Source organism: Pseudorca crassidens, chromosome 3, assembly GCF_039906515.1.
Source record: "Pseudorca crassidens isolate mPseCra1 chromosome 3, mPseCra1.hap1, whole genome shotgun sequence".
Taxonomy (NCBI): domain Eukaryota; kingdom Metazoa; phylum Chordata; class Mammalia; order Artiodactyla; family Delphinidae; genus Pseudorca; species Pseudorca crassidens.
In genome coordinates this window covers 137,586,576-137,637,105 of record NC_090298.1, presented here as the reverse complement: position 1 = coordinate 137,637,105, position 50,530 = coordinate 137,586,576, and the positions used below count along the sequence as shown (strand labels likewise).

General features: G+C 49.4%; 2 protein-coding genes and 1 long non-coding RNA gene across 8 annotated transcripts; 1 reads left to right on the top strand and 2 right to left on the bottom strand.

Annotated features, from left to right (window-relative positions):
- Positions 1-21,752: 21,752 nt before the first annotated feature.
- LOC137222002 (uncharacterized) lies at positions 21,753-27,943 on the bottom strand. The gene is made up of 3 exons (XR_010942244.1): positions 27,026-27,943; positions 26,153-26,432; positions 21,753-25,908 (listed from the first exon to the last, which is right to left on the bottom strand). It is a non-coding gene; the product is annotated as an uncharacterized lncRNA (long non-coding RNA).
- On the top strand, positions 26,729-36,870 carry MGAT4B (alpha-1,3-mannosyl-glycoprotein 4-beta-N-acetylglucosaminyltransferase B). 5 transcript variants are annotated; one of them, XM_067732573.1, is made up of 15 exons: positions 26,735-27,130; positions 32,274-32,459; positions 32,545-32,685; positions 32,766-32,899; positions 33,304-33,350; positions 33,673-33,786; positions 34,017-34,092; positions 34,221-34,335; positions 34,700-34,830; positions 35,006-35,113; positions 35,234-35,427; positions 35,849-35,927; positions 36,010-36,097; positions 36,177-36,289; positions 36,395-36,870. In XM_067732573.1, exons 1-15 carry the CDS (start codon positions 27,034-27,036, stop codon positions 36,416-36,418), a joined length of 1,647 nt encoding a protein of 548 aa, XP_067588674.1. In that variant the 5' UTR covers positions 26,735-27,033; the 3' UTR covers positions 36,419-36,870. The 5 variants fall into 5 exon arrangements, 4 of the variants coding, with proteins under 4 accessions (XP_067588675.1, XP_067588676.1, XP_067588677.1 ...); XM_067732574.1 differs by lacking the exon at positions 35,849-35,927 and having other exon boundaries at positions 26,729-27,130; positions 35,006-35,138; XM_067732575.1 differs by lacking the exon at positions 35,849-35,927 and having other exon boundaries at positions 26,733-27,130.
- Positions 36,871-37,834: 964 nt separating this feature from the next.
- LTC4S (leukotriene C4 synthase) lies at positions 37,835-40,678 on the bottom strand. 2 transcript variants are annotated; one of them, XM_067732580.1, is made up of 5 exons: positions 40,505-40,678; positions 38,632-38,731; positions 38,456-38,526; positions 38,285-38,366; positions 37,835-37,950 (listed from the first exon to the last, which is right to left on the bottom strand). In XM_067732580.1, the coding sequence occupies exons 1-5, from the start codon at positions 40,560-40,562 to the stop codon at positions 37,848-37,850; spliced, it is 414 nt and encodes a 137-aa protein (XP_067588681.1). In that variant the 5' UTR covers positions 40,563-40,678; the 3' UTR covers positions 37,835-37,847. The 2 variants fall into 2 exon arrangements, with proteins under 2 accessions (XP_067588681.1, XP_067588678.1); XM_067732577.1 differs by having other exon boundaries at positions 37,835-38,053; positions 40,505-40,674.
- Positions 40,679-50,530: the final 9,852 nt, after the last annotated feature.

Below are 50,530 nucleotides of genomic sequence, written 5' to 3'. Positions count from 1 at the left end.
ATTAAAGTGACCTGTGATCCTATCTGACCAAGTGTTTTAAAACTTTTTGATATTTTTGACAGACTTTCCAAATAGCAAATTCTAATTAAAGTTCTTTTGACCTCCAGCTAACTTTGGGTTGCTTCAAGGGCCCCTGGAGCATCCCAAAGATGGACTTCCTAAAAATCTGGTATGTTCTGATAAAGTGTTATCAGTCATAATTCTAGTTGTTATGACCAAGTTTCTTTGTCAATTGCATTGTGATCAGGTGTTCACCTGTGCCTTAATTTTAAGTCTTTTGCCATTCATAGACAGTTAAGCCGATGGTTTGCAAAAATGCTTCATCTTCAAGAAGATTCACAGAAAGAGCTTTTTGACAAGTTCAGGTTTCTCATAACTTTCATATCATACCACTAAATTGGGTAAATGTGATGGCCTTATAAAACTGCTAAATGGGTTTGAGTGAACTGATGAATATGGTTACAATTTTTCAGTTTTGTCTAAGATATTACTGGCTTTTATTCTGTGTTTTCCAGATATAAGGAAATGCTTCCCCTCAAGCTAATTATAATTTACAGCAGTTTGGTAATTTACACCGCAAAGTAGAATTGAAACATTTATCTTTCCCTCTACCTGATCCCTCCAGAAATGGGAAACTCAGAGGTTCCCAGCAGCTTTATCAGGTAAATAAGAAAGGCCAGCTCCTAACAGGTGCAAGAATCTCAAAGTATTTTGGGGAGACCTCAAAAAGGGAGGAATTCATCCAAATCTGTAAGGCAAAATCTGTGATAAGTGCTTGGCATTGCTTTCCTGGCACTGAGCGGCCTTTTAAAGGTTTAGTCTGAGATTCCTTGTGAAAAGTTCCAGCACAATTAATTTAAAATAACCTATATGATCAATTACACTTACATAAGTAATCAAGTTTATTGAAATCAGACTTAATTTGCAATCAAATAAATTGTAATTTGGCTGTATTTGGGAAAAACAAGGGTAATTTTAGAGAGAAAAATATTGTGTTTCAGTGGACATCAAATTCCGATTCTGTTTTGAGGTCTGTATTTACTAAGACTACTTCCCAGATAGTTCTTTGTTGTCATGCTACATAATTGTAAGGTTTAATTGAACTATTATTTTTTAAATTGGGTTATAGTTGCTTTACAATGTTGTGTTAGTTTCTGCCGTACAGCGAAGTGAATCAGCTATATGTATACATATATCCCCTCATTTTTGGATTTCCTTCCCACTTAGGTCACCACAAAGCATTGAGTAGAGTTCCCTGTGCTATACAGCAGGTTCTCGTTAGTTATCTATTTTATATATAGTAGTGTACATATGTCAATCCCAATCTCCCAATTCATCCCACCCTCCCTTTCACCCCTTGGTGTTCATACAATTGTTCTCTACATCTGTGTCTCTATTTTTGCTTTGCAAATAGGTTCATCTGTACCATTTTTCTAGATTCCACATATGTGTTAATATACGATATTTGTTTTTCTTTCTGACTTACTTCACTCTGTATGACAGTCTCTAGATCCATCCACGTCTCTACAAATGACCCAATTTCATTCCTTTTTATGGCTAATATTCCATTGTATATGTGTACCACATCTTCTTTATCCATGCATCTGTTGATGGACATTTACGTTGCTTCCATGTCCTGGCTATTGTAATTTTTTTTAATAAATTTATTTATTTTTGGCTGCATTGGGTCTTTGTTGCTGCGTGGGCTCTCTCTAGTTGCAGCGAGCAGGGGCTACTCTCGGTTGCAGTGCGTGGGCTTCTCATTGCGGTGGCTTCTTGTTGCAGAGCACAGGCTCTAGGCACGCAGGCTTCAGTAGTTGTAGCGTGCAGGCTCAGTAGTTGTGGTACACAGGCTTAGTTGCTCCACGGCATGTGGGATCTTCCCAGACCAGGGCTCAAACTGTATCCCCTGCATTGGCAGGCGGATTCTTAACCACTGTGCCACCAGGGAAGCCCTAAAGTCTTAATCTCTAGAAAAAACTAATTAAAAAAAAAGAAAGAATTCTTTAGTTTGGACTTCCAAAGTCCCTGTAGAGTGATAATGGGCCCTCTTTTATACCCAAAATCACACAGGGGCTCACAACAGCCCTAGGGATAGACTATAAACTACACACTTCTTGGGACCCCCAATCTTCAGGGAAAGTAGAGAAAATGAACCATACTTTAAAGAAACCTTAGCAAAACTCTGCCAAGAGACTCATGCACCCTGGACCAACTTGCTTCCGATTGCACTCCTCAGGGTCCATGTAGCCCCCAGGAGTAGTGTGAGTCTTAGCCCATTTGAAATGACCTATAGGAGGCCTTTTCTTACTACTGACATTCTGCTAGATAAGAAAGTGAACCAGACCCTGAGATATATATATTTTTTAATATATTTATTTATTTTATTTATTTTTGGCTGCGTTGGGTCTTCGTTGCTGCACGTGGGCTTTCTCTAGTTGTGGCGAGTGGGGGCTACTCTTCGTTGCGGTGCGTGGGCTTCTCATTGCAGTGGCTCCTCTTGTTGCAGAGCACGGGCTCTAGGTGCATGGGCTTCAGTAGTTGCAGCACGTGGGCTCAGTAGTTAAGGCTCACGGGCTCTAGAGCGCAGGCTCAGTAGTTACGGTACACAGGCTTAGCTGCTCTGCGGCATGTGGGATCTTCCCGGACCAGGGCTCGAACTCGTGTCCCCTGCACTGGCAGGTGGATTCTTAACGACTGTGCCACCAGGGAAGTCCCGAGATATATTATTAATCTAGGACAAGTTCAGAAAGCAGTCGAGGACTATGCCAACAGGCACTGCCAGCTCCCACTAAAAATACAGTGGAAGGGGCAGTTCCTTCAAAAGTAAACCCCGGGGACCAAGTTCTTCTTAAAACCTGGAAAGAAGCGTCCCCGAAGACCAACTATGGCTAAAATGGAAGGGCCTCTATAAAGTAATTTTAGCCACGCCCACTGCTGTCAGACTTCAAGGGATAGCTAGTTGGGTACATTTGTCCAGACTAAAGCTTACCTCCAGAAACCCCAAAGGTCACAACAGAAGGACACTACACCTGTGAGCAGTGGAAAATCTGAGATACCTATTCAGAAGACAGGCACCATCGACAGATAAGTAAAATGATGTGGCGGTTTGGACTCCTATGTGCCATCCTTGCTATTGTAACTCTGGCTTGCCTTCTACCACTTTGCTCAGCTACCCCCACCAGGGAAGCAGCTCCTTTGTCTGCCCTGGGTTTAAGGGAAACAGTCCACTACAGAAATGCTCCTCCTATTGACTCTGTCTACCTCACCAGTCCCTGTAACTAGGGGATAATGGCAAGAAAACTCACTTACCAACATTTCCAGAATCATATCCTAAGGAGAGCATTTCAAAGAATGCTGGATGTGCCATCAACACCCCCAGCTGGCTACTGGCCCTCCTCTTGCATTTCCCCTGAACCTGCTGGTTCCAATGGTAATTAACCATCTAAATCAGGGATAATTACCACCCCCACAACCTCTGCTGGTCACACTTGCACCTTCCAGGGGGCTATTCCAATGCTTTAACCTGACTCCTCCATACAACTGGACGTGAGGGGTGGGGCATGCTATGTTAAATTGCACAAATGGCATTTGTTTCACATGTCCCAAGAACCCCCCCAAGATATAGTTACACCAGGTATCCTGCCTCTTCTATAGAGATAAATTGTATCTACAACCTTACTCACTGGTGCCCTGTTTCAAATTATGGCCCCATACCCCTAAACAACACAGAAGGGGAATGTGAGTGGTGGAAAGGAAATGTCGTATCCACCTGGTCAATCCAATTCAACCCAGCTGTGGGATTCTTTGCTGTCGAGTGCAACCCTCTGACGGTACCAGCAGGATCACGCATGACCATCTTGTTAAAAATATCATAGAGCTTTATACGCTTAATTATCAACATAATGGTCTGCTGTCCCCTAATTATTCAAGTACTAACAACAGTTATGTACTTCAAGGACTGTCCGCTTTTAACAACTGTGAGACAGACATCCAGGTCTGCATCCCTGAAGGGTTTGTTTTCCTCTGCAGACACCCAAACCAGTATGTGTTATGGCATTATGGCCAGGCCCTGTCCTTTTTCCAACCAAGCTATGGCCTATAAATGCATTGATAATGTCCACTTCCTAGGAGAGTACACTCTAGGGACTATAGGAATATGAGGGATTTTTTAAATCTATAACAGGACCACTCCAGCTCACCACTGAACCCAGAGAGCACTAGGAATGATCTTAGCAGGGGCAGGGCTGGCCATAGGACTGGCAGCTCTATGGGGAGGCTTTACCTATCATGAAACAACACCAAGTAATCTCACCAGACAGCTTGGTTATATGATGGAACAGACAGGTCAAGCCTTAACAGGACATAAAACCTCTCTTCTTTCTTTGGCTAATGTAGTTCTTGACAGTCATCTAACTCTTGACTATCTTCTGGCAGAACAAGGTGGAGTTTGTACAATAACTAATACTTCTGCTGCACCTGGATCAATGCAACACGACAGGTAGAAGTTAATATTAAGGAAATATACACCCAAGCAGAATGGCTTCACAGTTTTGGCAGGGGCGATATTGCCTCTACTGTCTGGTCAACAGTTAAGGAAGCCCTCCCAAAGTTAATCTGGTCCCTTCCCTTCCTAGGCCCTTTAGTGGCTATTGTTGTTCTCTTTTTTGGCCCTTGTTTGTTTAATCTTGTGGTTAAGTTTGTGTCTTCTAGGCTCCAACAATTTCAAGTAAGGCTCATGATGGCTCAAGGAATTCAACCTATTCCAGCAGAGGGCAGCCTAAATCCTACAGGTCCTTGGAACAGTCAGCGAGGGACTTCTACACCTCTAGGTTAGGGTAGGGTCTGTGCCCCCTGTCCAGCAGGAAGAAATTTCAGAAGAAGAGACCTTTGGCTCCTTTAACATAGGAGGTAGATGGGCCCCAGGCTGAGCAGTTGGAGCTTGTCAGGCTGAGCAATTAGTGCTCCCCCTGATATATCAAGAAAAAGTTAACAGCAGGAGCAGAGAGGAACTAAGCTCTGCTGGAGTAGAAAAATAAGATGACCACATCTTTCATTCTTGAGGCCTAGAATGCTCCCCAACTGCACATGCGCAGAAAAGTTTCCTCAGGGGTCAAAAAGAGAGGGGGCACTAGCCCATAATATGTCTCATCAACCTCCCAGAGACCCTCCCACTGGAATCCATCTTGGCTAAAAGATGCGTGTGCACATCGGGGAGAGCCTTGAGTCAGTTCAGATATGGGCAGCAAGCAAGGTGATTGGCCAAAGGGAACAAAGAAGACTGCCCCTACATAAATGATTAAGCCACCCCTTTAAGTGCACTCCTCATTAGCAAGGACACCCACACTCTTCTCTGAGTGTGTAGCTTCACTTTGCTTCTGTCCTAAATAAACTGCTTCTTTGTGTGCTCTCCCACACATACTGTGCTTCTGATGAACTCCGTGCCTATTTTACAACCTCAGTCACTTTGTAAAATAATTTTTTCAAAGAAGACAAGAGCCAGGGCTCTGCTTCTAGCCACTAGTCCCTGGTGGTCTTGCAGTTAGGATTCCTGGTTTTCACCCAGGTGGCCCAGGTTTGAGTCTCCGGTAGGGAACTAAGATCTCACTTCAAGCCACCACACACTGCTGTCACCCCAAGATCACTTTAACCCTTATGAATAAGGGGGGTAGAATCCCTCAGGGGGGAATGAGACAGGCTGGGACCTAAAACTTGGGACCTGGGACCCTTTGCTGCAGTGTTTGCACCTGGACAAACCCCCTCAAGCAACAAAATACAAAGAAAGTATAAGGGACTATAAATAACTGCGTGTGCATGGACAGCTGGGGCAAATTATGAATAACTAATAACAAGAACCCAACTGCCACTTTTGAGGAACCAGGAGCAAAAGCAGGGTGCTGCACATGCACCCTGCACACAGCACCACCAAGCGGGTGGGCAGACCACCTAAGACACCCCGGACTTCCCTGGTGGTGCAGTGGTTGGGCATCCACCTGCCAATGCAGGGGACACGGGTTCGAGCCCTGGTCCGGGAGGATCCCACATGCCGTGGAGCAGCTAAGCCTGTGCACCACGGCTGCTAAGCCTGCACTCTGGAGCCCGTGAGCCACAGCTGCTGAGGCCCGTGCACCTAGAGCCTGTGCTGCACACGGGAGAGGCCACTGCAATGAGAAGCCCGCGTGCTGCAACCAAGAGTGGCCCCCGCTCGCCACAACTGGAGGGAGCCCGCGCGCAGCAGTGAAGACCCAACACAGCCAAAAATAAATAAATAATGTATATTTAAAAAAAAAAGAGACCCCCACCCTCACCCCATACAAGGAACCAGCTCACCCCTACCTCAAAGAGCGAGCAAGGGAACTTGTTACTTGTTTTTGTTCCCTCCTGCTGCAACACTCAGTCCCAATAAAGCCTTGCCTGAATTTCTTGCCTGGCTTCTTACCAATTTCTGTTGATTAAGGGGTCCAGGAAACCTGGTTGGTAACAAGGTCTCTAAGGAAAGACCACTGGAGGAATGAGGTGAGCCTTTAGGGCTGCGAAACTCTCACTGTGCCAGAGACACCCATCAGCATCTGGAGAAGGACTCCTGCTTAGAACCATGTTTTGAAATGCATAAATAAAGTATGTTGCATTACAAAAAGACTACTAACATTGAAACACAAATATCAAAATACAAAAACATACAAATTTGTGATATAGAAATACCTGTTACTCTTTACTCATTAAATTATAGAACAGACATTATAAGTAATGCCTCTGGATTAATAAATACCAGAAACATGAGGCAGTAGTGAGTATATAACTGCTATTTTGAAGTGTCTGCAACACCTGTACTGAGCATGAAAATACCTGTGATTTCTGTTTGACAGTCGCAAACACTGCTAATTCTGATGGACTTTGCTGCCTCCATCCATAATTGAAGGAAATTCCATAACCTCTAAATTTCAGTTAGAGGTTAGTGAAAAATGATTTTTTTTCTCAGCTCTTGGATGGCACCAATTCTGGATCCTTGGACCACAGGTTAAGAAGCTCCGTGAAGATGGATGGAAGGACTGGCCACCTCCAAGTGCTATCCCAGCAACTCTAGAGGAAGGCAAAATGAGCTGAGAGCTGGCATGTAATCCCAACACAAAAGGGCATTTTCACTCCGTGGGAAGCAAGAACAGAGGAAGGGCCCACAGCCTGAGGTCTGGCGAGAAAGCAGAACTTTTCTGTGCCCACTGGGCTCCATCCTTCCTAGCTGGGGGCCAGAGTTGCTGTCTCCAGGCACAAGCAGCTGAACCATTAGCAGGGTAAGAGGCAGAACTCACCTGCCTTGGAAGTGCCCAGAGGGAGTCTGGGTTGCAGGCAGGCCCCAAGGAATTCATAACTGCAGGGGCACAAAGAGCAGTGGAAAACTGGCCCAGAGCCAGGCAACCCCAGTTTCAAAGGGAAAAGTTGGGAGTCCAGAGGCTACAGTGAGGGGCAAGCTAAAGGCCTGCCAGTTCTGGGTCAGCAGGGCCTATAGGTGCACCCACCCCTCCCAGCAGTGGACAGAATGAATGCATCCATGCATGCATGCCAGAATTAATGAATCAAGGGACAGTAGGCCTTCCCTCACTGTGATGTCACTTCCGCAGGCCCAGGGTGACGTCACCCCCTTAGGCTTCTCTCTTTCCATGACTGCCTCACCTTTAGCCCCTTCTGGTGGGAGCATCGGCTTTCATTTGGGATGTCCCTTCCCTCCCTCAGCATACAACCCTGGCAGATCAGTCAGGTATGGTGCTGACCCATTCTCAGCCAAGTGGTGGGTGTGTGTCTCTGAGTGGATGTGTGGCACAGAGAACTCTCTCCTGGAATTCCGAAGGGGCACTGGGGAGAAGGTACAGAAAGGCAGCCTGGCAGTTGGCAGGGTGGTGGGATCTGGAAAGACTACCCTGAGTCTCCACTGCCTGCACCCCTATAGCTGCCCAACTCCAGCCATCAGTTTTGGTGCGTGGCCCCCTTGCCCCATCTCCCACTCTTCATCACTCCAGACCTCACACTTTCCAAAGTCAATCACCACCCTTCTCCCTCACCCTGGCCCTGGACAGTCCCATTTCTGACAGAGGCCCTATATTCACCAGATGTCAGGGCAGAATTCTGTCCCCTTCCCAGGCCTCCCCTTTCCTGCTCCTCCCCAAAGCCAGAGTGTGGAGGGGGAGGGGACGCAGATGAACTTCCCAAATTTACAGCACTGACAGACCACCTCCTTAACTTTTACTGTTTAATAATTTTTCTTAAATCAATTTACTTTTAAACTTAAATATGCATTTAGAAAAAAATTTAAACCCTTTGTATCATAGTCCAAATGAAAAATCATTATCCCTGCCACAAATAAAAGATGTCCGTGAAAACATAAGAACACAAAACAAGACAGTTTACTCCAGAAAGCTCAGACAGCCCAGTCTGTTAACAAAGTCCATTAGCAAGTAGAGAGCAGTACCACTGTGTCAGTGTTGGAATCTGGTCTGCAGGAAAACTGAGGCCACTCATTTAATCAGGCCCCAGAGTCAAGCCCTCTCAGCCACTGGCCCTGCCTCACATGCTCCTGGCATAAATACCTCTGCAGAGGTGAATGCCCAGAACCTACCACACTCCCAGGCTTCCATCCTGCCGGCCTGGGCTGGATGAGGAAGATAAATCCCCAGCATCTCCCGGTCTGAACCCACCCAAGAGGCCTCTCCCACTAGCCCCCCCAACCCCCAACCGAGGCCTTACAGCCAATGCTGGGAACCAGGACTCTTAGGAATAGTGCCCAAGCAGGGAAATGGCAAGGGCACTCCCCCAAGTGCTTGCCCAGAGCCTGAGTTAGACGAATCCCTTTCTTGCTTGCACCCCTCCTGGTTCCACAGAGCACTGGGAAAAGCCTGCAATTAGTACAGGTATGAAGGTGTAAGCGTCCTGTGGTCAGGGAGAGGAGGTGCTTGGCCCAGCCCCCATCACCTGGCAGCTCCTCTGCCTCCAGCCCTCCCTCTCCTGGCACCCGGGAGGCCAGCCCCACCCTAGGCTGGTGACTGAGCCAACACCCACATACACTGGCCCTTTTACTCCTGAAAACAGCCCACTTGCCCCATTTCGCAGAGCAGGAATGGCTCCTAGTCCTCAGCATGCCTTTATCCAGTAGAGTAGAGAAAGTAACCCCCAAAGGGAGGGGGAGTGAAGTGCCCATAGGCATCAGTGCAGGAAGCCACCACTCTGCCTTCTCCCAGCTGGAGGCAATGCCAGCTCCAGCCACATCTCTCTCCATCCTGAGGAAGGAGACAGATGGACCCCAGGCTGAGCAGCTGGAATCTGTCCCCTGTGGACAGATGCCGGGGAAAAAAGATAAGGAGACCACATATTTCTCATTCTTGAGGTCAAGGAGACCTCCCCGACTACACATGTGCAGAACAGTTCCTCAGGGGTCAGAGAAGGGAGGGGGCACCAGACCATAATATGCCCTGTCAACTTCTCAGAGACCCTTGCACTGGAATCCATCTTAGCTAAAAGATGTGTGCACACACAGGGGAGGACCTGAGCCAGACCAAATATGGACTCAGAGCCAGACAAAGCAAGATGATTGGCCAGAGGAAACCCAGAAGAACTGCCCCCATGTAAGTGACTTAAACTACCCCAAGAGCGTACGACTCTTTCTCTGAGCCCGCCTGTGTGTCTATCCACATGTAATTTTTGTCTTAATAAACACTTTACTTGTTTCGCTACTTTCCGTCTCTTTGCTGGATTTCTTCTCCAGAGCAGATAAAAAGCCAGGGCCCTACCCCTAGCTACTAATCGCTGGTGGTCTAGTGGCTAGGATTCAGTGCTTTCACCATCACAGCCCAGGTTCAGTCCATGGTTGGGGAACTGATATCCTACTTCAAGCCACCGCAGGCCACGGCCACCCCACAGCCACCTGACATCACTCCCACTGTTACCGATCAGGGCTTTTGGCTTTCCTTAATCAACAGAAATTGATAAGAGGCCAGAGAAGAAAGTCAGGCAAGGCTCTATTGGGGCCCCTGCTGGAGCTGGGAAGAGTGAAAACAAGTAACAGGTTTCCTTGCTCACTCCCCAAGGCAGGGCAAGCTAGTTCCTTATATGGTGTGATGGTAGGGGTGTGTCCAGGGGGTCGGGCAGAAGGGGTGGGTTAGGTGATCTGCCCACCCCCTTGGTGGTGGTGTGTGCAGGGGGCATGCACAGTACCCTGCTTTTGCTCCCCACACACTGTTTTTGCCCCAGCTCTTCAGAAGTGGCAGCTGGGTTTTTGGCCTTTTGTATCTTGTTGTCCATAATTTGCCCCAACTGCACATACAGGCAGTTATTTTTAGTCCCTTATAGTTTCGTTGTATTTTGTTGCTGGAGGAGACGTTTGTCCAGGTGCAAGCATTGTAGCACTGCAGCAAAGGGTCCCAGGTCCCAGGTCCCAGCCTGCCTCATTCACCCTTGAGAGACTCTACACCCTTATTCTTAAGGGGTAAGGGGCTAAAGGTCTCTTCTTCTGAAACTTCTTCCTGCTGGACAGGAGCCACAGATCCTACCCTACCGCAGAGGTATAGAAGTCCCTCGCTGACTGTACCAAGGATCTGTAGGGACCTGGGCCACTCTCCGCTGAAATGGTTTAAATTCCTTGAGACATGAGGCTTACATGAAGTTGTTGGAGCCTAGAAGATGCAAACTTAACCAAAAGGTTAATTAAACAAACAAGGGCTAAAAAGGAGAACAACAACAATAGCCTAGAAAGGGAAGAAACCAGGTTAACATTGGGAGGGCTTCCTTAACTGTTGACTAGACAGGGGAAGTGATATCGTCTTTGCCAAAATTATGAAGCCATTCTGCTTGGGTGTATATTTTTGTTAATCTCAGGGTTAAAGTTTGACATGTTTCTCTATTTTTAGAATGGAAGGTCTGGACCTGTTGGTCCCAGGTCTCCTTTTTGGACCAAAAAGTCTTAGTCACAGATTTACAACAGTAGGGAAGACAACAAAACACTAGATGAAATATAGCATAAATTAGTATGACTGAAAAGAGAAGGGTTATGAGAAAATGAAAACCTCCCACCAGAAAGTTTTTATACCTTGTGGGATCCAAGAGAACAAACTAGAGAACCAGTTTTCAATTTCCCTGCCCATACTGAATAGTGAGGATTGTTGGTTAATTGTACTACTTTTGGGTTTTGAGCTGCTTCTATGATATGTAAAATCTCAGCCCCATATTTTACAGGGGATTTTTTTTGCATTTGAAAGTCCTTTTTTTTTTTTCAGATAGCTGCATGGGCATGTAAAACAAGGAAGCCTGTGTATATATTTACAATTTTTCCTTCCCCTAAAGTTACGGTTCAGGTTAGGGCTATCAGTTCAGCTCTCCGGGCCAAAGTGTTGGGTAGCAAAGGTTTTGTTTCTATAACACTAGGGGTGCTCACAATAGCATACTCTGCTCTCCTGGCTCCATCTTTAATGAAACTACTGCCATCAGTAAACCATTCTTCCTCAGGGTTTTCTATGGCCTGCTCTGTTAGATCAGGCCTACAGGCATAAATCTGGTTGAGGGTTTCGAGGCAGGAATATGTTAGTTTTGGGCTTTCATCAGGCATCAGTGTAGCCGAGTTGAGGGTATGGCAAGTTTTGAGGGTTACCTCTAAGGAGTCAAGGAGTAAAGACTGGTATTTAGTAAGGCAGCCTCCAGTTAGCCAATGGTAGCCTTTAATCTCCAGAATCCCTTGTACTTGATGAGGGGTCTGGACTTCCAGGGGCTGTCCAAAGGTGAGCTTGTTAGTTTCTTCCACTAATAAAGCAGTGGTGGCTACTGCCTGGAGGCAACCAGGCCAACCTCAGGCCGTGGAATCTAGGTGTTTGGAAAAATAGCCTATAGGCTGAGGAACTTCTCCTAGCTTCTGTATAAGGACCCCCAGAGCTATCCCTTGCTTTTCAGCCACCTACAAAATGAATGGCTTTTTTAAATTGGGGAGGTGTGCTCATCCCTTCTTACAAGAACACCATAATCACAACTAACTGCTGAACAACCATTGACAAAAAAACCCGCTGGAACCTACCAAAAAGACACCCTACGTCCAAGACAAAGAAGAAGCCACAACGAGATGGTACGAGGGGCACAATCATGATAAAATCAAATCCCATACCTTCCAGGAGAGTGACCCACATCTGGAAAACAATTATACCACAGAAGTTCTCCCACTGGAGTGAAAGTTCTGAGCCCCACATCAGGCTTCCCAGCATGGAGGTCCAGCAACGGGAAGAGGAGTCCCCAGAGAATCTGGTTTTGGAGGGCAGTGGGATTTGATTGCAGGACTTCCAAAGGACTGGGAGAAACAGAAACTCCACTCTTGGAGGGCACACACAAAGTCTCAGGTGCATCAGGACCTTTTTCAGGGGAAAAAGCAGTGACTGCATAAAAGACTGGGCCAGACCTACCTGCTAGTATTGGAGAGTCTCCTGAAGAGGCAGGGGGTGACTGTGGCTCGCTGCAGGAACAAAGACACTGGCAGCAGCAGTTCTGGGAAGTACTCATTGGTGTGAGCCCTCCTGGAGGCCACCATCAGCCTGACCAAACAGCCTGTAGGCTCCAGTGCTAGGTTGTGTCAGGCCAAACAACCAACACAGCCCCACCCATCAGCAGACAAGCAGATTAAAGTTTTACTGAGTACAACCCTGCCCACCAGAGGGACAAGACCCAGCTCCACCCACCACCAGTCCCTCCCATCAGGAAGCTTGCACAAGGCTCTTAGATGGCCTCATCCATAGAGGGCAGACAGCAGAAGCAAGAAGAACTACAATCCTGCAGCCTGTGGAATGGAAACTATAATCACAGGAAGTTAGACAAAATGAAATGGCAGAGGAATATGTCCCAGATGAAGGAACAAGATAAAACCCCAGAAAAACAACTAAGTGAAGTGGAGACAGGTAACCTTCCAGAAAAATAATTCAGAATAATTATAGTGAAGATGATCCAGGATCTCGGAAAAAGAATGGAGGCAAGGATCAAGAAGATGCAAGAAATGTTTAACAAAGACCTAGAAGAACTAAAGAACAAACAGAGATGAACAATATAATAAGTGAAATGAAAAATACACTAGAAGGAATCAATAGCAGAATAACTGAGGCAGAAGAATGAATAAGTTACCTGAAAAACAGAATGGTAGAAATCACTGCCGCAGAACAGAATAAAGAAAAAAGAATGAAAAGAAATGAAGACAGTCTAAGAGACTAGAAGGAATCAATAGCAGGATAACTGAGGCAAAAAACGGATAAGTGACCTGGAAAACAGAATGGTGGAAATCACTGCCACAGAACAGAATAAGGAAAAAAGAATGAAAAGAAATGAAGACAGCCTAAGAGACCTCTGGGACAACATTAAACACACCAACATTCACATTATAGGGGTCCCAGAAGGAGAAGATAGAGAGAAAGGACCTGAGAAAATATTTGAAGAGATAACAGCTGAAAACGTCCCTAACATGGGAAAGGAAACAGTCACCCAAGTCCAGGAAGTGCAGAGAGCCCCAGGCAGGATAAACCCAAGAAGGAACATGCCAAGACACATAGTAATCAAATTGACAAAAATTAAAGACAAAGAAAAAAATATTAAAAGCAACAAGAGGGGGCTTCCCTGGTGGCGCAGTGGTTGAGAGTCTGCCTGCCGACGCAGGGGACACGGGTTCGTGCTCCGGTCCAGGAAGATCCCACGTGCCATGGAGCAGCTAGGCCTGTGAGCCATGGCCACTGAGCCTGTGCGTCCGGAGCCTGTGCTCCACAATGGGAGAGGCCACAGCAGTGAGAGGCCCGCGTACCGCAAGCAACAAGGGATAAACGACAAACAACATACAAGGGAACTTCCATAAGGTTATCAGCTGATTTTTCAGCAGAAACTCTACAGGCCAGAAGGGAGTGGCATGATATATTTAAAGTAATAAAAGGGAAGAAACTACAACTAAGAATACTCTACCCTTGGGCTTCCCTGGTGGCCCAGTGGTTGAGAGTCCGCCTGCCAATACAGCGGACAGGGGTTCGTGCCCCGGTCCGGGAAGATCCCACATGCTGCGGAGCAGCTGGGCCTGTCAGCCATGGCCGCTGAGCCTGCGTGTCCGGAGCCTGTGCTCCACAACGGAAGAGGCCACAACAGTGAGAGGCCTGCGTACCGCAAAAAAAAAAAAAAAAAAGAATACTCTACCCAGCAAGGCTCTCATTCAAATTTGATGGAGAAATCAAAAGCTTTACAGACAAGCAAGACATAAGAGAATTCAGCATCACCAGACCAGCTTTGTAACAGATGCTAAAGGAACTTCTCCAGGTGGGAAAGAGACCAGAAACTTAAAATAACCTTGTACATATATAGACTTCTATATCAAAACCTCATGGGAACAGCAAACCTAAAAACTACAATAGATACACACACACAAAAGGAAAAGCAAGGTGGTCCAGTGGTTAAGACTCTGCACTCCCAATGCAGGGGTCACAGGTTCAATCCCTGGTTGGGGAACTAAGATCCTGCACGGCATGGCCAAAAAACAAAACAGAATAAAACAAAAACAAACAAACAAACAAAACCCATAAGATACAGCAAAAGCAGTTCTAAGAGGGAAGTTTATATCCTACCTCAAGAAACAAGAAAAATATCAAATAAACAACCTAACCGTACACCTGAAGCAACTAGAGAAAGAAGAACAAACATAACCTAAAGTTAGTAGAAGGAAAGAAATCATAAAGATCAGAGAAGAAATAAATGAAATAGAGATGAAGAAAACAATAGCAAAGATCAATGAAACTAAAAGCTGGTTCTTTGAAAAGATAAACAAAACTGATAAACCTTTTAGCCAGACTCATCAAGAAAAAAAGGGAGAGGACTCAAATCAATAAAATCAGAAATGAAAAAGAAGTTAAAACTGACTCCACAGAAATACAAAGGACGGGGACTTCCCTGGTGGTCCACTGGCTAAGACTCTGTGCTCCCAGTGCAGGGGGCCTGGGTTCGATCCTTGGTCAGGGAACTAGATCCCACATGCTGCAACTAACAGTTCACATGCCAGGGCTTCCCTGGTGGTGTAGTGGTTAAGAATCCCCCTGCCAATGCAGGAGACACGGGTTTGATCCCTGGTCCGGGAAGATCTCACATGCCGCAGAGCCACTAAGCTCATGCACTACAATTACTGAGCCTGCACTCTAGAGCCCACAAGCCACAACTACTGAAGTCCACGTGCCTAGAGCCCATGCTCCACAAGAGAAGCCACCTCAATGAGAAGCCCACACACCACAAAGAACAGTAGCCCCCGCTCTCCGCAACTAGAGAAAGCCCGTGCACAGCAACAAAGACCCAATGCAGCCAAAAATTAATTAAAAAAAAAAAAGAGTTCACATGCCACAACTAAAGACCCCTCATGCCACAACTAAAGATCCAACGTGCCACAACAAAGATCCCGCATGTGGCAATGAAGATCCCGCGTGCTGCAACTAAGACCTGGTACAGCCAAATAAATAAATAATTTAAAAAATAAATGCCATTTGGCTTTCTTTAGGAAAAAAAGGAAATACAAAGGATCATAGGAGACTACTACAAGCAACTGTAGGCCAATAAAATGGACAACCTGGAAGAAATGGACAAATTCTTAGAAAGGTACAATCTCCCAAGGCTGAACCAGGAAGAAATAGAAAATATGAACAGACCAATCACAAGCTCTGAAATTGAAACTGTGATTAAAGAACTCCCAACAAACAGAAGCCCAGGACCTGATGGCTTCACAGGCGAATTCTATCAAACATTTAGGGAAGACCTAACACCTATCCTTCTGAAACAGTTCCAGAAAATTGCAGAGGAAGGAAAACTCCCAAACTCATTCTATGAGGCCACCATCACCCTGATACCAAAACCGGACAAAGATACCACAAAAATGAAAATTACAGGCCAATATCATTGATGAACACAGATGCAAAAATCCTCAACAAAGGGACTTCCCTGGTGGTCCAGTGGTTAAGAGTCTGCCTTCCAATGCAGGGACACAGGTTCAATCCCTGGTCAGGGAAATAAGATCCCACATGCCACCGGGCAACTAAGCCTGCACACCACAACTACTGAGCCTGTGCGCCACAACTAGAGAGCCCACACTGCAACTACTGGGCCCGCGTGCCACAATGAAGAGGCCATGCGGTGCAACAAAAGATCCCGCGTGCCACAACTAAGACCCAACGTGCCCCAAAATAAATAAATAGATAAATAAATAAATAAATATTTTTAAAAAATCCTCAACAAAATACTAGCAATCCGAATCCAACAACACATTAAAAGGCTCATACCCCATGATCAAGTGGGATTTATCCCAGGAATGCAAGAATTTTCTAATATCTGCAAATCAATCTGTGTGATACATGACATTAACAAATTGAAGAATAAAAAAACCATATGATCATCTCAATAGATGCAGAAAAAGCTTTTGACAAAATTCAACACCTATTTATGACAAAAGCTCTACAGAAAGTGGGCAAAGAGGGAACATACCTCAACATAATAAAGGCCATATACAACAAACCTGCAGCTAACATCATACTCAACAGTGAAAAGCTGAAATCATTTCCTCTAAGATCAGGAGCAAGACAAGGATGTCCACTTTCACCACTTTTATTCAACATAGTTTTGGAAGTCCTAGCTATGGCAATCAGAGAAGAAAAAGAAATAAAAGGAATCCAAATTGGAAACGAAGAAGTTAAACTGTCACTGTTTGCAGATGACATGACACTACACATAGAAAATCCTAAAGTCACTACCAGAAAACTACTAGAGTTCATCAATGAATTTGGTAAAGTTGCAGGTTAAAAAATTAATACACAGAAATCTGCTGCATTTCTATACACTAGCAACAAAAGATCAGAAAGAGAAATTCAAGAAACAATCCCATTTAACGTCACATCAAAAAGAATAAAATACCTAGGAATAAACCTACCTAGGGAGGCAATAGACCTGTACTCCAAAAACTGTAAGACACTGATGAAAGAAATTGAAGATGACACAAACAGATGGAAAGATATACCATGTTCTTGGATTGGAAGAATCAATATTGTCAAAATGACTATACTACCCAAAGCAATCTACGGATTCAATGCAATCCCTATCAAATTACCAATGGCATTTTTCACAGAACTAAAACAAAAATATCTTAAAATCTGTATGGAGACACAAAAGACCCCAAATAGCCAAAGCAATTCTGAGAAAGAAAAATGGAGCTGGAGGAATCAGGTTCCCTGACTTCAGACTCTACTACAAAGCTATAGTCATCAAAACAGTATGGTACTGGCACAGAAACAGAAATATAGATCAATGGAACAGGATAGAAAGCCTATAAATAAACCCACACAAGTATGGTCAATTAATCTACGACAAAGAAGGCAAGACTATACAATGGTGGAAAAATAGTCTCTTCAATAAATAGTGCTGGGAAAACTGGACAGCTACATGTAAAAAGAAAAAAAAAGAAATTAAAACTTTTTTAAAATTTATTTTATTTATTTGTGGCTGCTTTGGATCTTCATTGCTGTGCGTGGACTTTCTCTAGTTGAGGCGAGTGGGGGCTCCTCTTCATTGTGGTGGGCAGGCTTCTCATTGTGGTGGCTTCTCTTGTTGGGAGCATGGGCTCTAGGCACGGGGGCTTCAGTAGTTGTGGAAAGTGGGCTCAGTTGTTGCGGTTTGCGGGCTCCAGAGCGCAGGCTCAGTAGTTGTGGTGCACAGGCTTAGTTGCTCCGTGGCATGTGGGATCTTCCCGGACCAGGGCTCAAACCCATGTCTCCTGCCTTGGCAGGAGGATTCTTACCCACTGCACCACCAGGGAAGACCCTGGCAGGCGGATTCTTAACCACTGTGCCACCAGGGAAGTCCCAAAATTAGAACACTCTTAACACCATACAAAAAAATAAGCTCAAAATGGATTAAAGACCTAAATGTGAGACCAGACACTATAAAATTCTTAGAGGAAAACAGGCAGAACACTCTCTGACATAAATTGCAGCAGTATCTTTTTCCATCCGTCTCCCAGAGCAATTGAAATAAAACAACAGTAAACAAATGGGCCATAATTAAACTCAAAAGTTTTTGCACAGCAAAGGAAACCATAAACTAAACGAAAAGACAAACCACAGAATGGGAGAAAATATTGGCAAATGATGTGACTGACAAGGGATTAGTCTCCAAAATTTACAAACAGCTCATGCAGCTCAATAGCATCAAAACAAACAACCCAATCAAAATATGGGCAGAAGACCTAAATAGACATTTCTCCAGAGAAGACGTACAGATGGCCAAGAGGCACATGAAAAGATGTTCAACATGGCTATTTATTAGAGAAATGCAAATCAAAACTACATTGAGAGGGGCTTCTCTGGTGGCACAGTGGTTGAGAGTCCGCCTGCCGATGCAGGGGACACAGGTTTGTGCCCCGGTCCGGGAGGATCCCACATGCCGTGGAGCAGCTAGGCCCGTGAGCCATGGCCGCTGAGCCTGCGCATCCGGAGCCTGTGCTCCGCAATGGGAGAGGCCACAACAGTGAGAGGCCCGCGTACTGCAAAAAAACCAAAACAAACAAACAAAAACTACATCGAGATATCACCTCACACTAGTCAGAATCACCATCATCAAAAAATCCACAAACAATAAATGCTGGAGAGGGTGTGGAGAGAAGGGAACCCTCCTACACTGTTGGTGGGAATATAAATTGGTACAGCCACTATGGAGAACAGTATGGAGGTACCCTAAAAAACTAAAAATAGAGCTGCCATATGATCCTGCAATCCCACTCCTGGGCATATATCTGTAGAAAAACATGGTCCGAAAGGATACATGCTCCCCAATGTTCATTGCAGCACTGTTCACAATAGCCAAGACACAGAAGCAACCTACTGTCCATTGACAGAGGAATGGATAAAGAAGATGTGGTATATATATACAATGGAATATTACTCAGCCATTAAAAAGAATGAAATAATGTCATTTGCAGCAATATGGATGGACCTAGAGACTGTCTACAGGGTGAAGTCAGACAGACAAAGTGAAATATCATATGAGGGCTTCCCTCGTGGCACAGTGGTTGGGAGTCTGCCTGCCAATGCAGGGGACACAGGTTTGAGCCCTGGCCTGGGAGGATCCCACGTGCCACAGAGCAACTGGGCCTGTGCGGCACAGCTGCTGAGCCTGCGCTCTAGAGCTCTTGTGCCACAGCTGCTGAGCCCGCGTGCCATGGCTGCTGAGGCCCGTGCGCCTAGAGCCTGTGCTCCGCAGCAAGGGAAGCCACCGCACTGCAATGAAGAGTAGCCCCCACTCGCCGCAGCCAGGGAGGGCCCGTGCACAGCAACAAAGACCCAATGCAGCCAAAAATAAAAAAAAAATAAGTAAAAAATATATATCATATGATATTGCTTATATGCAGAATCTTAAAAAAAATGATACAAATGAACTTATTTACAAAACAGAAACAGACTCACAGACTTAGAGAACAAACTTATGGTTGGGGGGGGAGGGTGGCGGGAAGAGATAGTTAGGAAGTCTGGGATTGACATGTACACACTGCTATATTTAAAATGGATAACCAACAAGGACTTACTGTACAGCACACTGAACTCTGCTCAATATTATGTAACAACCTAAATGGGAAAGAATTTGAAAAGGATAGATACATGTATATGTATAACTGAATCACTTTGCTGTACACCTGAAACTAACACAACACTGTTAAACAACTATACTCCAATATAAAATGAAAAGTTAAATAAATAAATAAATAAATAATGGAGACCCAGAGCAAGAGCTCTGGTGAGGCCCTGTTTGGTATTATTAAGACTTTTCTTGTTCCCCAGTCCAAAGTAATGGTTCTGTATCTGGGCCTTCAGTGGCTTCACATAGAGGCTTAGCCATTATTCCAAATCCTGGAATCCAAATTCTGCAAAATCCTGCCATGCCCAAGAGTGTACGAAGATGTTTCTTTGTCTCTGGGGCACTTTGGCTCAATATAGTTTGTTTTCTATCTGGAGATAACTGTCTACTTCCAGGGTTTATAATATATCCCAGATATTTAAATTGTTGCTTTGAGATTTGTGCCTTTTTGTGGGAGACCCTGCAGCCCTGGGCCCCAAGGAAATTAAGGACTTCAACGGTATTCCGATCTGAGGCCTCCATGGTAGGGCTACATATTAATATATCATCCACATACTGTAGAACAGATCCTTTTAGTCCTTTTAGAACAGCTCCCTTAGTTCTTTTCTTAGGGCCTGGGAGAACAAGTGTGGGCTGTCCCGAAACCCCTGAGGCAACACTGTCCAGGTATACTGTTGCATTTGGCCCAATTGGGGGTTAGTCCACTTGAAGGCCAACAGATACTGTGATGAGGAATGAACTGGGATGAAAAAAAAGACATCCTTGAGGTCAAGCACAGTAAACGATTTTGCATCCCCCAGAACCTGGACTAATATAAGGATTGGCCACGGGGGATGTATAGGGACCACTGCATCATTTACTGCTCTAAGGCCTTGTACCATTCATTATTCCTCAATTAACTTAACAACTGGCAGAATAGGGGCATTGCATGGAGACTAACAGGGCACTAAGAGGCCATGGTTTAAGAATTTATCTATGAGGGGTTGCAAACTCTTTTTTGCTTCCAACTTTATGGGGTAATGTCTCTTGTTAGGATAAGCGACTTCTGGCTTAAGGCTAATTTTTACAGGTTTGGCATTTATAGCCTTCCCAGAGATTCCTTTGTCTCAAAGGAAACTGCAGGGTTTACTGTGTGTAGAATATGGCTGGGAATAAGCCGTTGTTCTTCCAGCTGATTTGTCTTAGCCAGAGTCAAGAAAAGGGGCTGCTCGGGGTCCCCTAATTATAACATGGCTCCAAGTGAGCCCAGAAGGTCTCTCCCCAGTAGTGGGGTAGGACACTCAGGCACAACTAAAAAGCCATGTGAGATCAAACACTATTCAGATTGGCAAGTGAGAGGCCCAGTTAAGTAATGGGTATAAGGCTTTCCATCGACACCGATCACTGTACAGCTTTCAGAGAAGAGAGGCCCAGTGTGAGAGATCAGGACAGAGTAAGTGGTTCCTGTATCAGTTAAAAAAATGGATTTTCTTACCTGCCACATCAAAGACCACCCAGGGCTCCTTGATGGAGATGGACATCTCACATGGGGGGAACCGCCAGAATCCCTGGGCTGCCTCAGTCACGTAGCATGGCCACCTCAGGAGCGGGAGTCCCCCATCCCTTTGGGAATAGGGAAGGTCCCACTTCCTATGACCTGTTCATTTGCAGACTGGACATGGACCAGGGGACTCTTTCTGATATCTGTGGGCCCAGTGGCCAGTTGACTTGCATTTGAAGCATTCCCCCTTGCTAGTTTTACCTCCAGATGAATGGTTAGACTTCCTTGGCTCCCTTGGGTTGTCCTGAGGTTGCAAGGCATGGCTGACAGCAACGGCCATCAGTTTAGTATGAGCACTAGCCTGCCTGTTTTCACATTGGTTCTCTCTTCCTCTTCAGCTTGATCTCGATTATTAAATACCCCAAAGGCCAGCTCTAGGAGTTGGGGCATAGGGGTCTGTGGGCATAATATCAGTGGCAGACTGGCTGATAAAATGTTGTCTCAGCAGGGATTGACACACAGGAGTGGAGGGATCAATGTTAGTTAATTTTCTAAAAACCTTCATACCCGAAAGAGGACTGGATTTTCTTTTTCTTCTTGGGTCACTCCTTTAAACTTTTCATAGTTAACTGGCTTTTTTTTTTAAAATAAATTTATTTATTATTTATTTTTGGCTGCACTGGGCCTTCACTGATGCGCGCAGCCCCTCTCCAGTTGTGGCGAGCAGGGGCCCCTCCTCGTTGTGGTGCGCTGGCCTCTTATTGCGGTGGTTTCTCCCGTTGCGGAGCACGGGCTCTAGGTGCTCGGGCTTCAGTAGTTGTGCCTCGCTGGCTCCAGAGCGCAGGCCCAGCAGCCGTGACGCACGGGCCCAGCTGCTCTGCGGCATGTGGGATCTTCCGGGACCAGGGCTCGAACCCATGTCCCCTGCATTGGCAGGCGGATTCTTAACCACTGCACCACAAGGGAAGCCCAGTTAACTGGCTTTTTGATACACTTTCTCATCCCTTCTAATACACATTGGATGATGTGGTTCCTGGCTTCTGTTCCCTCTGGGGAATTATATTCCCAACAGGGCTCCTGGCTTAGAAGAGGATCCACCCATGATGAGTAAGTAACCTGCAACTGAGAAAGCATTCCTAGAAATGAAGTCCGGCATCCCAGAGACATTTACCAGGAGGCTTTTGTCAGAAGGGGGTCAGAGTGTCCTCCAAATTCCCTTCTTACCTAATGGGATTTTGAGCATCCTCTACTCTCCCATTACCTAACCCGATGTTTCTGGTCAACCCAGTCCCTTGCACAAGGGGTGGGGGGGGGGGTGGGCAGGACATTTGTTTCAGTGCACTGCCAGGACTCTCCTTGAGGGGATCTGTTATCTATAAAGCTTATGCCTTATAATACGTTTCCTTATGCGAGGGTGTATTCCTCAAGATTGAGCGTCTACAAAGTTTATAGTGAGGGCTTCTCAGCAGCAGCCAGTCCAAAAGGCTGTCTGTAGCAGTGTATGGGCTGCCAAGGCCTGAAGTGAAGGGGGTCCTAGAGGTGCAAAAAAGGAACTCCTGGAGGAATTGAAGTTGGGCGCAGTAGAAAAAGCCACAGGGGTCAGGACCTCAGGGTCTAGAGGTGGGAGTATTCCCATAGGGGATTTTTGGACATAGAGTAAGGTGAGAGACCAGACAGCAGAAGAACCGAAAACCCTCTCCCCTATCTGCTTGGCAGCTATGATAAAATTGGGAAGAGCCTGATGATTCCATCTGACACAGGCAACAGTAAGTCTGGACAGTGTTTCCCGTGTAATTTAACATACCAATGAACCCAGTTAGCTTAGGATCTGTCTTTGGGATGCTCCCAGGGCCCTTTGAAGTACCCCAAAGTTAGCTGGAGGTCAAAAGAACTTTAATTAGAATTTGGTATTTGGGAAGTTTGTCAAAAATTTCAAAAAGTTTTTTTTTGGCTGTGCTGCACAGCTTGTGGGATCTTACTTCCCCAACCAGGGATTGAACCCGTGCCCCCTGCAGTGGAAGCATGGAGCCCTAACCACTGGACAATCAAGGAATTCCCTCAAAAAGCTTTAAAACACCTGGTCAGATAGGATCATAGGTCATTGTGAAACAATATTTATTCCTTGAGCTAAGGTGAAAAAAGGATTTCAAAAGTAAATACAGGGGCTTATTTCACCATTGGTGGCGCAGTGGTTGAGAATCCTCCTGCCAATGCAGGGGACACGGGTTCGAGCCCTGGTCCGGGAAGATCCCACATGCCGCGGAGCAACTAAGCCTGTGCACCACAACTACTGAGCCTGGGATCTAGAGCCCACGAGCCACAACTACTGAGCCCATGCACCTAGAGACCGTGCTCCGCAACAAAAGAAGCCACCGCAATGAGAAGCCTGCACACAGCAACGAAGAGTAGCCCCTCGCTCACCACAACTAGAGATAACCTGTGTGCAGCAATGAAGACCCAACACAGCCAAAAATAAGTAAATAAATAAATGTATTTTTTTTAAAAAGTAAATACAGACCACTTAAAGGCACTGAAACTCACACAATCTTTTATCAAAAGCAGCATTCCAGGAAAACTGTTCTCTTATGAGAGAAAGAAAATAAATCCAGCCCTGCATCAGCCTACTCTTAATAAAATCCATTTACCTAGTCAAATTTAATCCAACCTTAGAAAATCTTGACCATACACAAAACTCTTTTCCCAATGTTCCTTTTCCACAAACCTTTTGCAACTTCCTGTAGTCATATTATTTTGTCCCTTATTCTTTTCCCATTCAGAAACAACCAGCTCTAGGACAAAATCACCCTTTTCTTTCTTTTTTTTTTTTTTTCCGGTACGCAGGCCTCTCACTGCTGTGGCCTTTCCAGTTGCGGAGCACAGGCTCCAGACGCGCAGGTTCAGTGGCCATGGCTCACGGGCCTAGCCGCTCCGTGGCATGTGGGATCCTCCCGGACCGGGGCACGAACCCGTGTCCCCTGCATCGGCAGGCGGACTCTCAACCACTGCGCCACCAGGGAAGCCCTCTTTTAACAAAATATATTTCCACTCCTCATACCTTCTTTTACTGAAAACGCACATCCTACTTTCCTCAAGCAACCATGAACTGTCTTTACATTAGCATTCCCTGATTGGAATATCCCATAACCTCTAGAAACATGCAACTTCCCAAAGCACTATTTCTTTGCTCAGTGGGGTATGTGGTACAAGACATGTGTTTCATAAAGCCAAACATCTTTAGTTTCCCCCTCATAGAAAGACAAAAGTTGTAAAGTCGTAAATTTAGATCTGTTTAGCAATTAGTGTGCCAATATTTCATCTTATTTGAAATGGCCTAGATACTCAATGAATTCCTATCATTTAACTTAATATTGCTTCAAGTTACCAAAATGTGGAGAGACTATTTTAGATGGATATTTCCAAAACATAATTATTCCTATAGAGTTTACCAAAAAGCTCTTACCTCAGTAACATTTACTTAAAAATGTAATCACATCAGGTTATTTTCCCTGTTGACAGATTATATAACAGAAACAATATGCATTTATTGACTTCCAGTAACCCTAGGAACAATGAAAATATTATATTATTCTTAATGTTGATGACTCTAAAGACAGGTCTGTATTAAGCCCACAACCTTAAACTAGCTCTAATACCAGATATTAATTTAATATTGAATATTTCCCAGATCACATGAAGGTGGAATGTATTCTGGCGAGTTTTATATTTCTGAGAATGTATATACATGCTCAGTTTCCTTTAAGCCAATTAAATACAGCTCATTTACAAGTTAATGTTTACATAAAGAGAAACAGAACCAGAGATCTCATAGTTTTCCCACTTGAATTTAAAAAGGTCTCTTTTTTTTCCTCAGTCTGGGGGACTACAGATGGATCAGATAGTTCCTAGAGCCCAGGCAGAACAGTTACATTGCAAAGGCAGAGGAGAGAAATGCAAGCTCCTCTCTTTTTTATTCTTTTTAAAATCCCACTAAGTAACCCAAGGCTGGAGTCTCAGGCAATGTGAGCTGTGTTTGTATTTCAAGGCTTAAGTGCTCCACAGGGCCCACAATTTCAGCAGAGACTTGCAGGAGCGGTTGGACAGACAAAACTACATAAGACAAAGATCCTTTTACTCGACATGTACCACCGACAAAAACTTGACACAAACAAGAACTTTTCAGGATAAAGGGGATGGGAGTGCAGGTGTAAGGATCAAGGGAGAGGTGAAGGGAGGAGAGAAAGACTAAAAAAAAAGAGACAGCAGGAAAATAAAGGTGAGAATACTGGGACAATAGAACTTCCAGCCACTACATGATATGAGGTTTGAATTCTATCACTGTCATAAATCTCCCATCAGGGAGAGCCCACTGGACCAAGGTCTGCATGGTGTGAGGCGAGCCTCTCCCACCTCTGCTTGTCACCCATTGACGGCCAGAGGGAGCATGGTCTCACGTGCTGAGAGGAGTGATACTGCAGCTGCCCAATGTCCACTCTCTCCAAAGGATAAGACAGAGGAGTAGGAAAAGACAGAGAAAGAAGTAGAGAGATATAAGCAGAGGGAAAGGGACAAACGGGAGGGGGAAAGCATTGCATGAATGAGGGTACTGAGGCCCCTAGGGGCCAGAAAGGCAGACTTACCAAATGTGGTGACGAGGTGAGGTTCAGGCGATCTCTTGTCACCCACGGGGAAGCTGCTTTCAGTGGTCCCAGAGGTGACCAGATCCTCTCCCGTGAAGAGGGAGAGGTCCCATGTTGGGTGCCAGAAATCTGTTACTGGTCAGGGTTCTTGGCCTTCCTTAATCAATGGAAATTGATAAGAGGCCAGACAAGAAATTTGGGCAAGGCTTTACTGGGGGCCCTGCTGCAGCAGGGGGGCAGTGAAAACAAGTAACAGGTTCCCTTGCTCGCTCCCGGGTGGGGCTCGCTGGTCCCTTACATGGGGTGAGGTTAGGGGTGTGTCTGGGGGTTGGGCAGGAGGGGTGGCTTAGGTGGTCTGCCCACCCCTTTGATGGTGCACAGGGGGCATGTGCGGTACCCTGTTTTTGCTCCCGGCTCTTCAGAAGTGGCAGTCAGGTTTTTGGTCTTTTTCTATCTTGCTGTTCATAATTTGCCCCAACTGCCCATGCACACAGTACTTTTTAGTCCCTTGTAGTTTCTTCGTATTTTGTTGCTGGAGATGTTTGTCCAGGAGCAAGCATTGCAGCAAAGGGTTCCAGGTCCCAGGTCCCAGCTTGTCTCACCTTTATTTGCCTAGACTTCTCAGACCTGGCGAAGGGACCTGAGGGGCCTCAAGTTAATGTGATTGAAGTCCAGATCTGGGTTTCGAGAGTTCACAACGAAAATGTTACTGAGAAGGGGCTGGGGGACCCCCTCACATGGCCTCCACCACAGAATACGCGAACTCGCGAAGGCCCCAGCTTTGACCTACCTGAGGCCGGTGCCCAGGGCCGTGAAGTCCGGGACGCATGAGCCCACGTGGGGGCCGCTGTCCGGAGACAGGAGGGCGGGATCCCGGGCGTTGGTCCCCCACCCCGCCCCCTCGTGGTGCTGGTGGCAGCAGCGGATGATGCGGCCCCTTTAAATCCCGGCCGCCCCGCCCTTCGCAGCCGACTCCGCGGCGGCCCGGGATCCAGGCCGGGCCGCGGCTCTCACCGCCCAGCCTAGCCCAGCCTGGCCCGGCCCAAGCGCCGAGCCTAGGAGGTCCACTCCCTGCGCCCCAGAGGAGCCGTCAGCGCGGTGCCCGGCCCAGTCCCCAGCCCGGCAGGCCCGCCCGCATCCCTGCCCGGCCCCGGGCTCCCAGCCCCTCCCCGCCCCGGGGCCGGGGCCCCTGCAGCCTCCAGGTCCCCGCGCCCCGGCCCCGGCCCCCCCGGGCCATGCGGCCTCGGCCCCGCCGGCGCCCACCGCGCACCTGAGGAGATGAGGCTCCGCAATGGCGCCTTCCTGACGCTGCTGCTCTTCTGCCTGTGCGCCTTCCTCTCGCTCTCCTGGTACGCGGCGCTCAGCGGCCAGAAAGGTGAGCCCCTCCCCCGCCGTCGCCCGCCTCGCGCCCCCTCCCACACCTGGGCGCCGGCGGCCGGAGCGGGGTCCGGGCAGCTGCCGCGGAAAGCGGCCGGAAGCCGACGCGGGCGCCCCTTCCCCGCCCGGGCGGTGCGAGAGGACGCCCCTCCCATCCTCGCTCCCACTTGTTTGCTGCTGGAATAACGAAATTCTCCTCTGGCCTGGGCTGGGCCGCGCCGGTGAGCGGGAGTCGGGTGCCCCGTGCGCGCTCAGGACCGGCCTTCGTGAGTACAGTTCTGCCCGTGTTAGGGCGGGTCGCTCCCTCTGGTGAGCTGGGGACCTCAGAGTTCTCAGAGAGGGACAGGGACACAAGGTCACAGAGGTGGCTGTGCCAGAGGGTCCCCAGGGTACCGCTCCAGGCACCTGGGTACACCGATCCTGAGACACGAGTGAGGAGGCAGCCAGACATCCAGGCAGTACCATCACTTCACACCACCTCTCCACCCCAGCCCACTGTGGGTGCGGCTCCCTGGGGCCTCCACAGCCCTCCTCCAGGACATCTGGCCCCAGGACTCCTCCACAGGGATGTGGGTGCTGCGGAATGCTTCCTGTGGCTACTGGCCCGGGGGGATACATGGAGGGCCTCATGAGCGCCCCACCCAGTCCTGGCAACCGGTTAACTCTCACCTGAAGTTTGGTTAAGCTGGCCAGTCCACCGTCATGGCCCCTCTGCATCTGGCTAGCACACTTAGGACTGAGGGGGCAGGCCCCAGCACTGGCTGGAGTTGCTCTGTGTTGGTTGGGATGGCTGGGGCTGAGTGGGGCCTTGGCTGAGGGTTGAAGGCTGAGGAGGCGCTCGCAGGCCCTTGTCTACCCAGCCTTTAGCACAGGAGGCACCGGGAAAAGCTGCTTCCTTCCTGCCGTCTGGCTTTCCTGCAGGAGGCCTAAGCAGGATCAGCCTGAGGCCAACTGACCCTCTGCCTCCCTCCCACCTCCTGCTTCCCTGTTCCCCAACAGAGGCTGCGGGAGAAGCTGGAGCCTTTCTGACCCTCCAAGTCCCAGTGTCCCCGCCTGGCTCCTGCCCGCCTGGCTCCTGCCCGCCCAGCTCAGCCCAGCCCTGTTTGGGTGAAGGCCTGGGCTGCCCTAAGGGCTCCAGAGCGCCTGAGGGGAGACCCTCTAGGACTTGGTACATGGAGGGCATGGCTGGGGCGGAGTTCTCCGTAGGTGGGGTGTGTCACCTGGGGGAGGGCATTTTGGACCCTTGAGAGAGTGGCCATGTAAGCAGCCTGGCATGGAGGCCAAGGTGGGGCCATATCTGATGGGCTGGGGCACACTTGTTCAGCTGTGAGTGGAGCGATGACCCCTTGCACTTTGTCCTGGGCTAGGCCGCAGTTCCTGTGTGCCTCCTATGGCAGCCACTGGCCCTCAGCCAGGTGTCAGGAACTGCAGCACCAGCCCCTCCCACCAGGACACCTTCTCTGTGAGTCTGGCTGGCCACAGTGTCCAGGAGTGAGGGGGATACCCATGGCTCCATTTAGAGCCTACTCTCCCTAAGCGGGGCATCGAGGAGGGCCTGTGGAGCAGGAGAGCACCCCTACTCAAAGAAATGTGGGGCTCAGATGCAGGGGTCCTTGTCCCTTGGGTGTGGCAGTCCAGAAGCCTGTGTGACATGTGACAAGAGGGTCACCTGGGCCTTCCCCATCAAGGGCTGTTACTGTTTTGGGAGTCCCAGTAGGGTCTGGTCTTTGGAAGCTTGAAGAGAAGACTGAGTCTGGGCTCTTATATGAACCTTTCTCATTCTTACATTCAGATGACTGCATTAAGCCCATGGGGAAACCAGACTAAGTCTGAGGCCAGACTGGACCTTGGCTTCCAGCTTGCAGTGAGTAGGAGGCTCAGGAGAGGGCTGGCCCAGGCACTGATGCTTAGAGGAAAGGCAGAGGAAGCCATATCTGTAGGGAAGGGAAGAGGTGGGCAAGAAGCCAGAGAGGAAGGGAAAGCAGGAACAGGTGGCATCCTGGAAGCCAAGGGCCAGGAAGGACACATAGGCCTTAGCAAGACGGACCCTAGATACGGGGTTTCAGGCCCACTTTCATATCCAGCCTTGACCAAATCTATGCAGCAGCTCCACTAATGCTCAAACTGTAGCCCTCAGCCAAGCACCTGCTGAAGGTCTCCAGGGAAAACAGCAAACCCTCCAGGCGGGTGGCCTCAGCCACACAGCCCTCCCCAATGTCTAGGCTGTCCCCTCTCTTGGATTTCAGCAATGATGGATGCCTGTCTTGACCACTGGGAGGGTGGGTGCAAGCCCTGGAGAGGAGGTGAACACCTGCACCCTCTCCATGCCCCTGCCCTACTGCAGGACTTTTTTTAAAAAATATTTATTTATTTATTTATTTGGCTGCTCCAGGTCTTAGTTGCTCCCGCGGGATCTTCGTTGCCACCCGCGGGATCTTCGTTGCCACATGTGTGATCTTCCTTGCCATGTGCAGGATCTTTTAGTTGAGACTTGTGAAGTCTTAGTTGCGGCATATGGGATCTAGTTCCCTGACCAGGGATTGAACCTGGGCCCCCTACATTGGGAGCTCAGAGTCTTAGCCACTGGACTGCAAGGGAAGTCCCCTCACTGCAGGTTAACAGCAGACCTTTGCTGGGCCTGGAACCACCCTGTGCCCCTCTGAGCCTGTTTCCCCTTCCCTAAGTACAGAGCACAAGGTCTGTGCCCCAGCCTGGCTCTTGAATCTGTTTCTTTAACAAAGAGAGAACCAAAGGGAAGACTGTGGTATCATGGGCTTCAGGTATCCTGATTACTCTGCCTTCTGGTGGAGGAAGGGGCGGGAAAGCCTCCAGTAGTGTGACCACAGCTGCCCCCAGGACTTGGGCAGAAGAAGGCTCCTAGGAAGGGAGGCCAGGGTAGGGAGCAGGCTGTGCCCAGGCCTTGGTGGTCAGGGTGACTCAGGTCAGCAGGGCCCACCGCTGCCACTGGCCTGTCCCCCTGGGGCAGGCTAAGGTTGGACAGAGCTCAGCCTACTTAAAGATCAGAGAAGGCCATGGGTTTGCGGGGGGGGGCGGGGGGGGGGGACGACAGGGGCAGCAACAGCAGTCAGAGGGGGATGAGATCTCCTTACTCTCCCTCCACTTCACAGAGGTCCCCACTGCAGGGAGCTGCCTTGGGTGTAGCCAGTAGCACAAGGGCTGCCCCTGCAAGACTCAGCAGCTCCACAGCACTGGGGTGGCATTGGGGAGGGCATCAGGGACAATAGGTGGGTGGGTAGGGACCCAGGCAGGAGGGAGGCCACCTGCCTGTGTAGGCAGCTCTGAACTCCCTCCTGCTGGGCCTCAGCACCTCCAGTCCCTCCTCCCTACTGGCAGCTGGGCAGGTGAGTGCTGGGGGTGGCCAGCTCCCTGTTCAAGGGGTCAGGTTTCCAGGGTAACCTGGCCTCAGAACCCAGAGCAGAGCCTCAAAGATCTGGTAACCTGACTCCTGACTCCCTCCCCCAGCAGGGCTGTCCCTGAGCACAGAAGCTTGAAGTGGCCTGGCCTTTGGCCCCATGGGCAGGGTGTGGGAAGGGAGATCGGGCAAGCTGCTAACTCTGGAGTGCCTCATCAAGGATCTGCTTGGCTCCCCTGCCCCTCCCCCCACAGCCTCTCCGTCCTGCGTAGGGGCTACCCCTCCCTCTTCCCCAGGACTTAGCACTTCAGCCTCTGCCCCAGCTGCAGAGAGGGGGTGTCCTGAGATGACCGAACTTTGCCTTGGTCATGACCTTTGGTATACCCGACTGTGGGGAGGTGACACCATCCCAGGGCATTCTAGTGGCTGTGACCACCCCTTCTCAAGGGATCAAGGAACATAAGAGTTGCCTGAGGGTGAGAGGGGAGATCTGGAAGGCAACTAGGCCTTGAAGGCTACATGGGTTTTCATCAGGCCCAGAAGAGAAAAGGGGATTCCAGTCAGAAGAGACAGCATGTGTGAAAGCATAGACATCAGACAAGGAAAAGGAGGTGTGTGTGATGGCAAATAAAGAGGGCAAAAGCCGATTAGAAAAGGCCTTGAGAGTGCACAGCCTGGCAGGACCTGGCTGCCTCAGCAGCAGATAACGACGACGTTGTTGATGTTATTTGTCTCATTCTTGCTCGCTGGGCCCTGCCAGACCAGTGGAGCCAGGTGCTTGGCACCCTGGAGATCCCTCTCCACTGTCACGTAGCAGCCCTACCTCTGTGCTGCTTCTGGCCCATGTGCACCCCTAGTGCCTGCACATGGTGCCCAGTTGGAGGTTCTGACACAGGCCCCCCTGGGGTGGCATGGTCTAGGCCTAGGACACATCTCCAGAGAAGCAGGCCTCAGCGCACTTAGAGCTCTTGTCCCCTTTCTGCTGCTGACTTGCTGAGGGACCCCTGACTAGTTTCTCAACTTCATTTGCTCCTCTGAGCATTGGGGGCTGTAACTGCAACAGTCCCCACCCACCCACCCCCGCTGGACTGTGTGAGATTGCAAATCCAGAGCTGGTGCCTAGTGTAGAATGACAACCATGAGGACAGTGACAAATGTGTGCATTGGGCTCAGTACTACTTGCAGGATATGGGGGAGAGTCAAGGGAGGTTTTCTGTCCCCATGGGGCCTTGGGGATGGGGCTGCCTGTGATCTCTGTGAACGGGGATGGGAAGCAAAGTGCAGAGGCTGAAAGAAGGAACAGGGCAAGGTTGGCCTCAATGCCAAGGGCTCCTTGCGGAAGGTCTGGGTCCTTGTGCCCTGGGTGGGACCTTGGGTGCTCTACTTCCTGGAAGGAGGAGATGCTGCAAGGAGAAGCAAGAGGGGGCTTTGGGAGGAGAGGGGAGGGGATGGAGAGGATTCAGTCTGAGCCTTTTCAGCCTCAGCTTAGGTTTGTCTCACCTGGGGCTGGAAGTGGTCCTGTAGCCCTCCCACTTCAGATGTCTCCTCAATGCAGAAAATAAAGGGAGAGCACTGGAGAGGGCTAATTCCCCCAGTGGAGGCTTTTCTTCCCCAAGTGTGAGTGTCACTGTGACTTCAGAGTGACCCTTATGTAACCCCATGTGGCTCACATGTGGCAGGCATATGAACAGATGTGTAGGCTAACACTCAAGGAGCAGTACCTCAGCTGTATGCTGCCCCCTGGTGACAGCCTGTGTACCACCCACAGGCGATGTGGTGGACGTGTACCAGCGGGAGTTTCTGGCGCTGCGTGACCGGTTGCATGCAGCTGAGCAGGAGAGCCTGAAGCGCTCCAAGGAGCTCAACCTGGTGCTGGACGAGATCAAGAGGGCCGTGTCGGAGAGACAAGCGCTGCGAGACGGAGACAGCAATCGCACCTGGGGCCGCCTAACCGGTGAGCACAGGAGCGGGAAGTGGCAGGGGATGCGAGGCTGATGGCAGACCGCATTGTCTGACCTGTCCCTTCCTGACCCACCCAGAGGATCCACGCCTGAAGCCGTGGAACGTCTCGCACAAGCACGTGCTGCACCTACCCACTGTCTTCCACCACCTGCCACACCTGCTAGCCAAGGAAAGCAGCCTGCAGCCCGCCGTGCGCGTGGGCCAGGGCCGCACCGGAGGTAGGGGCGGGGCCCGGGAGTGGCGGGTGGTGGGACGACCCCCACGCAGTGCCCAGTACCAACCCTCCGCGTCCCTGCAGTGTCAGTGGTGATGGGCATCCCCAGCGTGCGGCGCGAGGTGCACTCGTACCTGACTGACACGCTGCACTCGCTCATCTCAGAGCTAAGCCCACAGGAGAAAGAGGACTCGGTCATCGTGGTGCTGATCGCTGAGGCAAGTGGGCTGGGGCACGGGTCGAGGGGACATTCAGAGGAGGACACACGGCACAAAATAACAAGGAGAATGAAAACAGCAACATTTCGGAGGAAAAAACTCTCAGAAGTTCAATCATCAGTTTCACTCACAAACTTAACAAGATAAAAAGTTAAAAGGAAAGACATTTTAGCGCCCCCTCGTGGAGATGCCAGTTATAGTCTGTCCCACCCCTTGGACCGAGGTATCTAAAAGGGCTTTTTCTGAGGCACCTGTGACCCCCAGGCCCAGCCTTACTTAGCCTTCGGGATGGTGGGCTCACTCCCTCCATGTGGGAGAGAAGGCTGTGTCCTTCCCTCAGCGCTTTCTTCCAGGCCATTTGGGCTGGCAGCCTGGCTCATGGAGGGCACTTGGTCTCCCCACAGACTGACCCACAGTATACCTCGCTGGTGACGGAGAATATCAAGGCCTTGTGAGTACAGACAGCCCGACAAGGCTGGTGGAGGGAGGACCCTTTGCGGGGTGTTGGGCAGACAGGTGCCGGCTGTGCCCCCCCCCCAGCAAGATGCGCCATCCCTCTGTGGGAAAGGGTGCTTCCCCTCTTGATGAAAGGGGGTGGGCATGTAGAGATGACCCAACCCCTCTGGAGCCTCAGTGCCTCAGTAGGATGGGTGTGGTGTCAGGGGATGTCTGCCTGGTGGGCCTTAAGAAAAGGACGGGGTCTAGCTAGCTCAGCTCTGTCCCTGCTCCAGTCCCTGGAGGCTGCACACTCACTGGGCCTTCCTGTCCCCCAGGTTCCCTACAGAGATCCATTCTGGGCTCCTAGAGGTCATCTCCCCTTCTCCCCACTTCTACCCTGACTTCTCCCGCCTCCGAGAGTCCTTTGGGGACCCCAAGGAGAGAGTCAGGTACTAGCACTACCCACCTCCCTGTGCCCCCAGCACCTGCCCACCTGTGCTAAGAACCTAGTCTGTGGGTGTATGAGTCCTGGGCACTTCCCTGCAGTGCCTCCATTGTTCCATTGGAGGACCCCTGCATGGGGGGGTGGGGGTCTCCTACCCACTCAGTGGCCTCTGTGGTAGCCACATTGGAGGTGGAGGGGGTCTGAGCTCTTGAGGCCCCTGCCCCTGGCCCACAGGTGGAGGACCAAACAGAACCTTGATTACTGCTTCCTCATGATGTATGCGCAGTCCAAAGGCATTTACTACGTGCAGGTGAGCACTGAGACCCTGCTCTGTCCCTTTTCCCCCTGGACCCTGGATGGGCCTGGGTGGCAAGCCCTGCCCTGCCCCTGTGCCCATCCTGAGTCCCGGCCCCCTTCTACCTACCCACCACTGTGCAGCTGGAGGATGACATCATAGCCAAGCCCAACTACCTGAGCACCATGAAGAACTTCGCACTCCAGCAGCCCTCGGAGGACTGGATGATCCTGGAGTTCTCCCAGCTGGGCTTCATTGGTGTGCCACCCCCCTCCCTGCCCCGCTGACCTAACCAAAATATCTCCATCCAGCCCACTTCTGCCTCTGTCATCATCTCTCAGTCCCACGCCCTGTTCTGAGCCCTAGTACCATGCAGTGTCGTGCTCTGAGCCTTTGCCTGGAGTGCCCACTGCAGCCCCACCTGGCCTGTTCCTGCCTGCCCTCTGCATCGGGATGTTTGGGCTCACCATCCCGTCTGCTCTCTTGTTACCTGCGCCTGCCTGCAGCCAGCCAGAGGTTTTGCTGTGGGACCCTTCCCAGAGTCCCCCACAGGGACTAAGAGGAAGTAGGGCAGGGCAGAGCTGCCTACTCAGCACCCCTTTCCCTCCAATCCCACCCCCAGGGAAGATGTTCAAGTCACTGGACTTGAGCATCATTGTGGAGTTCATCCTCATGTTCTACCGGGACAAGCCCATCGACTGGCTCCTGGACCATATTCTGTGGGTGAAGGTCTGCAATCCTGAGAAGGATGCGGTGAGCAGAGCCTGCACAGAGGCGGGAGGGGGCGGTGGAGCAAGCAGCCTCCAGTAGGGACTGTGTCGGTGACCATGCACCTGACAGGAGGAGACTGTGCTGCTGGCTGGAGGAGTTTCTGTCTTCAGAGGAAGAGTTGAGTTGAGCCCTAGCGTGTGTCACCCTCCCTCCACAGAAGCACTGTGACCGGCAGAAGGCCAACCTGCGGATCCGCTTTAAGCCATCCCTCTTCCAGCACGTGGGCACTCACTCCTCACTGGCGGGCAAGATCCAGAAACTGAAGGTGGGCAGTGCCACACTCAAGCCTAGTTGAGTACAGCAGAGCCTGGGCTGAGGTTGGACAAGGAGGTAGCAGGGCAAGTCCAGGGCCCACCCTAACACCATTGTCCCTCCTCCACTGTAGGACAAGGACTTTGGGAAGCAGGCACTGCGGAAGGAGCATGTGAACCCGCCAGCGGAAGTGAGCACGAGCCTCAAGACATACCAGCACTTCACCCTGGAGAAGGCCTACCTGCGCGAGGATTTCTTCTGGGCCTTCACGCCCGCTGCAGGGGACTTCATCCGCTTCCGCTTCTTCCAGCCACTGCGACTGGAGCGGTCAGTGCCAGCGCCCACAGGTCCACCTTGGGGGAGGGGCAGGGTGGCTACCAGGGTAGAGGCCTCACCACAAATTTCTGAACCTGCAGATTTCCCTCTGTGACCCTCCCCTGCAAATTACTTAACCTTATTAAGTTTTCTTATCTGAAAAGTGGGGCTCAGAACAGTAGTCACTTTGTAAAGACTTAAGTCCAGCAGTGCCCACAGGAGCTCAGTGACATTGCCCATCACCATTGTCCTTACAAGTAAGGCCCTGGTTGCCTTGCAAGTCCAACGGCTGCCCCGGGTGTTGCCCAGCCTCACCCAGTACCTCAGGGCCCACCTACTGCACTCCTAGCCCAGGCCTGGCCTTTCTCTGCTGGGTAGTGTGCCTGGGCAGTGCCCCACCCCTGCAGCAGCTCACAGGCCTGTCTGGCCACAGGTTCTTCTTCCGAAGTGGGAACATTGAGCACCCAGAGGACAAGCTCTTCAACACATCTGTGGAGGTGCTGCCCTTTGATGTGAGTGTAGTAGCAGGTGGGTGTGCACTGAGGCCTGCCCCTTCCACAGCCACTGGCTTCAGCCCCTTGATTTTGTCCCCAGAACCTCCAGTCAGACAAGGAGGCCCTGCAGGAGGGCCGTTCAGCCACTCTCCAGTACCCTCGGAGCTCTGATGGCTACCTCCAGATCGGTGAGTGAGGGGCAGTCAAGTGGAGGTGAGGGGAGAGCCAGGAGTCTTGGGACAACCTCTCATTGCTGCACTCCCCCAGGCTCTTTCTACAAGGGTGTGGCACAGGGAGAAGTGGACCCAGCCTTTGGCCCCCTGGAAGCACTGCGCCTCTCCATCCAGACAGACTCGCCGGTGTGGGTCATTCTGAGTGAGGTGATATAGGGCAGGGCTGGGTACAGGGAATGGGGAGCTGTACCAAATAGCTAGACCAGGTCTGCTCTCTGAGACCCCAGCTGACACTGAGCCCTGCTCTTCCAGATCTTCCTGAAAAAGGCTGACTAAGCCAAGGGCTTCTGAGGGTGCGTTTTGGCTGGCCCTGAAGCCCACGAGACCTGGGATGTCGTCGCCGCTGCCCCCGGAGGGCCAGGCGCGGCCACCCCAGTCTGAGGGGTTCTGCCTGGCACCCCACTCCATTGGCCTGGGGTGGCCGCTGGCCCGGAGGCCCCAGGAACTGGTGCTGCCCCGCCCGCCGGCCGCGGGGAAGAGGCAGGAGGCCCCCACACTGTGCCTGAGGCCGGTCCGCGCCGCCCGGAACCGTTCGCATCCTGGCCCCCTTGAGCCAGACCTTTATAGAAGAGCCTTTTCCTGGGCGCCCACTGTCTCCGCGCGAACACTGGAATGCATATACTACTTTATGTGCTGTGTTTTTTATTCTTGGATACATTTGATTTTTTTCACGTTAAGTCCACATATACTTCTATAAGAGCGCTCCTTGTAATAAAGGGTTAATGAAGTGTGTGCCTGCTCCGAGCTCACAGCCTGGCGCCTAGCCGCCCAGCGATACCACCCGGCGACCCCGCCCTCCGCGCAGTTCCGCAGGACCTCGCTCGCATTCTCTGGGAGGGTCCCGGCAGCCCGGTGGTAACTCGCTGATGGAGCTGGTGCGGAATCTGGGTCCACGCCCCCAAACTGCCCCCACTTCCGTGATAACCCTCCTCGGAGCGCGCCCCCTAGCGCCCATCATACCTCCCCAAGTGCCTGCAGCCGCCTCTCACCAAAGGCATCCCCCCACCACCTCCTCCCACTCCTTCCTGGGTCTCAGTCCCACCTTTTCCACCGTCTCCAAGGCCCTGCTCCTGTCCCCAGTCTGTGACTCATTTTAGGTCCTCCCATCCATCTCAGGGCCTTTGTTTTTGCCCTGCTTTGAAAGCTCCTCTGCCTGCTCAGCTAAAAGTCACCTTTTTAGGGACTCTTCCCGGCCAGCAGGCCTTCCCCAGATCTGGTCCCCCGAGACACTAGGACGTTTACTGGACAGCGCCTCTTAAAACTACATTGATTAAGTTCATCGTCGTTCTCCGCGGGCCGCAACAGGTTGCCCTGAACACTGCATTGTTCTAGATGCCGGTAACCGAGTACCGACCCAAAAAAAGCCCCTCGTATCGGCTGTGAAGTCCAGGGTATGAGGAATAGGGCGGCTGAGGGTCAGTGGAGAGGCAGGCCTCATAGGAGGGGGACAGGCGAGGAAAGAGCTGACCGCAGGGAGGAGGAGCCGTGGGGTGAGCCCCGGCGGGAAAGGATGTGTGACTAGCAGCGTGGGGGAGCAGGGCGGGAGAGGACCGGACCCAGGGCCCGATCGAGCCCCTGCACGAGAGAGGCCTCTTTCCTTCCGCAACCCGACAGACTGCTGTGGCCTGAAGCTAGGCCCCTCCAAGCTCTACAACCCGCAGGGCGCAACCCACTCCAACCCAGACAGTGCACTCGAGATCACGCTTTAATGAGAGACTGGGATGGGGGCGAGCACCCTCCCCCGTCCTCCAGGAGGCTCCGCCCACCCGGCGTCCTCCGTCTCAGGCCTTCTGCAGCAGTTTCTGGAACTGTCCGAGGAGCGCGGCCGGGAGGAAGTGGGCGAGTAGGCCAAGCGCCGCCAACGCCACGAGAAGCCACAGCGCGTACGCGCTCGCGTACAGCGGGGGCAGCCTGCGGGCAGTGCTCAGCGGGGGCGGGGCGGGGGCGATGGCCCCACCCCAACCCTACGGCCCGCCTCCACCAGGGCCCGCCCACCTGCCCCCAAAAGGGAACCGCCTCCAACCAGTCTCCTGGTCCCGCCCGGCATCCGCTTGCGGCCTCTGCGGTCAAGACCCTGCCCACAAGCCAAGCCACCTTTCCCCGCCCCGGTGGACCTCCCGGGAGCCCCGCCCCGGTTCTCACCTTTGCTGCGCAGATCTCGCGTAGCCCTGAAAGTAGCGGAGGCGCGCGAACAGGTATACCAGGCCACACAGTGCTGCCGCCCCTGGGAAAGGGGAGGGCGGGGTGGGGTGAGCCCGCTGATGCGGGGACCCCCGTGGCTCTAGTGCGTGCGCCCCTGGCCCGCTCTCAGACCTTCGTGAAAGAAGATGCCGGCGACCCAGAGCGTGGCGAGGAACAGCGGGAAATACTCGCTGCAGTTCACTCTGCGGTGGGGGAGGAGCGGCATAAGGGCGCCGGCCTGGGGCCTCCGAGCCTGACCGCCCGGGGCTGCCTAGCTCCCTGCCCCGCGCCCTCCCACCGCGCCTCACTGGGCTCGGTAGATGCGCTGGAACTCCGGCGGGCCGGTGGTGAGCGGCGGAGACACGTGGAAGGCCCTGCGCGCCGAGATCACCTGCAGCGAAAAGTAGGCTGGGGGAGGAGGTGTTGCCGGAGTCAGATCTGGCACCCAGACTCCCGGCCCCGCCTCCAGTCTGGCCGCGCATCTTTTCTTTTCCCAGCTCCACACCCTGCTCGTCACGACTCCCCTTTAAAAGCCCGACCAAGGGAACCGCCAGCCCCTGCTCTTCGAGCTTGCCCTGTGTCCACGACACTCAGTGGGGAGGGCAGGGTGCCGGCCTGGGGCTCTGAGAGGCCCTGTCCAGCCCAGTGAGTGTAAGGGAAGGGATGACACGTCACAGGACACCTGCCCGCAGGACTTTGCTCCTGAATCATTTCACTTGCAAAACACAGGCAAATGTCCAACTCCCACCCTCTAGGCCTGGACTTTGGCCCAGGTCCCTGGAATGGGAGTGCCACCTGAGGGCAGAGTTGGCTGCATCCTTCCAGGTACAGAGGATCACACACCCTGTGGCCAACTGTCCCTGCTCCGCCACCCACAGAGCTCACCAGGAGGGACCTCCCGACCAAGCCTGGGTCGCTGTGCCTCCAACTGTGGTGTGGGTTCCTGCCTCAGTTTCTCTGTTCAGGCTCTGCCTCAATCTGACAGACACCCTCTCCTCTGCCCCCAGGTGGTTACGGCTGGGACTATTCTAGTCCAACCCCAAGCCACCAGGGCTCTGCCCCTCTCCCTTCCAACATGGGTGGGTACAGAGGGTGGGCTGGCCCTTGAGGGTCTGAGTGCACAGGAGCCCTTCTCTTCGCCTGAGGCCAGGTGCCCACCACACAAACAGTCCCAGTACTGGGTGTCTCCAACTATCTTCCTGCAAGTCCCATGGCCCTGGTGCCCTTGGTGCCAGGCCCTCTGCAGACATATCCCAACCTTAGCGCACTGTGGATACCAAGGGTAGCCTTGCCAGCACAGTGTATGTGAAGAAGGGCTGAGGGCCAAGCTTACTGGTATGGCTGGAGATCAAGTCAGCCTGTCTGCTCAGCCACTCCAGGGCCCCTGCCCCAGGCTGTGTCTTGTCCTAGCCCATACAGTGTGAGGCAATGGTGTCCTCCAAAGCCAGAATATCTATCCCAGGAATGTGTCTCTAGGGCTGGTCTGAGAAGGGCACCAAGCAGGCAACTTTGGGGGCCAAAAAGCAGGTTTCAACCCTGTCTAGCTCCACATGGTTCCAGCATAGAGAGGGTGACTTTGAAGGCAGGCCCAGGGGATGGGGCCCTCCCACTGGGACACCCAGAGAGGGGACCGCTGGGGAGGGCAGGGATCAGCTGGAGTAGGGCTGCATCAAGCCTATGGCTGTCCCACTTCTGTACTCACCATCAGAACACCCATTCATCCTGGCACCCTGCCCCCCTGCTCAGGCCCTAGAGCCCAACATAGCTGGATGCCCCACCTGCTCCCTGAAAGCCCCTGCCCTCTTCCAGGGTTCTTTATGCTGGCTGAGGTGCCACCCTCCAACCCCAAGCCAGGCAGCCCACATGCCTACCTCAGTTGTTCCTCAGGGGCCATTTTCCATTTCGCTGCCCATCCCCTAGGTTGGGTACCTCTCAGCCTTGGTCCCTGCTCAGGGTTTCACAGTTTGCCCTGCAGACACCCCTCCAGGGCTTCCACCTCCCCACTTGGGGAAAATGCAAGCCCCTCAGCCCTCTGGTGGGGGCCAGAAGAGCTTTCATACCAGGAGTCTGGGCTGTCCCTCACCTGGGCCTGGACCCCAGCACCTCCCCAGTGCCTAGAGGGCAGAAGGCAGACTGCAGGGGTCCGAAGCCCACCCACTGCCAGAGCAGAAGCCAGCCCACCTTGCTGCAAGACTCCCAGGAGGGTGACAGAGGCCAGAAGAGCCACTTCGTCCTTCATGGTGGCGGTGGCTCTGTCGGGCCAGGCTGGACTCTGAGACGGCTAGCTGTGGGGCTCTTATCACCCTTGTCTGCTGCTCAGAGGCTGGCCCAGAAGAGGAAGAGTGGCGCGCTCTCCCCGCCCCTTCTCAGTGGAGGGGGTTGGGGAAGGGGGCGTGACCATTGCCTGAGAGACCTGGGGAGCCTGGTCAGGCTGAGCAAGTGGAAACCAGGGCCAGAGCTTCCCTGGTGGCGCAAGTGTTAAGAATCCGTGAACACAGCCTGCAGGGGGTTAGTGCACCATGGTTAGCTGGGAGGGAGTCCGGGGAAAAGTCTGCACCTGCGGAAGAGGCAAGAGACTTTTTCTTCCCTCTTTGTTTCCTGGTGCGCGAGGAGAGGGGATTAAGAGCGCTGCTTAAAGGAGCTCCAGAGACCCGCGGCTAACAGCGCGGACCCCAGAGACGGGCATGAGACGCTAAGGCTGCTGCTGCCGCCACCAAGAAGCATGTGTGCGAGCACAGGTCACTATCCACACCCCCCTTCCGGGGAGCCTGTGCAGCCCGCCACTGCCAGGGTCCCGGGATCCAGGGACAACTCCCCCGGGAGAACGCACGGCGCGCCTCAGGCTGGTACAACGTCACGCTGGCCTCTGCCGCCGCAGGCTCGCCCCGCACTCCGTACCCCTCCCTCCCCCCGGCCTGAGTGAGCCAGAGTCCCCGAAGCAGCTGCTCCTTTAACCCCGTCCTGTCTGAGCGAAGAACAGACGCCCTCTGGCGACCTACACGCAGAGGCGGGGCCAAATCCAAAACTGAGCCCCTGGAGCTGTGAGAACAAAGAAGAGAAAGGGAAATCTCTCCCAGCAGCCTCAGAAGCAGCGGATTAAAGCTCCACAATCAACTTGATGTACCCTGCATCTGTGGAATATATGAATAGACAACAAATCATCCCAAATTGAGGAGGTGGACTTTGAGAGCAAGATTTATGATTTTTTCCCCTTTTCCTCTTTTTGTGTGTATGTGTATGCTTCTGTGTGAGATTTTGTCTGTATAGCTTTGCTTCCACCATTTGTCCTAGGGTTCTATCCATCCGTCTTCTTTTTTTCTTTAAAAATTTTTTTCTTAATAATTATTTTTTATTTTAATAACTTTATTTTATCTTCTTTCTTTCTTTCCTTCCTTCCCTCCTTCCTTCCTTTCTCCCTCCCTCCCTCCCTTCCTCCTTTCTTTCTTTCTTCCTTTCTTTCTTCCTTCCTTCCTTCCTTCCTTCCTTCCTTCCTTCCTTCCTTTCTTTCTTTCTTTCTTTCTTTCTTTCTTTCTTTCTTTCTTTCTTTCTTTCTTTCTACTTTTTCTCCCTTTTATTCTGAGCCATGTGGATGAAAGCCTCTTAGTGCTGCAGCCAGGAGTCAGTGCTGTGCCTCTGAGGTGGGAGAGCCAACTTCAGGACACTGGTCCACAAGAGACCTCCCAGCTCCACATAATATCAAACGGCAAAAATCTCCCAGAGATCTCCATCTCAACACCAGCACCCAGCTTCACTCAACAACCAGCAAGCTACAGTGCTGGACACCCTATGCCAAACAACTAGCAAGAAAGGAACACAGCCCCATCCATTAGCAGAGAGGCTGCCTAAAATCATAATAAGTCCACAGACACCCCAAAACACACCACCAGACGTGGACCTGCCCCCCAGAAAGACAAGATCCAGCCTCATCCACCAGAACACAGGCACTAGTCCCCTCCACCAGGAAGCCTACACAACCCACTGAACCAACTTTAGCCACTGGGGACAGACACCAAAAACAACAGGAACTGCGAACCTGCAGCCTGCAAAAAGGAGACCCCAAACACAGTAAGATAAGCAAAATGAGAAGACAGAAAAACACACAGCAGATGAAGGAGCAAGATAAAAACCCACCAGACCTAACAAATGAAGAGGAAATAGGCAGTCTACCTGAAAAGTAATTCAGAATAATGATAGTAAAGATGATCCAAAATCTTGGAAATAGAATAGAGAAAATGCAAGAAACATTTAACAAGGATCTAGAAGAACTAAAGATGAAACAAGCAATGATGAACAACACAATAAATGAAATTAAAAATACTCTAGATGGGATCAATAGCAGAATAACTGAGGCAGAAGAACGGATAAGTGTCCTGGAAGATAAAGTAGTGGAAATAACTACTGCAGAACAGAATAAAGAAAAAAGAATGAAAAGCACTGAGGACAGTCTCAGAGACCTCTGGGACAACATTAAATGCACCAACATTCGAATTATACGGGTTTCAGAAGAAGAAGAGAAAAAGAAAGGGACTGAGAAAATATTTGAAGAGATTATAGTTGAAAACTTCCCTAATATGGGAAAGGAAATAGTTAATCAAGTCCAGGAAGCACAGAGAGTCCCATACAGGATAAATCCAAGGAGAAATACGCCAAGACACATATTAATCAAACTGTCAAAAATTAAATACAAAGAAAATATATTAAAAGCAGCAAGGGAAAACCAACAAAAAACACACAAGGGAATCCCCATAAGGTTAACAGCTGATCTTTCAGCAGAAACTCTGCAAGCCAGAAGGGACTGGCAGGATATATTTAAAGTGAGGAAGGAGAAAAACCTGCAACCAAGATTACTCTACCCATCAAGGATCTCATTCAACTGAAAGCATTTCCTCTAAGATCAGGAACAAGACAAGGATGTCCGCTCTCACCACTATTATTCAACATAGTTTTGGAGTCCTAGCCACAGCAATCAGAGAAGGAAAATAAATAAAAGGAATACAAATTGGAAAAGAAGAATTAAAACTACCACTGTTTGCAGATAACATGATACTATACATAGAGGATCCTAAATATGCCGCCAGAAAACTACTAGGGCTAATCAATGAATTTGGTAAAGTTGCAGGATATAAAATTAATGCACAGAAATCTCTTTCATTCTTATATACTAATGATGAAATATCTGAAAGAGAAATTAAGGAAACACTCCCATTTACCATTGCAACAAAAAGAATAAAATACCTAGGAATAAACCTACCTAGGGAGACAAAAGACCTGTATGCAGAAAACTATAAGACACTGATGAAAGAAATTAAAGGTGATACCAGCAGATGGAGAGATATACCATGTTCTTGGATTGGAAGAATCAATATTGTGAAAATGACTATATTACCCAAAGCAATCTACAGATTCAATGCAATCCCTATCAAATTACCAATGGCAGTTTTTTTACAGAACTAGAACAAAAAAAATCTTAAAATTTGTATGGAGACAAAAAAGACCCTGAATAGCCAAAGCAGTCTTGAGGGAAAAAAGTGGAGCTGGAGGAATCAGAATCCCCGACTTCAGACTATACTACAAAGCTACAGTAATCAAGGCAATACAGTACTGGCACAAAAACAGAAACATAGATCAATGGAGCAAGATAGAAAGCCCAGAGATAAACCCATGCACCTATGGTCAACTAATCTATGACAAAGGAGGCAAAGATATACAATGCAGAAAAGACAGTCTCTTCAAGAAGTGGTGCTGGGAAAACTGGACAGCTACATGTAAAAGAATGAAATTAGAACACTCCTTAACACCATACACAAAAATAAACTCAAAATGGATTAGAAACCTAAATGTAAGACCAGACACTATAAAACTCTTAGAGGAAAACATAGGAAGAACACTCTGACATAAATCACAGCAAGATCTTTTTTGACCCACCTCCTAGAGTAATGGAAATAAAAATAAACAAATGGGACCTAATGAAACTTCAAAGCTTTTGCACAACAAAGGAACCCATAAGACGAAAAGACAACCCTCAGAATGGGAGAAAATATTTGCAAACGAATTAATGGACAAAGGATTAATCTCCAAAATATATAAACAGCTCATGCAGCTCAATATTAAAGAAACAAACAACCCAATCCAAAAATGGGCAGAAGACCTAAATAGAGCTCTCTCCAAAGAAGAGATACAGATGGCCAAGAAGCACGTGAAAAGCTGCTCAACATCACTAATTATTGAGAAATGCAAATCAAAACTACAATGAGGTATCACCTCACACCATTTAGAATGGGCATCATCACAAAATCTACAAACAACAAATGCTGGAGAGGGTGTGGAAAAAAGGGAACCCTCCTGCACTGTTGGTGGGAATGTAAATTGATACAGCCACTATGGAGAACAGTATGGAGGTTCCTTAAAAACTAAAAATAGAATTACCATATGATCCAGCAATCCCACTACTGGGCATATACCAGGAGAAAACCATAATTTAAAAAGACACGTGCACCCCAATGTTCATTGCAGCACTATTTACAATAGCCAAGTCATGGAAGCATCCTAAATGCCCATCAACAGACGAATGGATAAAGAAGATGTGGTACATATATACAATGGTATATTACTCAGCCATAAAAAGGAACGAAATTGGGTCATTTTTTGAGATGTGGATGGATCTAGAGACTGTCATACAGAGTGAAGTAAGTCAGAAAGAGAAAAACATATCGTATATTAACGCATATATGTGGAACCTAGAAAAATGGTACAGATGAACCGGTTTGCAGGGCAGAAATTGAGACACAGATGTAGAGAACAAACGTATGGACACCAAGGGGGGAAAGTGGCGAGGGGGTGGGGGTGGGGGTGTGATGAATTGTGCGATTGGGACTGACATGTATACACTGATGTGTATAAAATGGATGACTAATAAGAACCTGCGGTATAAAAAAGTTTTTTAATTTTTAAAAATTAAGAAAAAATTTTTAAAAAGAAACCACAATCTCAGTACCATAGACAATCATAAGCAGTACACAACTCACACCCTAAGCTTAAATTTAAAAAAAAGTTTTATTTTGAAATTGTTTTACTTACAAAAAATTTTGCACAAATAGCACACATTTCCCATCACCCAGCTTCCTCTAATGTTAACATCTTATATAATTATGATTCAATTATGTAAACTCAGAAATTAACATTGATACAATACTATCAGCCATTTTACAGATCTTATTGAAGTTTCACCAATTGTGCCACTAAAATAGTACAAAGACCTCTAAAACATTACTCAAAGTTGTGGCAGACACAAAACACATATCGTTCGATTCCCTTTATATGAAATGTCCAGAAAAGACAAATCCATAGAGACAGAAAACAGATCACTGGTGGCCAGGGGCCGGGAGCATTACTGGGATGATGAAAATGTACTAAAACTGAATTGTGGTGAACTTCGCACAACTCTGTAAATTCACCAAAAATCGTTGAATTTTATACTTAAGATGGGCATATGTTATGGTATGTAAATTATACCTCAATAAAGTTGTTTTTAAAAAATAGTACAAAAGCCAGGCAGCCGGAGCCCTCCAATGTTACCGCACCGCCGCCTTGACGGCGGGTACGGTGCGTCGCCTCTTGGCCGTGTCAGCGGTAATGAGAGCGGCAGGGAACGCGGCGCCGCGCAGTCCCCTGGGGACCCCAGGAGGCAGCCACAGCACACTCCACCAGGCCCCACTGCAGTCGCTGGAGCCGGCCGGAAAGGGCGGAGGCAGGGGCTCTGGCAGCGCCTCCTACCCAGCCGACCCCTCGACCCCTCGTACCCCACGGAGTGGAGGGCTCGGCTTCACCACCACCCCAGGCCCCCACTGACTTTGACTTGGCCTCTCGGTCTGCGGGTGAGGGAAGCGATCAATGGCCTTCCCACCGCACTCACTCGGGGGGCCTGCTCAGCGCGCGAAGCGCTCCCTCGCTAGGGAAGGCGGCGTAGGGTGCAGGAGGAGGGGGCACATAGAAAAAATATTGACTGGGACTTCCCTGTTGGTCCAGTGGTTAAGCCTCCGTGTTTCCAGTGCAGAGGGTCTGGGTTCCATCCCTGGTCGGGAAACTAGATCCCACAGGTCTTAACTAAAGAGAATGGACTCGAGGACACAGGGAGGGGGAAGGGTAAGCTGGGACGAAGTGAGAGAGTGGCATGGACATATATACACTACCAAATGTAAAACAGATAGCTAGTGGAAAGCAGCCGCATAGCACAGGGAGATCCACTGGGTGCTTTGTGACCACCTAGAGGGGTGGGATAGGGAGGGTGGGAGGGAGACGCAAGAGGGAGGAGATATGGGGACATATGTATATGTATAGCTGATTCACTTTGTTATAAAGCAGAAGCTAACACACCATTGTAAAGCGATTATACTCCAATAAAGATGTTAAAAAAAAAAGTTAGCATGTTACATAAAAACAGTACTGTGATTAAAACCAGGAGACTAACATTGATCCAAGACTATTAATCTACAGACCTTAACCAAATTTCAGTATGTTGTCCCATAACATCCTTTTTCTGGTCCAGGATCACGTGTCCTTGGTCTCCTCCAATCTGAGACAATTGGATGGGTCTTCAGTGTGCTTTCAGTGATCTTTCATAATCTCAACACTGATGAAGAATGTGAGTTATTTTGTAGATGACTCTCAATTTGGATTTTCTGATGTCTTTACATGATTATACTTTTTAAAAAGATTTTATTTATTTTATTTGTGGCTGTGTTGGGTCTTCATTGCTGCGTGCAAGCTTTCTCTAGTTGTGCCGAGAGGGGGCTACTGTTTGTTGCAGTATGTGGGCTTCTCATTGCGGTGTCTTCTCGTTGCGAAGCACAGGCTATATGCACGTGGGCTTCAGTAGTTGTGGCGCATGGGTTCAGTTGCTCCGCAGTGGGATCTTCCCGGACCAGGGCTTGAACCCATGTCCCCCTGCATTGGCAGCTGGATTCTTAACCACTGTGCCACCAGGGAAGCCCTCTTTACATGATTAGACTGAGGTTATTCATTTGGGCAAGAATGCCACTGAAGTGATGTGTGTCCATGCTTCTTATCACAACCCTAAGCTTTCTGCACAAGGAAATAACATTTGTTATGATGGCACGTCTTGCTTTTGACCTAACCCACTTATTCCCAGCTCATGCTCCACCCTGTAGAATCACCTTGCAGATTCATGGCTCTGACCTTAGCCCTCCTCAGCCTGATTCTGTTTGGGCACCTGGGGTCCCTTATGCACCCCCAGGATCCCTGAGCACCCTTCCCGGGCAGCCCTGTCCCTCACTGTTTTCGTTGTTGGATTTCTATCTCCCCACCCTTCCAAGAGTACCTGGGAGGAGATGACTGCTCTCTGCCTGGTCCCCAAGTCCCGCATGTTGTTGATGCTCAAAGAAACATACCGATGAATGAGCAAATGACTGACTATCAAGTTGGCCTGGCTGCCTTCCCTCTATTCTCTCCCTGGAAACCATTGAACTTTTCACCAGCTCTACAGCTTTATCTTTTCCAAAATGTCATATGATTGGAATCATACAGTATGTAGCCTTTTCATATTGGCTTCTCTCACTTAGTAATATGCATTTAAAGCTCCTCCATGTCTTTTCATGACTTAATAGCTCATTTCTTTTCAGTGCTGAATTATATTCCGTTATCTGGGTGTATCACAATTTATCCATTCACTACTGAAGGACATCTTGGTTGCTTTCAAGTTTTAGCAATTATGAGTAAAGCTGCTATAAACATCTATGTGGAGGTTTTTGCCTAGATGTAAGTTCTCAACTCATTTGGGTAAATACCAAGGACTACGATTGCTGGATTGTATGGTAAGAGCATGTTTAGTTTTGTAAGAAACTAGCAAGCTGTTTTGCAAGGTGGCTGTACCATTTTGCATTCCCACCAGCAATAAATGAGACCTCCTGTTGCTCCACATCTTTGCCAGTATTTGGTGGTGTCAGCATTCTGGATTTTGCCATTCCAGTAGATGTACGTGGTATCTTGTTTTAATTTGCATTTCCCTAATGACATATGATGTGGAACATCTTTTCATATGCTTATTTGCCATCTGTATATCTTCTTTGGTGAGGTGTGTGTTAAGGTCATATGACCGTTTTTTTAAATTGAGTTGTTTGTTTTCTTATTGTTGAGTTTTAAGAGTTATTTGTACACTTTGGATAATAGTCCTTTATCAGATGTGTCTTTTGCAAATATTTTCTCCCAATCTGTGGCTTGTCTTCTCATTCTCTTGACAGTGTCTTTGACAGAGTTTCTGCTCTGTCAAGGACAAATTTTAATGAAGATAAATTTTAAAGAAATCTGTATTATCAATTATTTCTTTCATGGATTGTGCCTTTGGTGTTGTATCTAAAAACTCATCACCATACCCAAGGTATCTTCTAGGAATTTTATAATTTTGCATTTTACATTTAAATCTATGATTCATTTTGAGTTAATATTTGTGAAGAAGGTAAATAAAGTCTGTGTCTAGATTAATTTTTTTGCATGTGGTTGTCCATTTGTTCCAGCACCATTTGTTGAAAAGACTATATTTTTTCCATTATATTGCCTTTGCTCTTTGCCAAAGATCAGTTGAGTACATATATATATAAACATCTTTATTGGAGTATAATTCCGATAAAGATGTTAATATATATATATATATATATTTTTTTTTTTTTTTTTTTTTTTTTTTGCAGTACGCGGGCCCGTCACTGTTGTGGCCTCTCCCGTTGCGGAGCACAGGCTCCGGACGCGCAGGCTCAGCGGCCATGGCTCACAGGCCCAGCTGCTCTGCAGCATGTGGGATCTTCCCGGACCGGGGCACGAACCCGTGTCCCCTGCATCGGCAGGCGGACTCTCAACCACTGCGCCACCAGAGAAGCCCTGGAGTATATTTGCTTTACAGTGTTGTGTTAGTTTCTACTGTATAACAAAGTGAATGAGCTATATGTATACATGTATCCCCAAATCCCCTCCCTATTGCGTCTCCCTCCCACCCTCACTATCCCACCCCTCTAGGTGGTCACAAAGCACCAAGCTGATCTCCCTGTGCTATGCAGCTGCTTCCCACTAGCTATCTATTTTACATTTGGTAGTGTATATATGTCAATGCTACTCTCTCACTTCATCCCAGCTTACCCTTCCCACTCCCCGTGTCCTCAAGTCCAAAGATCAGTTGACTATATTTACGTGGGTCTATTTCTGAGCTTTCTATTCTGTCCCATTGATAGACAAATAGTTTGTTCTTTCACCAATACTACCCTGTCTTGATTACTATAGCTTTATAGTGATTTTTTTAAATTTTATTTTTATTTATTTATTTTTTGTTGCATTGGGTCTTCGTTGCTATGCGCAGGCTTTCTCTAGTTGCGGCAAGCAGGGGCTACTCTTTGTTGTCGTGCGTGGGTTTCTCATTGCAGTGGCTTCTCTTGTTGCAGAGCACGGACTCTAGGCACGCGGGTCTCAGTAGTTGTGACACATGGGCTTAGTAGTTGTGGCTCGCGGGCTCTTGAGTGCAGGCTCAGTAGTTGTGGCACACGGGCTTAATTGCTCCGTGGCATGTGGGATCTTCCCGGAGCAGGGCTCGAACCTGTGTCCCCTGCATTGGCAGGTGGATCCTTAACCACTGCATTACCAGGGAAGTCCTATAGTGATTCTTGAAGTCAGGTAGTGTCAGCCCTCCAACTCTGCTCTCCTTCAATATTGAGTTGGCTATCTGGGCCTTTTGCCTCTCTATGTAAAATTTAGAACCAGATTGTTGATGTCCACAAAATAATTTGCAGCAGTTTTTACTGGAATTGCTTTGAGTCCATTGATCAAGTTGGGAAGAACTGGCATCTTGACAATATTGAATATTCCTGTCCATGGACATGGAATATCTCTCCATTTATTTAATTCTTCTTGGATTTCTTTCATCAGAGTTTTGAGTGTAGCTTTTTAGCAAGTTTTGAAACCAGGAAGTGTGAGTCCTCCAAATGTGATCTTCATTTTCAACATTGGGCCATTCTGGAGTCATTGAATTTCTCTATGAATTTTAGGATCACCTTATCAATTTCTACAGAGAAGCCAGCTGGGATTTTAATTGGAATTGTGTTAAATCTGTATATTAATTTGGAGAGTATTGTCATCTCAACATATTAAATATTCTGATCTGTGCACATGAAATGTATTTCCATTTATTCAGATTGTCTTTAATTTCTTTCA

What these genes read in the sequence shown, in the direction of transcription:
- MGAT4B (XM_067732573.1), top strand. Translation starts at nt 27,034, where the DNA reads ATGAGGCTCCGCAATGGCGCCTTCCTGACGCTGCTGCTCTTCTGCCTG. An exon ending in GACCCCAAGGAGAGAGTCAG is followed by an intron (nt 33,787 to 34,016) that starts GTACTAGCACTA and finishes CCTGGCCCACAG; the next exon opens with GTGGAGGACCAAACAGAACC. An exon ending in AAGGCATTTACTACGTGCAG is followed by an intron (nt 34,093 to 34,220) that starts GTGAGCACTGAG and finishes ACCACTGTGCAG; the next exon opens with CTGGAGGATGACATCATAGC.
- LTC4S (XM_067732577.1), bottom strand. Translation starts at nt 40,562, where the DNA reads ATGAAGGACGAAGTGGCTCTTCTGGCCTCTGTCACCCTCCTGGGAGTC. An exon ending in CCTGGGAGTCTTGCAGCAAG is followed by an intron (nt 38,732 to 40,504) that starts GTGGGCTGGCTT and finishes CTCCTCCCCCAG; the next exon opens with CCTACTTTTCGCTGCAGGTG. An exon ending in CGGCATCTTCTTTCACGAAG is followed by an intron (nt 38,367 to 38,455) that starts GTCTGAGAGCGG and finishes CCCCTTTCCCAG; the next exon opens with GGGCGGCAGCACTGTGTGGC.